This window comes from Ictidomys tridecemlineatus, chromosome 12 (assembly GCF_052094955.1).
Source record: "Ictidomys tridecemlineatus isolate mIctTri1 chromosome 12, mIctTri1.hap1, whole genome shotgun sequence".
Lineage (NCBI taxonomy): Eukaryota > Metazoa > Chordata > Mammalia > Rodentia > Sciuridae > Ictidomys > Ictidomys tridecemlineatus.
The window spans coordinates 18,492,604-18,564,692 of NC_135488.1; the positions used below are offsets into that span (position 1 = coordinate 18,492,604).

Genomic DNA, 72,089 nt, shown 5'->3' on the forward strand with positions numbered 1-72,089 from the left:
TAGTTCCAAGCTCCAGGTCCAAGAATGTCTCCTCGGCCCCAGCTTGTCTCCCATTTAGACATAGTGGGAGTTGAGAAATGCCACGTGCTCTCACAATAAATAAGCCTTGTCCTTTTAAGTCTTTGAGTTGTTCTTGTTCTTTTTGAACATACTACCAGCTATATCCCTAAAGAGAATTTCTGGAACATGACGTGGAGCTTGTAGGTTATGAATGACTGGCATATGCTTTATTATTTTCAAATTGTTATCAAGTTATTTATTTAAAATTCAAACTTATTTTTTGCAGATCAATATATGATATTTTGGTGCATATTAATCATACAAAATTATGGGTTTCACTGTGGCATACTAGTACATATATAAAAATATAATTTAATCAGCTTCACACCTCAATACCTCCTACACCCTTTTGTGACCTCCTTTCTTGTCTCTCTTCTGGTTTATCCTACAGTAATAGTTTAACTTAAAAAAAATAATTAAATAGGAGTGTGTATTTCTCAGTCCTACTAATTCTTCATATTTTAATTATGATTATTATTTGCCATATTTATCCCTCCACAGCACTTTAGGATGTCATTACTTATGACATTTATCATAATTTTGTTAGACAATTGATGAATCAGGGCTACATTTTTTCATGAGAGCTTCAAAATCTTCTATTCTCAAAAGAAGTTTGAAAGATGAATTTTTTTTTACAAATACCTTACACACAAAAAAAATACCTTCCACATCAAATTTTCCTTATAAACTTCACTAAGCAATTATTTAAATTAACTGAAGTTTGTATAAATAAGAACTATGTTAAAATTACTTACTAAATAACATGAAAACATATTTAACTTGTAATTTTCAGACATTTTCCCCTGATTTAAGGTTTTACTATCATGTGAATACTTGATGGAGAGGAAAAAATTCATTTATTATAGAAATATTCCTTCTAATAATTCCATTTACCTACTGAGGATTTCTTTTAATGTTTCTTCTATGTTTATTTCCCAGGTCTGTATTCCACATCCTGGTTGTCAGGAGAATAACTGGATATAAGCTTTGTAATCATTATTTGGGGCCCAATTTTAGTAGCTAATACAACTAACTTCCTTTCTGTTTCCCACCTACGGTGTGATGAGGGACTGAGCATGAAACCCACCCTTTCTGTAGATGCAGAACCTTGCACCCAGCAGAGCAGGGCGGCTTGCGGCATTCTGCAGGGTGCCATCCTTGGAACTTAATCCTAATTCCCCCCAGAGACCCACAGTCTCAAAAGCATTGCTTCTCACCACACAGCCGAAGTTTAAAAACCTGAATTCAGGCAAAGAAGAAGATGGAGATATGACTTAATCTTTCAAAGTCCCTGTAGAATTTCTCTCTAAGAAAACACCGTGAGAGGGTTTCTATGGTGGTTCCCAACCATTGACTCTTTGACAGAGGTGCTGAAAAGGGAGTAAAAGGAAGAACTAAATGATGGGAGTACCCTTGAGAGTAAATACGAATCAGAAGCTGATAACACAGGGCAATATGAAATAGTAATTCAGGGACTCGAATCCAGATTCACAAATCTATTGCATAGTTCAAGAAACAATGCTTAACACTTGCCAAAAGTGTGTGTGTGTGGGTATGTGTGTGTGTGTGTGTGTGTGTGTGTGTGTGTGTGTGTGTGAAGAATGGAAGGAGGGGGACTACAGCTCCACATGTGGGAGGAGCCCCACTGTAATGGAGTGTGCGGTTCTTTCCAGTTGGGAGCCACTCTGTCTTTCCGTTACACCAGGCGCTACATTAGAGTCAGTCCGCTCCCTGACACTCCCCGGACCTGCAGTGGCTGCTTCATCTCAGCACCCTGCACCCCAGCTCCTAGCTTTCTCTCTCTCTCTCTCTCTCTCTCTCTCTCTCTCTCTCTCTCTCACACACACACACACACACACACACACACACACATTTTGGTTTTGACCCACTCTTCTGTTCCACTGTAGTTATCTTTGTTTCTTTTTAGATCCACATAGAATTTACCTTTTCTTGGCAAAATTTTTATCTCTAGGAATCTCCAAACTGTATTAAGTTATATATGTTTGCTTTCTGTAAAGCTCTATTTAATTAATTTATGTATACTTTGTGAAATAGTATATTGTACATTATAAAGGGATGTCATTTGTGGTTGGCTAAATATTGATGATCATTTTGATTAAAATGGCCTTGGAAATTAAGCCCTTATCAAGAAATAAAACGCCCATTACAAATTTTCTTCTGTTGGAAAATATATGATCGGGCACACTTTATTTTCAGTTTTAATTTATTCCAAATAAATGACAGCCCGGGGAATTCTGTACTTAAATACTAGTTGGGCCACTTTTTTGGAATGAAATGCAAAGGATTAGCTGTCCCTGGAACCTAAGTGTGAATTTCTGGCAGAACAGAAAATAATAATGAGGCAATAATAAAATTAGGAAATTCAATTATTTTTAAAGATGTCTGTGTGATTTTTCCCCTTGATTAAAATACATGAAATACATAGTTGAAGAATTACCTTCTTCTGAATTTATAGTATACATATATATGTATATACCTATATACATATATCAGTCCTTAATTGATAAACCTAATCTATTGTTCTCAATGTCTTATATTCTTATATAATTCCAAGAAATATACAAATGATATTGAAACAAGGAAGAAAATTTATAGTTGTGCAATATCAAAATTTGCTTCACCACTTTAAAAAAAGGTAAAGCAGTTCCAAATATTACTTTATACCAACATTTTGCATGATTGAGACCTTGAACAACTAAATTGGTGGTTTTACAAAACCCATGGGTTATTTAATATTGCTAGCACTATAATATTAAATGATTTTCTTACATTTCTGTTATTATGTGATGACATGTAACTATGTAATTAAACAGAATTCTGACAATCATGCTCTGCTAACCTTTAAAATGTTACTTATTCCTTCACTTATTAGCTTGCTATTTTCAAAATAAAGTAAAAGAAAGCCCTTTATTAAATGTAAGGTTACTGAGGATTTATTATGTATTTCCAGTGTTTTCCCAACCCTATGTTATAATGTAATTTAACTTCTGTTATGTTGAATCTGGTTTGGTGGAATCATAGCATATTACATTGAAGGTGACGTTAGAGATCAACATATTATTTTGTAGTGAAGAGATAGCCAGAGAATGTAAGTGACTTTTATTTTGGGATACAACTAGATAATGGGTTTTCTTCCAACACTCTATCACTCTTTAATAACAAGAAAAATATTGAAAATAAATATTTGGCAAATGCATGCAATTAGACACTGTCCTCACCAGCTCCTTGATTTAGCAATCAGTGGCTTCCCTTATTATGTTCTATCCTGTGATCAACCTCTATCCCTGGGATTTAGACCTGCCTAGAAGTACATTTACAAAATCCGTTTCTCAAACAGCATTGGCTGGGTTTCCTGATTACTTTATTAGATGAATTTGTTTTACAAGTTTCTTTCCTCCTAGAGATTCAAGCCTTTAAAGAGAGTGGGGACCTCCTAACACTAGACAATGGCTTTCTCAGTTATGCACCCTGGATCCGGCACTCAGTCCTGTTAACGTGTCCTCCTGTGGGTGGGTCCAACCAAAGTCATGAACAACGTATGGGATTTTCCATCCTCTGAGCCAGAAGAAGTTTATAAAATACCCAGGAGAAGCAAGGAGAATGAAAACAGCCCGGCTTTCCTGATGCCGAACAAAATACAGTTTATTCTGAATATGAACTTTTATGCCACATTTGTAACAAATTGGTGATATGGACTTGGTGGATTTTCTTTTCCCTTTTGTCACCATTAAAATTACAAGGACTATATTTACTGAAAAACGTGTCTTTGAAAAGAGCGTAAACGTCTATACAGGCTTGGAGCTGACATCAAAGGAGATGTTTAATAAATACATGTCACAGGGCACAGCCCCAAAGCAATTACTCTGCTATTTTTTGCAATGTACAAAGAAATCAGCTCTCTCTTTTTCCAAGCTAGACAAGTTTATCTAATTTTGGTACCCATATGATGAATTATTAAAATAAATGTGGAACAAGAACTGGATTGAATATTTAAACACTCGTGGAAACATGAACTATCCCAACATGTAGGTAGTTGAGGCTATCAGGCGCTGATTCAAAGGGCCAGTCGCTGTTTACTGAGTTGTTCATCTTGTCGTCTTCAGACATGGAAGAAGCATCTACCACCTCTCTCAGTCTTTGTTCTTTCCTCCCTTAATTCCTTTTGACGTACTTCAATATCAAGAGTAGTTCTGAGGCGAAGGGAAGGGCGTGTGGCCGCCGCAGGAGACACAGAGGTGGCTAGAGACGGGACGTGAGGAAGGCCGGAGACACTGTCACACCAGCTTCCTGATGCACTTCTCAGAGCTCTCTCTGAATTTCTCCTCCTCTCCTCCGCTGAATAGACTGGTTTTAATCACAGAAAATTATTACACAGTAGAGTCTAATGAAATTCCCAATCATCTCCTGCTGTTTGAATGCTATACATTTTTTAAATCATTTTTTAAAAAACCCTCTTTTCCTCTTGTAACACAAACTTATATGTAAGACCAATATACATATGGATATTCTTACTCATGCCACTTCCTACACACGTGTGAATTACAGAGGCCGATTCCAAATACAGAACACTCCTCTGAATAAATCAAACTTCCATTGTGAGGCGGTCAGAGGAGAAAATACTATTTCAAAATTCAATCTGAAGAGCATTAATTTAATCTTTGCGCTGCAGGGATCCGAAAGCAAGATTTGCTCCCTCCCTTAAGAAGCTCACCCTGTGGAGAGGTATATGTAACCTGGTCCTGTTCACTGAAGGTGCTTTGAGGACCACTCGGCTTAATAAATTCCTTTCTTGTTCCAGTATCTATGAAATGTTATTTTGAGGTGCCAGCTGTTTTCAAGGTGTCTATTTTTTTAAAAACAAATCTAATTACATTTCAGGGAGCTGAGTGAAGAGCTAGAGCTTGATACACCTTCCACCAAAAAATAAATATTAAGGCTGCTGCCTAGAAATAACCCACTTCACTCTAACCAGTCATCTCACTCTCCAAAGTATAATATAAATAAAACGTGATAAGTAACATATCTAAAATCTTCTACTCGGCACCCTCCCGTAGGGCCACTGCTCCCCGTACCTAATTGACCCTCTTTCTGAGCAATGAAAGAGGACAGCTTTCTCCATTTAAAAGGGCACAATTAGACTGGGAAAAGAAAGTGAAGGAGGACTGCTTTAAGTTTAGAATTTATAGATGACATGACTAGGAATTCAATGGTAAGGAATACTCACTGATGTCTTCAATATGTGCACAACTTAGACTTCTTGGGGGTGAGAGTTGGTATCTCAGGTGAAACCAGCATTACATGACACAGAGGACACAACGTGCACTCTACTCACCAGCAGAACGTGACTCCCTGCTTCGTGGGACATTGTGCCTCCGACCCCTTCAGCCGAGATGCGATATACAGAGGGACCTAAAAGACACTACAGCCAAGAGACATTATAGCATGGTGTTTGACACTGGAAACTAACAATCCCAGTGGAAGCTATATTTGACCATGTTTCAGTGGGTGAGTGAGTTGGGGTTGGAATGTTATTTTTAGTATATCAGAATACTATGACATCTCTTAGTTCAGATCGTCGCTATTGACCCTCAAGTAGAACCCAAGACAAGAGTAGATCACACTTGTCTTTGTGTGCTCCTCCACGGACACCACATTTCCCTGAAGCTTGCATGATGTGATTCTTACTGCTTGTTATTATTCATGCTTTTTCCTAATCTGGAAGAGATGGTGACATATTTTGGGCACGAGGTTTTCTGGTGGCTTATTAGTTGACACTAATAGGAATGTTCAACTTTAACACTACGCCTATTAAGTAGGGTATAGTTTCAGGAGAAATCATTCAATGATCAGTCTGTAAAGTTTTGCAGTAGTATGTTATATAGCCATATGTAGTACGCAAACTAGGAAGATTCTGGACCCTGCTCTCACTTCTTTGCCTCCTTATCATGAAGTCTTCAAATGCTTATTTATTTTTTGTGTAACTAAACCTTAAAATAAATTAATATCAAATACAGCAAAATACTGCAATATGACTTGCATTTTTGTTTGTTTTGTTTTAGCAGAATTCTAAAAACAGTTCCTGAAATCTGGTGCTCAGTGGTGAGTGAGCTTTACTGACTACATCTGCTTTACGTTTTGTTGATTGTATTGACTAGACATATTTTTGTGACGTTGGACAAATTTTCTTTTTATTACCTTTGCTTCTTTTTTGGACTCAGAAAATTTTATAATAAAAATGTTGACCTAAACATAATCAGGAAAACTGAGTATGATCCCATGCTAATCTTCAGATTGTCTCCTATATTTCATTTTGTGTTTATTTTTTTAAAATAAATATGTATCTGATTTGCATATACCATAAATAATACGCCCATTCATAAAAATGGGCCAAGGAGCAACACAGACTAGAAAGTCAATGGGACAGTGTCCAGTGTCCAGCCATCCTAGTGCAGTGTCAAGAAGTCAGGGCAACGAGACCACTCAGAAGCCAAGAGAGCACACCCACACTTCCTACCAGTACGTGGAGAAGGACCTGCGTGTTCACTGCCACCGTGTAAAGAGCTTGCAAGACGTGGCTGCCGAGCTCACGTCAAGCAAAAGCTTTCTTAACGGAAAATCTGTGACTTTCTTAGACCTATTACAGGAAGGAGGTCCCAGAAAACGCAGGCACCCCAAAACTCTGGAGTGATAGACAAATCCAGAGAGATACAGGAAGCATTCTGCTTGTGAAGAGGTGGAGCCCTGGAACCCCAGGCTGCAGGAGCGCTTACCGGCGAGTCAGCTGAACTGCTGCCGTTTGGTCATGAGTAGGAGTAAAACCTCTTGTGAACTCTAGAGACTTGAAGGGTCTCCCCACTTGCATGAGCTTCCCCTCCAGGACACCCACCAGGTTCTCAATACGAGGCTCCAGGGCAAATCTCGCAGCTCTGGCAGGCGAAGGGGAAGCTTCAGGAAATAAGCCAAGCAGCTTCTCAGTAACAAAGGCCTACTCCCAGGGAAAAGATCCTCGCCCATTCACACGCCAAGTCCTAGACCCTGCAGCCCACCTGTCCCACCTAAGAAAGAAAAAGTAAAATTAAAAAAAATCGTAAGTCAATGAGGTTAGGCTTTCAAGGGGATGCACTGGGATGCAAGTGAAGGGCAGGTGGAAGCTACAGCACAAGAGAACTTGCAGTCTCAGGCCCACTGACAGCCTGACTCTTGATTATGAGATTAGAGACGCTCTCCTTCCACTGTGGTGACTCACCCCACGGCCACAGGGTCCCAGGACAACGGCAGAGAATTACAGAGGAAGGCACTGGAACAGAAAGCCTCTCTGAGCAGGGAGTAGGTAGGGAAGACAGAAGAGAAAGGGAAAGAGAAAAAAAGAGAGAGAGAAAAGAAACCAAGCACATAAACAAAAACCACAAGGACACCAGAGGGACATGAAAGTATTTAGCACCTACAGCCGTGATGGACTTCCACTCAGTCCAGCATCCGGTCAGGTTAAGGTAAGTCTGCAAACCAAAGTCCTATCCACCTCGGTTCCCAATATGCCATACGCTAGGTCTGGCTTTCAAGGAAAAAGCTGTGAAGCATGCTCACCGGCAAGACCAGCTCCGGTGTGAGGGGACCACGCCATTCCTGGACCAGAGAGGCGATGACTCACGTCAGAGTCCTCAGACATGGAAATCATCCTTAACAGGTTAAGGGCTCTGTGGAGGAGCTAGACAACAGCAAGAACAGATGGGTAGCGTAGGCAGAGAAAGGGATTCTAAGAAGAAATAAGAATCAACTGCTGGAAATGAAAGCACAGTGACAGAAACAAACACTGCCTTCCTTGGGATCATCACTGGACCTGGCACAGCGGACAAAAGGGATCCTCGATTGTGACTGGTCACTATGAACTTCTGAAAGTAAAAGGTAAGCAGGAAAAGAGAAAGATCATCCAAGAGCGATGGAATAATTTCAAAACGAGCACATAATCAGGATCCCAGAAAGAGAATGTAGGAAGACAGTATTTGAAACAATAGTGTCTACAGACTTGCCAAAATTAATGAGAGACGCTAAGCCGTAGAATCAGGAAGCTCAGAGAACACCAAATAAAATATATTGAGGGAAAAAACAGAGTTACATAGGGGGGAGGGGGACAATTAAAAGTATGGAAGGAAGAAAACAGAAGGGAAGATGTAAATTCAAAGAATAGGTGTGATCATCGAAAACAGTCACAAACATGGTAGACATTTTCCAACTAGGTCAATAATCACTTACAGTTGAATGGTCTAACTATTAACTAATTAGAAGACAGATGGTCACCGTGGATTTTTTAAAAAAGATTTAACTATAGGTTGTCCATAAGAAATTCATTTTACATACAAAGACTCACATAATTTAAAATTAAAGGGTGGCAGAAAGACATACCCTATCAATATGAGCCAAAGGACATAGCTGTGTTGTTTTCATAAAAAGGCAGAGATCCAGAACAAGGAGCTTAACAAGCATGAAAAGGAACATAGGTGTGGCAAGGTGTTGGTTATCTCATGGGACATAACAGCCCTGAAAGTGTGTGTCCTGACCAGAGTGTCCGATACCTGAGCCATTCCAAGGTGGTCCCAACACGCCGTCCACCGACATCGCAAGAACATTCCTTTTCTCCACACATCGGACAGCATTGATTATTGTTTGTGTTGACGGCTGCCGTCGTAACTGGAGAGAGACGAAATCTCAGTGTAGCCTGAGCTGTTCCCTGATTGCTGAGGTGTTGGGCATTTTTCCATATATTTGTTGGCTATTTGTACTTTTTCTTCTGAAGAATGTCTGTTGAGGTCATTTGTCTATTTATTGATTGGGTGATTTGGGGGAGGGTTGCTGTGTGTGTTAAGTTTCTTAGTTCTTTATTTATTTTGGATCTTAATCCCCTGTTGAAGAGTAGCTATCAAGGATTTTCTCCCATTCTGTAGGCTCTCTCTCTACACTCCGGTTTATTTTGCTTTTTAATTTGATGCTACCCCACTTATTGATTCCTGGTATTATTTCTCGAGATTTAGGAATCTTTGTAAGGAAGTCAGTGCCTTCCCCACTATGTTGGAGTGTTGACCCTTTTTCTTCCAGCCGTTTCAGTGTTTCTGCATTGATTCCTACGTCACGGATGCACTTTTTTTGACTTTCATGCAGGTTGAGAGGCAGGGATCCAGTTTCACTCTTCTTCATGTGCATATCCAGTGTTCCCAGCACCGTTTGTTTAAAAAGCTGTCTTTTCTCCAGTGTATGTTTTTGGCACCTGTCATGGGACTGTCTCTATATGAATCTGTCTCTGTGTCTTCTATCCTATTCCATTGGTTTTAATGTCTGTCTTTATGCCCACGCCATGCTACTTTTGTTACTATAGATCTGAACCATAATTTGAGATCAGGTTTGTGGTGCCTCTAGCATCTCCATTTTGTTACTATAGATCTGAACCATAATTTGAGATCAGGTTTGTGGTGCCTCCAGCGTCTCCATTATTGCTAGTATTACTTTGGAAACTCCGGGTCTTTTATTTTTCCATATAAATTTTATGAATATTTCTAATTCTATAGAAATTCCTCAAAAGACTGGGAATGAAACGACCATTTGACCCTGCTATCCCACTCCTTTGTATAAAGTAGCAGCACACTGTGGCAGTGCATGCATCCTAGTGTTTATAGCAGCAAGATTCACAAAAGCCAAGCAACAGAACCAGTGTTGGAGCCCGCCCGAAGATGAATGGATAAAGAAAATGTCATATGTGTACGCAATGGAGGTTTATCAAGCCATAAAGAAAGAGAGAGAAAAGGGATTAAAAAAAACTTCCTATAGTTCTTTGGTCCACTGCATATAAAACACACAGAATGTTGCTTTGAGATAGATGTTACAAACTGTTCAGAATATAAAAACTTTATTTCTGCATTTTTAACTCTGAAGGTCAATTTTATTCTGTAGAAATATTTTTCCCTACTCTTCTTTGATAGCAAATGAAACTGATGATCATGGTGCACTACATTTTATTCATTCAGAACAACAAAATACAATAAATGAAGGCAAACATTTGCATGGCCAACAAATGGAAAATCTGAAATAACTGGAAACAGTGTTCTAATTAAGGTAACGATATAACTTCATCAAACAAGAACAATAGGCAGGATCGTCCCAGATTTGGGATTGGGATTACCACCCCAAATGAGACTTTTTCTAACATCATCTTACAACATAGTTAGTGCTTTGAACCCAGAAAAATATAATATGTAAACCAACCCTGAAGATCTATAAAATTTCCCTCAGAAGCACTGCAGTAGATTCTAGAAGTTCGTTGGATCACAGCAATAGAAAATTTAAAGGAAAGCAAATTGTTTTTAATTTTCAGATAGATCTACAAGATCCTAGAGGGTTACTAGAATATTTTCAATAAACAGAACAATGAAAATATACATTAACTGATATCAAAATCTAAATGTGAAGGTCAGCACCTTCTAGACATTACATTTTAATAGGACCCAAACCAATGATTATAATAAGCCAGTGATATTTCATGTTCATATTATAGTTTTACAATCTTCAAAGATATTTTCATATCATTATGGTGAAAAGGTTAACCTTGTTGTCACAATTTAGCATCTACACCTATACTTTATAAGCATCTCACTGAAATTCCATGTAAGCGGTACAAAATATAGCATATTATATAAAATCTAGGAGAAGCATTGGATTAAAGTTATCGCTAATTAAAAATGTAGACTTTCCCAATTTGAAAAATTACTATAATACAACTGTAATTATTATTATTATTATTATTATTATTATTATTATTATTATTATTTGCAGTACGGGGAATTGAACCTAGGGCCTCAGACATCCTAGGCAAGTGAACCAAAGTCCTGGAAATTTTTATTTGATACATTTTACAAAAACCGATAGCATTTAGATATTTAAAGTAAAAGCAAATCTAATAAAATTATTTTTATTGTACTTGTCTTTTAAATTGATTTTCAGCATACTTAAATATGGATAGCACTTTATTAATAAACTGAACTACTTAAAACATCATATAAATTTGAATTTTTCCTAACTAAAAATTATAATCTCATTTACTTCTCCCAATCTATAAACTTGAGTGTGAGTTGAGGGACCGTATACTATGGACTGGAGGTGGGGCTCAGTGGCGGAGCACTTGCCTGACATGCACAAGGCTCATGTTTCTCTCCATCACCACAAAAAAAAAAAAAAAGAAAAGAAAAGAAAAAGAAAGAATGAATACATGAAAGAATTTTGTGTTCTATTTTCTCAGGATACATAAAGGTTTGTACACAAAGTTTGAAAGTCTCTCTGATAATAATATAATCAATACACAGTTACTGTAAGTTATATTTATTAAAGATGTGCTCTTTCCCTGATAAACTGAATCCTCTTTAATGACATTTAACACACTTACCTACCATATTATCAAATAGTAATTTCTTCAATTGGAAGGTAGCTATGCTCACCACTATACCGCCAATGCCACCCTAATTTCCTTAATTGGTAATTTTAAATGTAAATATTAAAATCATGTATTCAAAGGAAGCATAGGTTTTATTTGATGTTGTATTATGTACCAATATAAATTATACATGTAAAACAGACAAAAATCTTAAGACTGCATCTCGCTTCCAAAGCAGCATCTTGCAAAAAAAAAAAAAAAAAAAAAAAAAAACCACAAATATAGTTTAATTCCCATCTTGATCTTTACTCTGAGGATCTGTTTTGATCTATTTTCCTAGTAACACCCAGGACAGTAAGCACAGATTCGAGGGAAAACAAGGGGGGAGGGGAGAGTTCGAGGACAGTGCCTGGCTAGGGTTTCCAAAAGGAAATGGGGAAGAAGCTCCTCAGCCCAAGAGCTGAGGCAGTAGAGAACTTCAGCAGGCTGCAGGAGGTTCCCAACTCCCATGGAAAGAAGAAAGGACAGAGTAAATACTGCCCATAAATATTTTAAGTGTGATATTTTAAAAAAAATTTTTTAAATAGGGAGACAGAGATGAGTTTCAGATATTCTGGGGGCTAGCACACATAAGTGGTTCATCATGAAAGCCTGTCAGCCCAGTAGCTATTTTCTTTTGAAGGGATTTATAGTCCTTCATGTTAAGACTGTAGAAATGTTTTACTTCTCACCTGTATTAATCAATGAGAATTTGGTTATCAGAATCTTCCAGATCATTTTAAACGAGAAAAAGAAACAGCTTCTTTTATAAATGGTGCTAAATTGGTTCACAATGTGAACTCAGGGATTTGGCCCTAGCATCTTGGATAAACGTGACGGTAGAGTGTTTTCCGGCAAACGGCCTTTCCACTGGGTTATGCTGATAAACTCATGGAAACAGTTCATGAATCCAAATATGAAGTTCTAAAGCAATGATAATAAAAACGAGGGTAAATGTCCAAACTGGGAAGCCCACATTTCCCTTTGTACTTTATTCCCCGATGAGTTTCCCTCCTTTCCTGTTTCCTCTCCATACTCTCCCGACTCCAGGCTCAAATTTCTACCCTACAACCCTATAGCACCACTTCCAACCATGTTCTCTCTTCATGTATTCAAGTTTTCACACAAAATTATTTTTAGAGAACTTAATGTGTAAGTTCCTGGCCATTTTGAGAGAATTTGCATATTAAATATAAGTCTCAAAGGTAGCAAAAAGAAAAAAATCGATATTAAAAGTATTTACATTATTTATTCTTGGACCCTCTATCACACTTGCTCATTAGGCTAGACCCAGGATGGTGGCAAGAATTCTACATAGATTCAGAGATAAATTTATTTTCTATGAGAAAATAAAATGCTAACCCTGTCACATTTATCTTTCTCTGACTTCATTCATTGTGCTGCCAGGTATTCTTCTGGACTATGGATGATAGAGAAGATTCTAGAAGAGAGGAGAGAGAGAGAACTAACCTGGTTTCACTTTTTAGTGGGTTAGTAAGAGATGTCTTGGAATGTCATTGCAGTCAACATTTAGTAACAACCACAGCTTCCTGGTTCCTTTCCTTCTTTAATACCCTGAATCGCCCTTTCACGCGCTTTGTCCCCACCTCCAGCTCTTACAGGTGAACCCTTAATTAAGGTAAGCTATCTCACCTTAATGACCACAATGCCTGCTTAATGACAGGCAAATAATCGAATATGTTTGCTGTGTTAAAAAAAACAAACACTTCATCCAATGCCAACAGGGTCACAAATGACTTCAGTGGTTGGCTGCCATCTTGAAAGCACACAGAAAAGCCAGCATGGGAGTTAGGCCAAAGCCAGAAAAGTGCATCCACTGCTGTGGGAGGGGGTCTGAACCAGCTTAGGGCCATGTCTAACTCTAGACACAACATTAGAGCCCTGGTAAGTAAAGCTCACTCAAGTCTGGTCTCCCCTGTTCCTCTGTGGCTTGATCCAGCAAGTTTCCCTTATGTAGGAGCTAACATGACTCAGGGGTCCTGAAGCACTCCTGTTCAGGATGTTCTCTAGGTCACGCAGTGTTTTCTCTACCAATGAAAGAAGTTTCGTCAACTGGAATCAAGACAGTCATTGGGTGGTAGGAAGAAATTATGAAGATCCATGTATCTAATAGTCTTCATTAGTTCGATGATATCAAGAGAAAAGCTTAGACTCTAGGTTTTGGCCTTCGAGAGAAGGTAGGATAGTTGACATAGATGTCCTCCCTTGTGTCTTCCATGGGTTGAGTGGTGGAGATGGGGCTTCTGTAGTTGTTGGCTGCCTACAAAATAAACAGCAATGGTATCAATCATTCAGTGTGTTTCATCAGCTAGTAAAGATATTCAGCATAAATCTCTCAATTGAACCATAATGTAGGCCAAAATTCCACTACAAGTAATTTCTAAAACATACTCCTTCCATGGTATAGAACTTCTGTTAGAAATCACTTTCTTGATTTATCGGATTCTGAATAAGATGCAGCATAAACATAATCCAGATCTTTAATGCTGTATTGTGCTATGAATTTCCTTTTTAGATGCAAAAGTAGGTTGGTATTTCCCTACAGTGGGCATCCATCAATGTCTACTGAATGATGCCTTAATTAGTAACTATTCTTAGAGTACACAGTGTCCTAGCTTTAACAATAATCAACTGAACACAATGAAAGAACTGTGCAACAAACTTTCTCCTTCAAGCTGATGGTACATAACCATTAATATTCTCTACTTTAATCAAGTGATGTGCACATGTGACAAGATGAATGTGCACATGTGACAAAACATACAGGTGTGAGAAAGAGCAAAATTGAGAGAGAGGAAAGAGAAGCAAGAGAGATCTTCTGGTGAGTGGTTTCAAAAGTTAGAATGATTTTGGTGTTTGCAAGAAGAAAGCAGGAGGAAAATCCAGGTGCCTTGTTACTTACATCACCTGTGAGGGATAGCAAAATGATCAAATAGCTCTATCCTCTTCATCCTTCACAGTCCCTCTTACTATCAAAGTTTTAAATTGTCCTCGATATAATAAATACCATTATTATAAAGCCTGGAAGAACTGGAGACCTAACATAGTCCTAAAGCATCCTCCTTTCTTCAAAATTCATAACAATAAATATTCCTTTGGATTGACTTTAGCAGGCAAATAGCAAGGAACAAGAGAAAGAAGCCACTAAGTGGATCTGGCCGGGCAGCGTCCACTGTGTGCCAAGCAACAGCTGGAGGAGCCGAGCCGCTGCAGCCTGCATTTGGTGCCATAAAGCCAGCTGTGAGTCAGTCAGAAAGACACATCTGACTTGCAAAGAGTAACTGCTTAATAACAGAAAATCTTAAGTTGATAGATTATTAAGAAGTCTGAAGCACCCGTATTGGGTGCTTAAGTACTTGACTTTTTAGCCGTGTTAAATTCAAGTGCAAATAATTAAAGCAAAAAGAAATCAATGTGATTTTTGGATAGCACTTGAGAAAATGTTTGCCTTTGTCAACTCAGGCAAGCTGTAATAGAACAGCGCAGACTAAGTGTCTTAAACAACAAGCATTTATTTCTGGCAGTTCTGGAGCTGTGAAATCCAAGACCAAATGTGTGGCGAGGGCTGCCTACTGGATCTGTGGGTGGCCATCTTCTCCCTGTGTCCAGGCTTTTTGTGCAGAAAGCAGAGAGGAGGAAGCAAGCTTCTTCTTACAAGGGCACTGATTCCACCCATGAATAACCTCCCCAAGGCCCTACCTTATCAGACTCTCATGCTGTGTGTGAAATCCTAACACAAGCATTGGATTGTGAATTTTAATAAACAGAATAATATGTGCACAAGAGAGCAATATCTGACATACGCTGGAGGCAATGAACATGAAATTAAACATCACTGTTATCTACAAACTCCAAAGTTTCTATTACTTTAACTAAACAATATGCGCAGTAGCAAAGTAGAGCGAGATGGAAATTTTAATAGTTCATCAGACTCCTGCAACCCACAAGAAAGTTCTTTAGGTTTATAATGTAATTTGAGCATTCATTAATTCATAATTAATTAAAGGTAATAATAGTAACAAATATCATGTATTATGTCCTTTTATATGCACACTTTGCTTCTGAGCCTTGAATGTAGGTTAATTTAATCATCACAATGTCTTTATGACATCAAAATAATGTTATGTTCTTTACTGGTTTGAATAAAACTCACATCCTTCTGCAAACATCATTATGTGGCCTTCTTTGGAAATAAGATCCTTGCAGATAAAATTAGTGACGTGAACATCAGGATGCACTGGGGTAGGAGGCTGCCCCTTACTCCAAGATGACTGGTTTCTTTATAAGAGGAGGGGCACAGACACACACAGGGGAGACCCCAGGTGAAGACAGGCAGAATCGGACGTGTATACAAGCCTTGGACAGCCAGTGATTGCAGGCAACCACCGGGAGGTGCTGGGAGAAAAGCTTGGAACATCTCACCCCAGGAAGGAACCAGTCTTCTCACACCTCTTTGTGGACTTCAACTCTCCAGAGTCATGAGGGAATAAGTGTGTGTTGTTTCAAACTATCCAGTTTGTGTACTTTGTAATAGTAGCCCTAGAAAACCAGTGCGGATTTCGGTAATGCACAGGGTTGATTCTTACTGTGTCGGTGTAATTGCTTCTTTATTCATATTGATATTTAAAAAAACTTGGTGTCAAAAGCCATCAATAGAGTAGTACAGAGAGTAGCTGCTTCCTCAAATAGCTGGTACTTAAATTATCAACTGCATTGCCAGGTTATTAAAAATAAAACAAAAAATAAGATCCATAGCTGCAAAATAGACGGACTTTACAAGATATTTATAAAGCATGAAAGAGGGGGGAAATGACAATTCCAGGTGAACTCACCTTACTCTTTGTATCCCAGGACTCTTTAAATGGGGTGGACTTCTGTCTCCTCCTCCTTCTAAAACACACAGTCAACAGGGAACATCAAGGCGCTGCAGTCCAGCATGGTGCCCCTCGGCGTGTCCCCAGCCCACGTGCCCTACTGAACATGTGCTCGTGACCAGCCACAGGTGCTCCACACGTATTTGTCCAGCATTCTAGTGGCTGACACTCACTTTGCACACCTCTCCCACACTCCCTGGAGGGTGCACACAGCTCCGCAGCTGTCCAGCAGTGTCCATGGTAATTACTCTCCTTGAGAACCCACGTTAGAAGGGCTTCCAGCCTTCTCCATGGAATCTTGGACTTAGAGATTCTCATGATTAAAACATGTTTGAAAGCCAACAGTGAAACTTCTTAGGTGACTGCACTCACAGAGCTCAGTGTTATAAAACCATCCAGGTGTTATTCTATATAACCTGTATGGATGATTTTCTTCAGATCTCATCAAAACTCTAAACTTAACAGGTTAGGAAACGGAGGTGCAGAGAGAAAGGATCACGCGACTCGTTACATTACAGGTAGCATCGGCCCTCAGCCCCCCCGCCCAGCTCTGAGGCTTCCCTTCTCCCAGAGTCACTTTGATGTGGCCGGCAACCATCTGCAACCACAGTACTCCACAAACTCTCCACAGTTCCAATGACGCTTATGAAACCTAACTTCTGGAGAAATCTTAAAAGAGCAAACACAAGAGAAGGAAAGAAGAGGCTACTGTAGTTGAACAAAGGAGAAATAACATATCCAAGTGTGAAGACAATTATTCTGGGGAAAGTCAACCTCTCTTCTTCCATCTCCCTAAAGCAAAGATTCCTGTTGAACAACGGAAGAGGTGGATTCCATGCAAAAATATAGAGGTTTGTTTTGTTCTGTGTTTTGTAAGATGCGATCTCAATTCCTTATTAAAAATCTTGAAAACGTGATAGTCACTCTTCAAGGAAAAGTTATTCAGTGGTGGATATTGATTCTAATGATCTCTTCTAGTAATTTGGGAATTCTACCATGTTAACAGTCTTCATCTTATTCTATAGGCATTAATTTACTTATTATTATCCTTATTTATGTTGATTATTCTTTCATTTACTTATTCTCTGTGTAAATTTACTACATGCAAAATTCATTTCTAAGTGTTTTGTATAAATTACATAATTTATTCCTCAAAGGAATCTATCATAAGGCTACTATTATTACCTTTTGTTTACAGATGAGGAAGCCAAGGCACAGGTCTATGACCTTTGATCTTTAATTAAACCATGACGTGGCACAAGTCTATCTCATAACATACAGCTAACTTTCGCAGACGGATCGCTGTGTCTGTGTGTTGAAATAAGCCTGGAGCATGCAACATGAGGAATGAAAGAGAAGGTTGGGCTTGGAATCAGACTCTATGTGGCTGAGTGTTTTGCATCTCAAAAGATCAGTCCTCTGTCTGTAAAATAAAGGTAGTGAACATCACCATTTGATCTAAGTTGACCAGCTGTCCCCATTTGCCGGGGACTAAGGCATCTCCTTGGGATGAAATGCTGAAACCAGGAAGGTGCCGGGAAAACCAGATGCCACCTTCATCCTAAGCACAAGCCCTGACAGCAATCTGCAGAGACGTGTCTGACGTTTCCCTAAGGATTCAAGCTCTTCCCAGGACACAGGTGTCCGTGCCCAGAACACAAGCTGGCTCTCCTGGTGCTCACCCGCACTGCACACCTGCAGCATGCTCCATTCTTACTGTTGCTGTTCTGACCCCTACCAACCCAGGCAGAGGAGCCGTTTCCAGTGCCCGTGGAGCAGGTGACGGGCATCCCCTCTGAAGTCAGACTTGCACATCTGAGGCTGAGGGATTATCTCAAATGGTTGGACAGACAGGGTTCAGGGGTCATTGGTGAAACCCTTGGGTCATTTTCCAAAACATTTTGAATTAAAGTAACAGCCACAAAGGGAGACCAGACAAGGCAGGAAGAACCGTGCCCTTTGCTTTGTGGAGTTCACCCTTGATTAGACACTCGCGTCCACTAATCTTCCCATCGCCTGGACCCAAGAGGGACAGCAGACTCCACAGTTCAGTTTAACTACTCATGTGAAAGCAAAGTGTTTTCATGAAGGAAAGCCTGTCCTGTCCAACACCTGTGACCCTCCAGAGGTCTGTCCACCCCGCGTTCTCTCAGTCACGCTGCCTATTCCCCCAGACTCTCTCTGCCCGGTCTGCATTTTCATCAGCCAACGTAAGGCAGTAGAGAAACCCTCTAGGACACTAACCTGGGGCCCCTGCCTCCATTTGCTAATTTCTGGTCAGGGAAAGACTCGAGGGTAGCCACGATGCAGAGAAAGGTGAAAGGACTGGCCCTGTCCCCCTTTCATTAGGCAGATGATCACTGACCCTCCACGGCTTGGGAAGATTAGCTGCTGAATGCTATCCAACACTAGAACATAAACAAAACACAGTCCTGCCATTATGAATGCCCCAGTAGGGAAGACAAGCCCGAATACAATTAAAATACAAAGCAGGATGTGAGGAGTAGCAAATAGGAGTGCAAGATGATTCTGGATGGTGACATCATGTCTATCCCAGGGACAGAGAAACAGGACAGCCCTCGCAGAGGGGACTGGTGTCTTGCCTGTTACAATGCACAAGATTAAGGGCAAATACAGGGAAACTGCATTCGGGGAGCATAGCAAATGAAAGAGAGTGGGTGTGCTCAAAGAATAAATGTCATAGTTTTAATAAAAATTTGTGAATTTTAGAGAAAGTAAATAAGGTAGAAACTATGAACAAAAATTAAGTTGCAGTCAGAGAGCCGAGCACCTTCAGTGACAGGGCTGATGAGGTTAAAACTACTCTGGGTGCAGTGGGAGGGTAACAGTGTTAATCAGGAGGACGACAAAAGAGGAACTAGGAATGGCTTAGAGAGAGGATGGTCTGAGAACAGGAGGGCAGGTTGGAGAGGGCAGGGGCGTGGCAGAAGAGGCAAAGGTCAAGGACATGCAGAGGAGATGCAGAAACCTCCTGGCAATCCTGTTAAAGAGCTGCACATTACTTGGGAGTGGAGCAGAGATGGAAATGTGCACAGCCAACAAGCACATCTGTGCCATCACAGACCTATAAGAGACCATGCAAAGAATAGTCCCTTTCCCCCTCAGCAAGCCTATCCCCACAGACTCCTGTAGAATCTGTAGAACACACACTCCAACCACTGTTGTTGGCCCACAGCATAATTCCAACCCAGTGTGATTCTAGAAGGACCAACCAGTGCTAGGCAAATGGGTCGGCAGACACGGAGAGTCTGGAGAAGAAAGGGCCGGCTAAGAAAATCCCCTGGGCCACACCATGAGTAGCAGGAAGCTGCTGCTGATTAACATGGCTGCCCACTCCCCGGGGTGAGCCTCCCGCTCTTCTTCCTCAGTGATTCTTAACAGTAGCATCTAGACCACTGTTCAGAAAGTACGCCACACTTCAAGTTTACTGTTAGCTTATTAGAATGGGAGCTTCCCTACATCTCCTTCACCACTTTGCACAATAGATATCTGATGAGTGCTTAAGTTAAGGCACTATCCTCTCTTACACACACACACACACACACACACACACACACACACACACACACACACACACGCCTTCACTGGCAGCTATTTCCTTGGAGGAGGGGGTGAGAGATGGGGAACATGCAGGCAGGCTGCCGGCTCCGCCCATCCCTCAGGGAATGACTCTGTCTGGCTTTGGCTTCTGATATTAAGGCCTCCTCCCTTGAGTAAGAGCCGTATTCAAAGAAATGTATGTGGATGCCCAGACAGCTTGACAAATGGTTGGGTTATTGATAGAGAACCTGTAACATCGCAGCGACTCAGGGCAAACCAGACTGGGGTGCTTGTTCTACTCACCTGTAACAAGAAATGACGATGATGATGATGATGATTACAGCAAACAACAGAACTACCCCTCCAGCCACAAGGAGGGGATAGTGGTGATCAGCTTTACCTAGGAGAAAAAACAAAATCACAGTAGAAATTAGGGATCAACTAATGCCACAAAAGGAAGGTTGGAAAATGAAGAAAGGGCGTATCAATCAGGATGGAATATTAAGAACAGAGAAGACAGTAAAAAATAGGTTGGATTGAGAGAAAAAAAAAAAACAATTTTCTTTTAGAGGCTCCTTGATATTTCTGACTCCTCACAGGTTCGTATCTGTTCCTTGTTAAGCTGGATTCGACAACATAAGAAATAGAATCTGTGGAACATACACTCCAAAAAGCTCCCAATCCCATGCACAAAACCTTTTGTAGAAGAAAATAGCTACTGAAATAGCCTGCTTAGGGAGGCCAATTTTTATGTTTGACGTGTTCATTATGCTGAACACACAACAGTATGTAACCTTAATGTTAACCCACAGAATTTTGTTTAAGAATATCTTCAACTACATTTGAGTTGATGATAAAAGTCAGGGGAAGCATGTTACTCCAACTCAGAGTTTCCCAGAAATGGACTGAAGTGGCGCGGGAGTCTGGAGCCTCGTCCTGGGCCTGTCACGGTGAAGCGGAGGGCCTCCAGCAGAGGCGTCCTTTACCTTCCCTGCGTGGGCCTCTCTTTATTCCAGTGGTGGCGATGACTCGGTTCTGATGACACCATGGAGCTGTGGTAGGACTCTAATGAGCTGTTGTTCCAAAGAATGCAGAACTAATCCCACAGCAACGTCACCTCTGCAGCATGAGCCCCCACGGGTCAATACCATTTCAGCCTTCTGCCGGGGCCTCCTGGCCCAGCACACCCCACCCATCGCCACCCACAGAACACCTGTGGGGCACCTCCCCCGAGGAGAAGCCCATCTGTCCCCGTGGCTGGTGGGAATGGGGCTGACGTGCACTGGACCTGTTCTCTTCACTGTGTCTTTCTTTGGGACAGCAGATTTGCCCATCTTGCCACACAGGAAGGGCGTGGGCTACAGCACAGTTCAGCTTCCCTCCCTCTTGAGACCGAAAGTAGAAGACTTGTGACTGCAGGGGTCTGGAGCCAGCGCAAGTGGAAAATCATGCTTCTCCACCAACTCTCGCCCCTCCTGTCCTCAGACCACCTCTTCCCTCCTACGTCACCACGTCCCTAAAGGTTTTTCCATGACAAGAACTCACTGTCTAGACCCCCTCAGTCTTCTGGGAGCTTTACTACAATGACAGATGATAAACTTTTTTATGCTTTAAATTTGTTCATCCTAGATTCTACATGGAGAAAAGATCAACCATGCAGTATTTTTCTCTCCGTGCCTGGCTCACTTCACTTGGCATATATCCTCCAGGTTAATCAGTGTTGCTGCAAAGAACAGGATTTCCTTCTTTTATAAGCTGAATATTATTCATTGTGTCTGTAAACCACGTGTTCTTCATCCACTTGTCTGTGGATGGGCACAGAGGCTGTACCCACCTGCTGACCATCATGAATTATGCTGCATGAACATGGGGTGCAGATGTCTCTTCAAGACACTGACGGTGTTTCTTTGTGGCTACACCCAACAGAGAGATTGCTCTGGTGATATGATAGTTCTATTTTTATTGAAGCCCCTCCATACCATGTTCCATAATGGTATTGCACTTTAAATTCCCCACAAGGTAGATGGCTTCCTTTTCTTCCACACTCTCACCAACATTGATGATCTCTAGTCTTGTTGATCGCAGCTCTCCTCACAGGCTGAGGTGGTATCTATCTCACTGTGGCTTTGATTTGCTTTTCCCTGATGAGTAGTGATCTTGACCATTTTTTCATGTATCTAATTGCCAGTGTCATGTCTTCTTTTTTTTCAAGTCTAGTGCTCATTTTTTTTTTCATTTGGATTATTTGTGTTTTTTGACAATGAAATCCTGAGACTTGTGACAACATGTATGGACCTAGAGGACATTATGCTAAGTGACATAAGCCAGACATAGAAAGACGCCACGTGATCTCACCTGTAGTGTCGTCTAGAATTGTCAAAACAATAATAGAGAGGAAAACAGTGCTTTCCAGGAGCTGAGGGTGCAGAGATGGTGGAAATGTTAGAGGGTACAGACGTTCAGTGGTAAGATGAGCAAGTTGAGGGGACCCAGTGTGCAGCATAGGTGGTAAGGGACATGCTAATTATGGTAATCATTACGCAATACTGACATGTATCAAACCATTATATTATACACCTTTACTATATTTAATCTTTGACAATTTTTAAAAACTTTAAAGCAGTTGTTTTCTTTAGGCTTTTTGGTATTTCCAAATTTTTCTAAAAGGTCTCTTGCCTTTTTAATCAGGAAAAATCAGGACAAAATTTTGAAGGTCTGCATGCGTAAAACAGAACATTCTACCAAACTTTAGTGACTGTTTTTAATAGAGCAGGATGTAGAACTCCTTAGAAGTAGACAGAATGCTTAAGAGTGCAGACAACATTTTTAATTAAGCTTTAAGTTATACGAATTCAGAAGTAGAATCCACTTGAAAGTGTGCCCATTTGTATCACAACTGGTCAGTTATAAATCCAAATTTCAAATGTTTCAATTTGAAATGTTTCCTATTTTTAACTGTTTCTAGCAAGGTGAGACCAATGAAGTCAGATCATTTATTTATTCAGTATTTACATGGATGCTATTTCAAGGCGTATGTGTAACTGGTATTACCTATAGAGAATGGAATTTATGTTATTTTGAAAAGTCCTATGTGACTTAAAAAGTGGCATGGAACTCGTATTTTCTCTTAAGAAATAAATGTAAAAGCATGGAGGAGAGGTGCAGATCGGCCTCTCAGAGGGGGCACATGGACCATCCGAGACAGGGTCACCTCCCACCCCTGCCTGCCCTGTCTGGCCCGATGTAGCATGAATGGTCAGACTCCGGTGACCACGCAGCTTGCTGGGCCTCATGTGGAAGAAGAAAAAGCAAATGGGAAGGGCTGCTTTGGGGAGTTAACAGCTCAGAGCGCTCACTGTCTCCCCCAAGTTCTGTTAATAGAGCTTCAGTTGAATGATGTTGGCCCTCAAGCCCTCCTCTGAAGAAAGGAGAATCGCTGTCTGTTTCCAGTGGCCACATTTTTGCTGACTTTTTTGCTTACATCCCAACGCTCGTTGATTCATAGGGGGACAAAAATGTCTTGAACCATAAAGCCATTATTTCTCCTCCCATCACAAAAGATAAATACAGTTAAGACAATTTAAAGCAAGTCAGTGAAATTTATAAATGAATAATTTACTCCAGGCCTATGACCCTCCGGGCTAAGTTTCTGCTGGTGACAAGTATTTATGGCTGAGTTACAAACCTTAGAAATGGTTCATGACAGAAATGCTGCCGGGCCCTTCCTGCAGAGCCAGGCGGGCAGAGTCGCCCGAATGCCTGGGGTTCCTCCTTTATTGGAGACGGGTGGGTTAGGGAGTGAAGACACCCAGTAACTAATAACCTAAATAACTGGACCAGAAAACAAGCCAGAAGAACTCATGCTTTCCAAGCCTCTAACCAGGCCTGATAAGTCCTGGAAAATATCAGTTACAACTACTCTTTTCTTGCCTCATTAAGAAGAGAAAGAAATGTTAGCTCTCATTCTCTGTCCAGATGCAATGCACCCAGTGGTGCGGGCGCAGGGTGGAGAGGTGTGAGCTGACAGAGTGTGCAGGAGAAGGTCATTCCCAGTCTAACTCTCTGGATGATGCAGGAAAATACCCAAACTTCATTTCCATTAGACTTCAGTTGGCTGGAAACACAGACATGGAGGAGGGAAGCCGTGGGGCCTTGTCCTGTCTTCTAATTCTTTCCTTGGAAGATCTCATTAAAGGACATTCAGTCTCTTTATCTTTGCAGATGTGAGATGACGATGAAATAAAACCCAAGGGTCACTAGGGGACTGAACTAAAATACACAGACATTCTTTAAATATTTTAAACAGCACATAACATAAACTATTAATAGTGTACATTACATATACACTTACATTTTATATGCACACATTCCCAATTAGAGTTAAATAAATAATTTCGTTTGTTTTGTGTTGAGATGTTGTGTTGAACTAGTCATGTAATGGAGGATGCTTGTTCCTGCAGTCAGATTCAGGTCTTGGGGAAGGACAGAGGTAGTGTCCATCAACGAACATAAAACAATCTTAGACTGGAAATAACGAAAGCCCAAAGTTCGTTGCATCAAAAATGAAATATGCATCAGATGGATATGGGCCTGGTGATATCCCAAGTTTTCAAAGGTCACTTGTCTTTGTGTAAATCAGTTTTATGCTCTTTGTATTTCAGAAACTTTAGCCTGTTTTATAGCAAGAAGGTTGTAGGGAATAAATGATTTTCAGAAACCATGACATCAACCTCCCATCTTTCTTCTGAGTAAATAACAAATATTTTTTCCCAAAAGAAAAATGTTTTCAGATTTTAACTGGGAAACATAAGAAACAGAGACTCGAAATAATTATCCGATAATTACGGAACAACCCAAAGGGAGCAGGTTTCTAACCTAAAGTGCAATTTCTGTTAACAGTTTGCCTCTCTTGCTGTAAAACAGTTTCCCAACCAGCTCAAGCACTTTGGAACTCTGCCAGCCGAAAAGCACACAGTCTAGAAGAGCCCACGCTGTACCAGGCAGCAGGACTGCATTAGTGATCTTGGCTCCATCCGTGTCACCGCGCTGTACCATGAGATGGGTGCTCCATGGTGACTGGCCTATGGCAGGGTGCTCAAGTCTGCATGTGGACAAAAGCAGGGTAAACATCTTTGATTTTGTATATTTATTGAGAAAAATTTCATGACTGAGTCTATTATATGAGATGCCTCACCTTCTTGCCCAAGTACATCTTAGTCTTACGCTTTCTGCACACTCGCCTCGTTTGCTTGTAAACACACATTATTCAAATGCACCATGAGTCAGAATATCAAGAACTGGGCATGTCTGGCCCACTTCATTAGTGAGTCAGCACCCGTAGAAGACTTGCTATAGCGGCCCAGAGTACGGTCCCCAGAAGAGCCTGTTCACAAGCCTGGTCCTTGGCTGGCACGTGGGAACACGGCCTCATTGTGCCTTTCTACCACTGCTGGACTGAAGGAGCTCATTGTGCTTAGATGTCTCCACGTCAGTCTGGTGTATGCTAAGCACGTGCTTTTCTTCTGGGGTATCAGTCAATCCTTCCCATTTGGCCCGGTGCATCTTTCTCCTTCACTGACTTTGGATCCTTTTGCTGAAATCCACCAGTGCTGAGTCCTGTGAGTCCTCCTAGCAAATTCCAACTGAGAAGTCATATTTTCATTGTTTCTTGATACCAATGACCCTTCTTAAAGCAACGTTCTCATTACATTACTGTAAGAACACATACGTTATGCACCTATGTTACTGATAATATAGTTTTTATATATAAATACACATGTATACACATGATACATATACCTTGTTTATAGGAGCCATATGAAGTAATTTCATACTGGATAACATATTTCTTTACCTTACTAAACAGGGGATTTCTTTCTTTGTCAATTTTCTGAGTTTACTGTTAAGTAATTTTAACAGGAAGCCAGATTCCCAAGGGCAAATAATCCTGATCAAGACTGAGGGAGGTTTTGAGCCAAAGGTGAGAGTTCCCACAAGAGATATTCTCCTTGGTGGACCAAGCACAGGTCAGGTTACGTCTACTTCCTTTTCTCTTTTTATATATTTGTCTAATTTATGATTCCTGATTTTTGCCAAGACATGTTCAGATAATTGCACATTAGAACCCTAGAAATAAAAGTGCACAGGAACAGACTCGACAGGTCTCCCACTCGGGTCAAGACTCAGTGCAAAGCGTTGATGATCATGGGGAGCCGCGTACATCACTCTCATCTGCAGACTTGGAGACAAGGCCTGGGAATCTGTTTTTCAGGAAGCACTCCAGAACATTCCACAGCAGTGACCACAGAACTGGCTTTGGGAATCACTGCTGCAGTCTACAGCACCTTCCAGAGGGACTCTGGCAGCTGACCCCTGTCCCTCTGCTGATTTCTCCACTCTTTCCTTTCCTGTAGCCTTAATTTTAGAAAACTCAAATCTGTTTTGGTCTCTTCAACTCTTTGAAATGCATGTAAATCTTTTTAAAATCCAAGGGAGGTTCTCATGAACTTTGTAATGGAGAAGAATCTTTCTCCAGGACTTGGGAGCCATCCCTGTGAAAAGGAATCATCCCAGTCTCTGTGGGAGGAAGGGAGGGAGGCTGGATTCCACTGGCTCTGCCCCCGAATGGCAACCACTCCTTCAGGAAGACTGAGATGTTTGGATTCCCTGTGAGTAAAGCCATTCAGCTAACACAGGTGGCCACCCGCATTACCGGGGGAGCCCAGGATGGACTATGTGTGACAAATGGTGCCCTCAAGCCCCTTTCCTGAAGCCTGCTTACTATTTACCTTTAGGACATGCATGCACGGGGCTCTACTTGCTGGTATATAAAACAGTGAGATTTCTTTCCATCCCTGTAATCTCTTAGTAGACTTCCTGGGAGGCAGGTAACATTCTGATTCAGTGTTTGTTTATTCAATAATAAAACTGTTTTCTTTCCCTTCTACCTTGTGGAGTAATTTTTCCTCTTTTGTAGGGAGTAGATTTTGTTTCTGATTCTATTTCCGCAGCATAGGGTTTAATATTCCTGTGGTTTAGCCAGGCTAACTCTATACTACAATGTTACTATTATGCTTATCCTCAAGGATACAATAGGAAATGTTCAAATGTTCTGATGCTATCAAGATAAACAACTTGCCACCTACAAGCTGCAATAAGACACCCAATAGGCAACCATACGACTGACACATTTAGCTGAAGAATATGAAGTTATATAAATGGGAGAGAATACAAATGGTCAGAATATGTTATCTGTTATCTGTAGCCTTCATTTTAGAAAACTCAAATCTGTTTTGGTCTCTTCAACTCTTTGAAATGCATGTACAAGACAAACCAGAGTTTACAGGAAGTAAACTCTGGTTTGTCTTGGAAGGTTTTATACTTAAGACTTCGCTATCCCTGCGGAGCCACACACTCCAGCTCTGACTGCAGTAGCCATTAAGTAATTAAGATCTACCGTACAAGAGCAAAGGGAGAGCAGGGTTTAAGGAAAGAGGAGCTTAAGACGGAAGGAGGGGCGTGTGAGGGAACCTGTAGCAGATCCCTGGCATGCGCTGAAGGGAGCAGACTTTTCCAGAGGGGAAGAATCTAGGGGGGCTCTGATGGAGGGGTGCACAGGTGCTTCACAATGCCCAGAAGTCATGTCGGGGCTGAGATGTCACCACGTCACCCTCCTGATGCCCAGAGGCTTCTCCTAGAGTTCCCTGTCCCAGTCCTTCTTAAGCTACTAATACCAGGGTTCTTGAGGTCCAACACCAGGGTGGCTGGAGTCCGGCCAGGGCCTTTGTGCTGCACTGTCCTCCCATGGGTGGTGGGAGGGCAAGAAAGGGCAAGAGTGAGAGAGAAGGAAGCAGTGGACTCAGCCTTTTCTCAGGAACGCACTCCATGATAACCCCACCCCACCATAAGGACATTCATCCTTCAATGGAGACCGCCCTCCTGGCCTCCTGGCCTCTTCAAGGTCCTGTCTGTCAGCCCCAGGTGACAGAGCGATTGTCTCACACATGTAAGGCACTGGGTTCCATCCTTAGGACCACATAAAAATAAACAAAAAAAATAAAGACACTGTGTCCGTGTATAGCTAATATATATATAGATATAGATATAGATATAGATATATTCCTATCTGTCAACTGGGATTGGGTTTCCAACATTTGAACATGGAGGGAAACATTTAAGCCACAGGATTTCCTCATCTGTTCTTGGCATGGACTTGACTTCATCAGCACCAGCACCTGCTCCATGGACCCCGTCTGAGTCACTTGTAGACCATGTGGAAAGCCTGTCCCATGTGACCCGACTCCCTGACATACATGAAGCCCTGGAATAAAGAACAGCAGGGTCTGGAGAACAACTCCCCACACAGCGCCTGAGCCTGAGGCTGCGGACCAGAGTGAGCTGAAGCCCCTGTGCTGGAGGAAAACCCAGGGAGATGGAGCCCCATTTCGGGGCCCGCACCTGCCCTGTGTCGGCCCAGCTTGAAACCTGTGCACAGACCTCCTGGAAGGAGGAGGGGACCCTCCAGGTACCAGCTGCTGACAGTGATGACAGTTTTCTTCTGCTTGGAGTAGAAGTACAGATCTGTGGCTAAGGACAAGGACCCTGCAGCCAGTCTCACAGCTCTGAATCCCAGCCCCTCGACTCCCTGGCCGTAAGATCAATTGCCTGAACTCTCCGGGGCCTCACCTCCTCATCTGTAAAACATGGATACATCAGAGTTGTTGTGACAGGTCAAGAAGCAATTATGCACAAATTCTTAGAATAGCCACTGGCGCACATAGAAGAACGACACATATGCTCATCCAGTAGTGGCCAAGACACAGCCCCAGGACAATTCTTGCAGCTGCTAGTTATAACTATTTTGAGGTGTCCTTAGAAAACATCAAAATTCAAACCATATGGCTGTTGCGAGCTTCCCATCACTGACACAAATACGTGAGATGACCAACTTGTGAAGAGGAAAAGATTGTTGTGACTCACGGTTTGAGAGGTTCCAATCCATGATCAAGTGGCCAGCCCCCTTGCTTTGGGACCTATGGAGAGGGAGCAGGACACAGAGGGGAGTGCATGGTGGAACAAAAGTGCTCACTGCATGAACAGGGAGCAAGAGATCACATCCCCTGATGATCTAACTGCTTCCCACTGGCCTGCCTCACAGAGGTGCCTCACCTCCAAGTGGCACCAACCAGGGACCAGGCTGTTAACACGTGGGCCTGAGGGAGAAGTTCAAGATCCAATCTGTAGCTATGCCACCATAAACACCTGTGTGCAAGCCTGTTGTGAATGTTATACAGACATTTTCAGAATATGAAATGCACAGAAAGCACTGGACTGAACGAACGTTACCTCTGAATGTTCCATTTCTATCCAACTTTAAGTAGTTGTAAAAAAAAAAAAGTTAACCAAGTTGCTTTAAAAAAATGTATACAAACCAATACCTGACAATAAACAAGATGTCTGGTCATGATTTAAATCTGAAGCTTTATACACTAGAGTCCAGGTGCCCCTTTGATCTTTCATCTTATAAAAGAGCCAATGATTTTAAAAGGAACAGCATGATGAGATTTCAAAAAAGATACCTTCCTTTATTGGATTAGGAAGCAAAACAGTAGTCAACCTAAAAGCAAAATAAAATGATGAAAGTATTTTAGAGTTGGCATATATGCATGTGTTAAGTATGGGTATAAATCACACGTATTGATTGACTGTTTACCACAGCAGGTTGAATAATGAGTCTGTTGCTCCTTCTAACGAATGTTCACAGATTTATTAATGCATATACGTGTGCATGCGTGTGTGTGTGCGTGTGTGCACACACACACACTCACACACACACATGAATAAAGAATGAAGAGTCTATCTAACTGCACCAGATGAGATGGAAGAAACTGAGGCCCATTAACATCAAACACCTATACTTTGTGAGCTGCCTTTTTCTATATGCACAAATTTACTCTCTACCTAGCTCAAAGTTGGGGTCATGGGCACATTGGGTCCTTGAGCATCCATTGCTAATGTGGTCTTGACAACCACATCTGCTCTTCCCTTGCCCACGCCCATCATCATGATGACAAGGTGTTTTTTCATTTTTCTCACTTTTAATATTGCTAACACTGTTTACCTTTCCACCAACCCAGGGAGAACATTAACATTCCAACTTTGTACTTTTGAAAGGAATAATTTCTTGTGAGTAAATAAAATAAAAAGTCACTATGACAGATAAATCACTGAGCACCGTGGCCACTTCAGAGTTCTAAAAAATAGTGAAGTGCACTGAATTTATTCTGGAAATAAATTTAAGAGTGGTCAATGAGGATGGCAAAATATTTATTTTATAAAAGCTTTAAAGGAAAACATATTTCTCTGTTGAGTAAATACCTTTAGGAATCACTGAATCATTTCAGTGTAAATTATAGTTTTAAAAGATACAAACTGAGGTTCAAAGACATAACTCTAAGAATGACAGATCCATGCTTATTCTTCATGTCCTTATCTTTTAAATAACATAGTCCTCTACGAAACCATTATGTTGCCTTTGAATTTTTTTTCAGGATCAAGTCAAGAATTTTGGAAATGCTTCAGATGGAGTTAGCAATCTTCATCTGATTAAATGAATTAGAATTTATACAATGAAAATTTTTGTTAAGATGAAAATGCCATTAATCTTATATGAAGAATCAATTTCAAAACATGTTAAGTAATTTTCTTCTTGCCTTTGGAGAAAATACTCACTCGCCCACGTTCAGTTTCTAATAAAGCTCTAAGGGGCAGTCACAGGCTGTTAACAATTCCCTGGAGTTTTTAGAATGAAAATTCCATGCATTACAAAAAAAGCATAAGTGGCAATTTTGCAGTTGGAGTCATTAGAAAGGCTCTTGAATAAATGTGGCCACGCACAGGTTTTAAGGGGGCAGAAAATCAGTATGTTTGCCTGAATTTAAATTTCTACCTGTAAAACTTGTACCAGAGAAGAAAACTTCATGAAAACAGATTGATATTCAATCTAAAGACAAAGACCCACTTACAGAATAGCAATTCCTAGTGTATATACATTACTATATACACTCAACAGTGTTACTTACCAAATCAATTTAATGTGTGACCTTTCAGAAATTCCTTCTCTCTGATATTAACTTGTCACTATTATTCAATTCAATATCTTATTTATCTCCACAAGTAGGGTACGTATAAAAAATGACTATAGACAAACATTCCATGGAATTGTGCATTTGGAGAAATAAATCAATATGTGGGGCTTATAAAGAAAATTAACTGACCAGTTGCATTTTTTTAATGCAATGCCTTATAAAAATCCTGCTTTGGGCAGAGGCAACTGAAAGGTACAATGACCTAATAGGCCATAATTGAGGAATCAACTCATTTGTGATGTTGAAAACAGTATGTTACATCTGGATACCCAGTCATCATCCAGAATTTTAAAAGCAAACTAAATTGGGCTGAAAATTGTGGCAGATCTGTTTCAGTAGAAGCTATTCTAATTATAAGTAGTGTCACTGCTGCTATGGGATTCTGGTTGTGTGGTCCTATCATATAAATTAACTGCTGTGGACATTTTGTTTTCTATGTAGGGAAAGATTATAAAAGGCTGAAGTTCATCGCACTGTACCATGGAAATGGATGTGTCCATCAGCTCAGTGTATAGCAGCTCTATTCTAAATCCTAAATTCTAAATTTATAGGAATAGGAAAGAAGGCTGTGAATTAACAAAATCCTAAAAATAAAAAAAAAATTAACTTATCTCTAACCTGAAACTGCTCTAGAATCCAAATCAACGGGGAGCAAATTGGGTCCATTTTAGCAGAAATTAAAGACCAAAGAAATAAATGAAATAAAAAAAGAAATGAAATTTATTTCTTCTTCAACATTCTCATAGTTCAACTCAAGAGGATAGAGACTTAGACTCAGCAGTATTCACCAAGCCATCAATAGCCAAGATGCATCATCTATAACACTCTATTCCCCCTGGTCCATCTTTGCCAACCTCAAGTCTTACTGAAGAAATATGTGGGAAGAGTCCCTTGGCTGTGGGAGCACCATTTCCTAATGAATACTCCTATAATCTTAATTTACAAATCCCATCCTCCAGTCCTTGAGACTAGCAAATATGTAGCATTATGTTAAAAAAAATGAACAAAATAAAGAAAATGAAAAGTTAAAGAGCAAATAGCCTTTCTAAAAGTTAGATATACAAACAAAAGATCATGCAAGTGTTCTTCACAGACATCGCCACTGATCTTTTGAAATCTCCTTTTCTTTGGTAATCAATCGCTAAACCTCAAATGTTAAGTGTTGATGAAGAAAATCTCAAAATAATCTACTCAGGAAACTTAAAGCTAAGGTGGACATGGTTCCTACCAGAATCAGAAGAAATATTAACATATCAGTCAGGAGCCCTTGTTGAGCACATGGGAGAGAGACACTCGGAGAACTTTAAAGGCGTCCTAATCTCTAACCTCCAGCAATTTTTGTTAGGAGTCTGGACCATAAAGACAGATGCAGTTATTAAGTCATTTAAAGGTGGCAGTCTTCAAGTTAACAAAGTTTGAGAAATTCAAGATGCTTAATGGTTCAAAGACCGTGAGCAGATTGGGCTCACACAGACATGAAGACAGCGAGGGACTGAGTGACACTCCGTGGAAAGAAGGTAAATGTGGTGAGAAACAGAAGCCTGGTTAAGAGAAGGAGAACGTAGGGCAGGGCGAGTGGCAGAGCTGGCCGAGAGGTGTTTTAGTGACACCCCTCTCCCCTCCCTTTGTCTGGGCCATTTTGTGCCCAGCTAAGGTGGACCTGGGGCCTGGGGCTCATCACCAATCCCAGAACAAGATGGCTTCACAGATGAATTCCACCAGACACACAAGGTAGAATTAAACCACTCTTCTTAAATTTTTCCAAAAAAGTAGAAGAGAGAACACTTTCAAATTCATCTTATGAGAATAGATGCTCTGATAACAAAACCAGACAACACCACAAGAAAACTACAGTCAATACCCCCAGTGAGTATAGACAAAGAAGTCCGCAACAAAATACTAACAAACTGAACACAACAGCTTGTTTAAAAGTTTGAATGCTGTGATCAAGCAGGATTTATCCTTGGGGGATGCACGAACAGTTCGAGGCTTGCAAATCAATCAATATAGTAGACCACATTCACAAAATGATATCAAAGACCACATGATCATCTCCATAGAAGTAGAAAAGGCATTGATAAAATTTAATATCTTTTCGTGATAAAGACTCTTACACTAGGTGTAGAGGAAACTTACCCCCAAATAATAAAGGCCCCATGTGAAAGGACTCTACAGTGAAAAACTGAACCTTTCCTCTGAGATCAGGAATAAGACGAGAGGGCCCAGTCTCAGCCCTTGTACTCAGTGAAGTCCTAGAGGCCGGAGTTAGCCATAGCAATTAGACATGGGGGGGGGGGGGATGCATCTGAGTAGGAAAGGTAAAGTAAAAGGAGCAATTTGCAGATGACATAATCACATCTGTATAAAATCCTGGAGACCACACACACACAACATCTAGAACTGACAAACGATTCAGGAAAGTAGCAGGTTAGAAAGAGAAAACCATTATATTTCTATATACAACAGATAATACAAAAAATAATCCATTTACAATAATAACAAAAATATAATAATACTTAGGATTAAACCTAACCAAAGGGGTGGAAGTCTTCTACTCTGAAACTTAGAGACAACCCACTCTTCCTTGAAGCTATTCTGCCATCTTTGCTCAAGAGCCAGCAAAGGTTTTCCTTGACTATTCCACAAATCCAGAATTTCACCAAGTCAATATGTCACTTAACTTACCTCATCCTACACTGACCCGGAACTTGGACTCTCTGCCAATTTGTTCATCTGATTGCCATCACCCACATGGCCCCCTCTCCCTATTCACCCCTCACCCCTCCATGATTGGCATATCCTCCCTCATCAGCTCCACTCACCACACACCTCATTTGACCTATGGTGGCTTGGTCACATGGGCTCGTGGGTGGAAGAAGATCACAGAAGGATGTGAGTAAGTATGTGAACCGAAGTTTATTCAAAACTAGCCTCCTCTTGGAACCTTCAGTGGTAGCCAATTTCATTTATTTTATCCTCAGTCTTTTTATACTTAATAAGCTCAATTTAAACAGTAATAGCCTGATTCCATCATTTCTTTTGGAGTTACCTGAAATACCTCTCTCATGACTACTGAAAATCTGGAGGCTATCAAAGACCAAAAATAATTTGGGTTGGGTGTCAGTAAACACACATTTTTCTCCCCTCTCTTACCCTTCTGGTCAAGTTTCAAGTTCAGAAAGGTCAATCTGGAACTACTGCATACCCTTCCAGCCCCTGAGTGGTGTTGCTAAGACGGCATTTCCTTTCACTCAGAGAAGGAAGTCGAAGGCAAGTCAATTCACGCCTTGCCATCTTCCTCCTCTGCACAAATCACAGGAAGGCCTGGATATAGGACTATTGGTTGGCAATTATATAGCTATTGGTTGGGGATTATACAAAATCTTTTGGGTGACCTCTGACTAAATGATTCCTTGTCTAATGAACACAGGCAGGCAGAGTCAGGGGAGTGTGTATATATTTGTGAGTGTGTGTGTGTATATGTATGTGTGTGTGTAAATTTAAGTCTTAAAAATCTCTCTTTTAAATCCAATAGTACGTCCTATAAAAGAAGTAGATGGGAACTATCAAAAGGATGCATGGCACTTTATAAAATTTGTGTCACAATCACCTTTCCCTGGACAGTTGAAATAAATTAAGTCTGTTCCAAATCTTATACCTGTCTTTCTGCTTTAATCTCTACATTGATTTTTGACCAAACAGCCTCAGGACTTGAAATAATCAAATTGCACCAGACAAAACACAAATGACCTATTTTTCTCTCAGACTGGTTTTTTTAGATTCAGTCTTTACTTATAATAATTGAAAAAAGAATTAAGCCAAAACATACAGTCAATAGCTGTCATCTTCATCAATTTTACTTTTCTACTAATGGATATAACTCCAGTTGTTACTCTTGCAATCTGTCAATTGAATGTCAAAAAGCCATTTTGCAGCTGTTCAAAACTCATGGGCCCTTACAGTACCCATCATTACACTGTCACCTTCATTTCATTGGCAGATTTTTGAAATTGTTTATAATTTACACACACAAAAAGAGTTTTCTGCAAGAAACTTAGTCATATTTGGACAAATCAAAGACAGGTTTATTAATTAGTAAAAGTTAAATAACTATCTCCTAAAAATCTCTTACCTTCATTTTCTCTGTGATTTAAGATGTTTCTAATTACTTTTTCAGCCCACAATGGACAAGGCCTTATTTCCTATGTTTTTAAATGATTATGACTTTTTTTTTCTGAATAGAACATTTTCTTGCCTTAGTCTTTAAGAAAAAGTTAGTATCTGTTTTCACTTTTTTTTTCCTGGCCAGGTTCAAAAACTATTTCTGTAGTGCAAGATTTTTTTAAGTAAGAACTGTTTTCTATGTCTTCAGAAATGTGATCAACATTTAAAATGTCAAAGAACGGTGTTAGATTATTTTGGAGAGGGAAAATGAGCAGAGCTTCCACCATCCTCGAGACGGACAGAGGGGCTGGTGTGCTGCCTCTCAATAGATGAATGGATAAAGAAACTGTGGTACATATATACAATGGAATATTACTCAGCAATAAAAGAATAAAATTATGGCATTTGCAGATAAATGGATAGAGTTGGAGAATATCATGCTAAGCAAAGTAAGCCAATCCCAAAAAACCAAAGGCAGGATGTTTTCTCTGATAAGTGGATGCTAATTCACATGGGGGTGGGGCATGGGACAAGTGGAGAAATTGAATTGAACAAAGGGGTGGGTGGGGAGGGGAAAGGGCATGGGGAGAGGAAAGATGGTGAAATGGGATGGACATCATTACCCTAGGTACACGTATGACTGATTGCACAAATGGTGTGACCCTACTTTGTGTACAACCAGAGAAGTGAACAATTGTGCTCCATTTGTGTACAATGAATTGAAAAGCGTTCTGCTGTCAGGTATAACTGATTAGAACAAATAAATAAATAAATAAACAGAGTGTCTGCACATGGACATCCCCTCTCCTCCAGCCATGTCCTCATCGCAAGGGCCCCAGCAGGTGCGGTGGCGGAGGCTGTGGTTAATAGCCTTTCTCCTTCGGTTCCAGTTCAGGAAGGACTATCAGCCTGCAGCGTCATCTGAGGCCAAAGGCGTAGCCAAAGCCTGGGGAGCCTTGGCTCCAAAGGTCCAAACACAAGCCAAGATCAAGAAACTGGCCAAAAGCATAGGAAAGAAAGCAAGGCACCACTCAGATGCAGACCCTGAAGGTCAGCTCAGGGAGCCTCAAGGTCAGGGTGCTTCTGTGCTCAGGTCTGAAACCAACTGAGAAAAGGCTCTGCTCTGGCCCAGCAGCAACTGCGTGATCCCCCAGCTCGTGCCTCTAGTCACCCCGAGACCAACTTACACGTGACCTAGCACAGTGTCCTTACTGCTGGGGTTACCAAGGGATGATACCACCCTGTCACCTGCAACAAAAACATCAATAGAATCTGGTGAGGTAGGAGTAATGAGATTGAAACACAGGGCCCGTACCACCATGCTTTTGGTTTTGATTTTCTTGATTTCAGGAACATGGAAGATGAAAAAATAGAAAAATGTTTTTTTTTTTTAATTGTACAATTTGTGCTGATGAAAAAGTGAGATAAAAAGATCCTGAATCCTAGAATAATGATAAATGTGCCCCAACTAAACCATTAAGAACACGATTGAACAGTAGCATCTCATTAAATGAATGCAGGCACCACAGAAAGAACAGCAGCAACCCATCCTCAGTGGTTGGCTTTTTCCCATTTTGCCCCTGGAACACACGGCCCACTCACCGTCAGTGATGGTCAGTTTTGCCACGAAGGTTTCGTTTTCTCCTGAGCGGGCAGAGAAGCGGCAGCGGTACAGCCCAGAGTCCGAGGCGGTGGCGTTGGGGATGAGGATCCAGCTGGTGCTGCTGCCCTGGCTGCAGTTGCTAAGGATTTGCCTGGGGTACTTTGAGGTGTAACTCCTCCCTTGGGACAAGTTGCAGCAGGTTAGGAGGTCTATCTGATGGGGCTGGATCTTTTCCCAGGTGACTTGATGCACCAGCCCATCCATCTGAAGCTGACAGTTGAGTGTGACATTTTTTCCAGATTCTGAGACGATGTGGTGATTCAATGGTGCATCTGTCTCAAAACTATCTGAAAAGAAGTAGCACGTGATTAGACTTAGGTAGTCACATTGTTGGACTCAGAGGTGGAAGCCAGACAGAAAGTTCTATCAAAATGGTTGGCGATGTTATTTAATGGAGTTTCACCCTTGGTAAGTGATGACTTTATATTGCACTTTTGCAAGAGAAAGGAATTTCTTAAAGGCTGGTAGTCAGAAAAGAGGACTCGACATTCACACATAGTCTTGCAGTGTTTCTTGGTTAACCAGATAATGAGAAATATAACCAAAACCCCTGGCACTTTTCTCTTTAGTGATTTTATCATGAGTCTAAACTTCACAACACTCCTGCAGTCATGCTGAGCCAGTGACTCAGGATCCGACTGTGAGTATCAAAATTTCCAGATTAGAGTCATACCAACTAGGCTTTTAGTGGATATAAAAAAAGGTACTAGAGGCTGGGGCTGTAGCTCAGTGGCAGAGCCCTTGCCTAGCATGTGTGAAGCACTGGGTTTGATCCCTAGCACCACATAAAAATAAGCAAATAAAATAAAGGCATTCTAGCCATCTACAACTATAAAAAAAAATTTTAAAAAGGTACTAAATCATTTTCATTGAATATATGCATAAACTAATTTTTTAGACATATAAGCCTATCAAGTGCCTCAGTAGAGACTACACATGGAGTGAATTCCCGGTACTATGAAGTTCTCCAATATTCTCCCCACTCTTGATACCATTTCTGGAATTTCCAGCACAAGCATTCAGGAACTGCCACAAATACCTGAAGTAACAGGTCGGTCCTAGTGTGTTCTATGTACCCCATGGGGTTCCTGTGTCCCTTTTGGAAATCTGCAAAGTCAAACTCATTTTCAAAGTAATATTAAGATGTAATGGACTCTCTTCACTCTTGATCTCTCCCAAGTGTACAGCAGATTCGGCCAGAGGCTCTGACCACCCACGGATGTGTGCTTGAACATGCACGTGTTTGGAATTGTGCTCAGCATTAACCTCTAGCACTGCAGTATGATGGCTACAGCCTGTGTAAGCAAATGCTTTTTGGGTGGGTGCCTCAATAATCTTGAAGAGTATAAAAGGGTCCTGAGACCAAGAAGGTTGTGAACCTAATGTAGAGAATGAACTGAAGGAATGACTTCTCAGGCAGAGCAGCAGCAGGTGTACCTGTTTGCAGGATCACACCTTCTTTCCTCTGATGGCGCTACTGCTGCCGGCCCAGGGTTTTGACCCGACATCTAAGGGGGAAGGAGGCCTGGGCAGGGGTGAGGTCGCGGAGCTGGTGGGCAACAGAGGAAACGCAGAGGGGGAGGTGTCTGTCATCTGTGTCATCTGCGTGGCCAGAAGCCTCTGACTTACAGCAGGGACAACAACCGAGGAGCGATGGGTGGAAGGAGATAAAAAGGAAGAGAAGAAGAAAAGGACACAGCACAGTTAGAGATGTGGTCTCCCCTCCTGCCGCCTCCGCCTCTGGAGTGGCTGGGATCCCAGGCATGGGCCACGGGCCGCCATGTGGGAGCCTGGGAGAAGGAATGTGTGACACACAGTAAGATGTCCTATCTGACACTTCTCTATCTTCACGCTGAGTGAGAACACTGTGCGCACCACAGTTCACGCCCACTGAGAGCCAGCTTCAGCCAGTGGTTCCTGGTGTCAGAACGTCAAGAGAAGCCACAACCCTCGGTTTTTCAGTCTGTGACCATGCAACTGTGCACCCGAGTTAACACTTCACCCACATGACAAGCACATCGAAACGCTGCATCTGAAGTTTTAAACCAACACGAGAAAAGGGAAGGAAAAGGTGGAGAGGGAGAAAATTTATTTAAAAATGGGGAAAAGAACAAGAAAGTTAAAACTCAAAGAAAGGAAAAGGGAAATGAAAATTAAGGTGAGGAAAGAAAGAGAGGAGAGAAACGGAAGGAACGAGGGGCCCCAGGAAGACAGCTGAGTCGGACAGCAGCACCCCGTGCTGGGGAATGAGAGGACACACGGGAAATGGATGGCGGTGTGTCCGCAAGCCCCGCAGGAGCCTGGGAGTAAGCGGCCCACAGGTCCTCGGTGCGGATTTGCTGTTTGACTTCAGGGCTCTCTCTCACAACTGCTTTTCTTCTTCCCTCTGGATGCTCCTCTCTTCCTCCGCAGGAGCCGTCTTCACCTGCCTCTCTCACTCAAACCTGCTCCCACGAAGCTACCCCACGCCTGTTGACTCAGGTACAAAGTGGGGTCCTCCCTAGGAATATCTGCATTTTCACAGAGGATGAATCCATAAAGCCATGGGGATCCCCAGTGACACAGATCCAGGGGACACAGATGGAGGTGGCCCTGTGAGAGCAGGGTGCAGGGAGGTCACAGCACAGGCTCTGTATAAGGACCCAGGCCCACTTATTCACAGACTGACACTAGGCTTGAAGACACAGGACAGGCAGTGGGTTTGGAAGAACAGAGTGGTCCCCATGGTCCCTTCCGGATGACCTGAGGGACAGAGTGGTGGTGGCAGATGAAGAGCAAGACCCACGGAGGCCTGCAGAATCTGCCTTGCCTCAGATGTGGCTTGTGGCTTCTCGGGTGACCTGGTCCTCCTGCGTGGCCAGATGGAAGGCGTCCCAAGGATGACACCGAACATAACAACCAGGAAGCCCCCCCACAAACAAGGCCATCACCCTCACACACTGGGAGTTCAAAAGTGAGTCCATCCAAATCAGGGACCCAACAACTATCCTAGTGAAGAGGGAAGGAGGAGGTGGATTCTAATGTAATGCTGAAGACGGAAATGAAAGTAGCAGCTCCAGTTTACTCCACACCTACATTCAGCTGTGTGGACCGGGTTATTTTTACATGAGTTTATTGCGGGGCGACATCCTGAAGCACTCTGTACCTTGCATGTGACTTTTCTGGCATGACAATCCATCATTCCTAAAGTCATTTCAGTGCTTAGTCCCCTTCCTCAAGCACCACTCAGTCCTAGGAGTCCACACGTTCCTGGTCACACCTGCGCCTCATGCCTCAGCCCTTGTGCACTTGCAATCCTGCTGCCTCAGACTCCTGAATCTCTGGAATTACAGAGACATGCCACCGTGCCGGGCCGAGCCAGGCCTTTTTACAGCTCTCTCTGAGAGCCATGCTTCACCTGGAGTAGAGGAGAACTCAATATTTTTTGAATAAAGAATCAATCTGCACTTTCGCTCCATAGGCAGCATTCCGTGTCTTTGGGTGGATGGAGGGCATTTACATCCAGAATAACTATAAATATCAAAATTGTGTTTTAAATGGTATTTGCAATGCCAGAGTGAATTCACAGCTATGTTCTAAGCAGAGGTCGCCAGTATGTGTAGATTCAGAAAAAGACACCCATGTTTCCGCAGAGCCGCCTTGTGAGGAGCAGTCTCGCCAACATAATCCAACTGCATGCTGATCAAGTCCTGAAGTCTAACTACCAGTTTACAGAGAAATGTCAGAACCCATGGGAAAGCAGTGCGTGGGATATGAAAACCCAAAACAAAAGATGAGGGAGAAGGGAGGGAGGGAACTAAAGGGGAGAGACGTACCAACCAGTTCCAGTGCATGGAGTTGAAAAACGGACGCTGGGAGGACGACTGGAGGTGTGCGGTGGAGGTTCAGTAAGTGATAAGAACTGAGTAAGAGGAGGTTTGAGATACAGGCAATCACATGGGCCCCAACTTGACGGTTCGAGTTCACGATGCTCTTCTTTCCACATTGGTGCATGATTGTCATTTCCACAATAAAAGATGTAATAGCTGCACCGTGAGGTCTGGGAAGCCGGGGACTAAGCTGTGGTGCACACCTTCACCCATGACCACGGCTCATGCTCAAAACAATATAATCAGGTGATATAGGATGGGACTGGAGGGCTGGGGATATGGCTCAGTTGGTAGAGTGCTTACCTCGCATGCCCAAAGCCCTGGGTTCCATCCCCAGCACCACCAGGAAAAAAACAAAATAAGGGACTGGTTCACGGGTGGAAAACAGAACTTTAACTTTTCCAAGGTGCAGTGCTGGCAAATAGCAGAACCAAAACCACATGAACACGTTGGGTTTCAGAGCCCTGCGGTTTCCACGCCAGAACCCCAGCCCTGTGGAAGCCTCCCATCGTCTTTAGCCTCTTCCTCTGAGCGGACTGATGCTCCTTCACCTCTGAGTAGGGTCTCTCTCCAGCCATGAGAATCCACTTGGGACCCTATGGTGCCATCCACCCGCTTTCTCCTCCCCTTTTCATTGACTTTCTGGAAGGAGCAGGTTCTTCCCCTGGCTCTGCCCCTCGTTTCTCACAAGGACCTCATGCAATCTAGCACCCATATGACCGTTCGCCAACACTGCAGATGTCACCAAGTCCTTGGCCCTGAGCACCAGCTGTGTGGCCCTCCTGAAAACCGTCCACCCACCCTTGGTTTTGGTGACAGAGGCTTTCCTATCCCTCTCCCCTCCTCTGGCCTCCCTGCACTGCTTCTTGAGAACTTCCTTGATTGGTCCTTTTCAATGCGGCCATGCCCCAGGGTCACCTTGCCCTCCACCTCCACACACCATCCTTGGGTGACCCTATCTACTTTCACTTGTCACCACTTCTCCTGTGCAGGTGAAGTGCAAATCTCTAATTCCCTCTCTGACAGGCCTCTCCGGAGCTTCTGAAACAAGAACAAGAACATGTTCTTATGAAGTTCAAACCAGACTACAAGTGGAACAGCTCAGAATTGCCCTAAGCCCTCTGTGAGAGCGCTGTTCCTGTACCAGCCCAGTTGGAGTGATAATGATAACAGAGGCTTCACCTGTTCCCAGCCGTGCCCAGAGGATGAAGATGCTCAGTTGAGAACCTTTCCAAAAACTCTTAAGAATGACCCATACAAATGCATAATAAAATGTTGACTGCATAGTGATTAATTATAATGCATAATGATTAAGGAAGCATTCTAAAATGACCTGTGACAGAGCTCTCAAAAATAAGCAGGCAAATAAATAAATAAACACACTAATTTCCAGTTACAAGCAGGGTCCAGAGCGTGGAGAAGGGGCACTTTGGGAGCTCACAGGGCACGCAGTACGGAGGCTGTGCTGAGGGCAGCCTAAGTTTTTCCAGAATTGCTTTGACTCCTTCAGAGTTCTGCCTATGACAGACCAAAGGGAAGAAGTCAGTCAGCGGCAGCACCAAGCAGAACAGAATGGGAACAAATCAGAGCCTGTAACCTTCAGTAGGTCGGCCCGCTACCAGGAAGCCGTGCCACGCACGTGCCGACTGCTAAGAACTCCCTGTGACGCGCTCATGCTGAACACAGGGGGCAGAGATAGTGTCAGATGGCTGGGTGTCCATCAGCAGATGAGTGGGTAAGGAAAGGGGGCAGAGATACCCAATGGATGACATTCCTCTGAAAAGCTGCAGCGTTCCATGATGACCAGATTGGGAGGTGAGTTGAACATGTCCCCACATACACATGGCACACCCCAGTTTCTGGGAATGTGACCTAATCTGGAAATAGGGCTGTTGTAATTGTTGAGATGAGGTCATGCTGGCGTAGGGGGGCCCTAATCCGAGGTGCCTGGTCTCCTAGTAAAAAGAGAGACTTCAGCTGGGCACAGAGGCACATACTTGTTATCCCAGCGGTTTGGGAGGCTAAGACAGAAGGGTTGCGAGTTCTAAGCCAGCGTCAACAACTTAGTGAGGCTCGTAGCAACTCAGCAAGACCCTGGATCTAAATAAAATATATATTTTTAAAAAAAGGTCTGGGACGTGGCTCAGCGATTGAGCACCCTGGGTTCAATTCTCAATACCAAAAAAAAAAAAAAAAAAAAGCACAGGGGCAGGGCACAGGGAAAAGGCCATGAGAAGATGAAGGCAGATTCTGGGGGTGCTTCTGTCTACATCCAGCAAATGCCAAAGATTACCAGCACCTGGCAGAAGCAGAGAAAGGCCTGGGACCACCCTCCCCTTGACTCTGCCTCAGCCTCCAGAACTGCCGGACGGAGCATCTTTGCTGTGTGCACCACCCAGATGGTGACGCCTTGTCACGGCCATCCAGGCGTCAGGACTTCACCCTCCAAGGATGGTCCAGGTTCACGTTTCAGGGTGTCTGGGGGCTCCAATCAGCAGCAGCAAGTCCGCCCTGCTAGGAGAATCAGCAGCCCCCTGTCATGTGCTGCCGTCCCCATCCTTCATGTAGAGTGCAGATAAAAGGTAAAGGAACGAAACAAGATAAAACAGCTAAAGCGTGGCTTGCCTGAAAGGCACAGATAAACCTGGAAGGATGAAAGCACAGTCTCGAGATAAAGCAGCCTGACAAAGCTGCCACAAGGGCAGGCCAGGCAGGGACATTTGTCTAAATGAAAGAAAGTAACTAGAATCAGGAGGGCCATCCCGGATGCCAACGCAGAGACTCAGCTCCAAACCTACGTACACAGTGGGGATGTGCAGTGTGTCCACCATGCCACACACCTGTCTATGCACAAAAGAGCAAGTGACTCGCACACAGCCTGGGCAGATTCATGATTCCCGGCACCTGCCACTCCAGGCACTGCCCACGCTGCTTCCGACACTTGGATCCTCTCACTGTAACTTCTGTTCAGGTTCTAGTTGTGCAAAAAGTAAGTTTCGGTCTTTCTGCCATGGCACAATTAGAGCCACGCTTTTCATTTAAGCCAGTACCATAAAGTTGCTAAAGCACATGAGAGAAAGTCTGACTTTTGAGCAAATCTGAGGTTTTGCCAATCAGAAAAACAACTAATGAATCGGATGTATGAATTTTCAATAGTATATTTCTGAGGTCTGATAAAACTAAAAGATGACAATACAGCCCAAGACTATTGATTTTTTTTCCTGCCAAATTCTTACCAGCAGGGCCCCCAGATAATGCAGACTTTCTGCATAGTAAGTTCTTAATGGAAAAAGATACCTTGAGTAAGAGTCTCTAATCATCCCCAGGAGAGGGTAGACTACTTCCCCGAAGACTGCGTTAAGCAGGTTATCTCAGACACTTAGAAGACATTTTCAATGTATTTTAAAAGTAAGACAAACTTTGAAATTAGTCCTTACTATGAGCCAGCATGACATGTGCTACCCCAACTGATCTCCACAGATCAGTCACCATCTGGTGAATGGCAGAGATGTTCACACCCAGGTTGCAGGGCCACAGGAACCAGGCCTGCCATCACTGACACCCACAAAGCGGCTGAGACATACCCAGAGGTGTCTTTTCCCCTGTAGCGGGGCTGGATTTCACAGAAGCAAAATAGTCTCCAAGGAAGCCCCAGTTCCTAGGAATCTTATGTTCTGAAAACCTAAATCCTATACTCAGAAACTGCTTTCTGTCCTTGTCCTTGCTGGAATGCACACAACAATTTCCGTTCCAGGCAGGCACCAGCGCATTTGTGTGATGTCGTCCATTTGACTGTTTTCCAAGTGGAAGGACGGGAAGCCTCCCGGTGAGTGTGCGCAGGGCAACAGGCCGACAAGCTGGGTGTGCCTGTGACCTGGGTGGGGAGACTCCTGCAGGAAGAGGGATCACAAGCAGCAGCAGTGAGATCTCATCTCTTGGCCTTCCTCTTCCCTTCCTTCCACATTCATACCTTCATCCGTTCCCAAAGATCCCAGCAGTTATTGAAATTAAGACAAATCAGGAAAAAATTCTGAGTTAGGGAAGAGACCCCAGTGTGGAGGTTGGGATGAAGATGACAATTTCCAGAAGAATGAAGTGGCAAGAGCACCACCGAGCTTCCAGGACTTCCTCACAAAGGTGCTGGAGTCCACAGAGAGCCCAGAAGGGGCTTCTGTGAGTTCCGCAGGGTGGCCATGCTGACCAGGGCTCACCAACCACGAGCAAAGGTTCTCTGGCCAAACAGAAGTATTTTCCAGAAACAACTCTGCTTAGGCCCCTGAACTCAGGACACCCGATTCCCTATGTGCATCGAGCACATCCAGTCCAAGTTCAATTCCCTGCCTCTTTGCACATTTCCTGCCCATGTCACTGTTCATTTTATAACTACTTTGTCATATTTCTTTCGTATTTCCAGTTGGAAGTACGAGAGAGAACAGAGAACAAATAGGTAGCATTTCTGATGAAATTTGAAAAATGATGAAGGCATCAGTATGATGTTAAAATGAGAAGACAAAGAAATGACACACATATCCGTAAGGTGTGCACACACATAGGTGTGGGCTTGCACGCGTCAGCTTCCGTGGAAACAAATGATTTCGTAAGGTTATCACACTTGTTCTCCGGGATTCATGAATCTTACCAATCTGATGGATAACTAATCACTTTTACTCAGAATTAACACTGAGTCAAACTAATTTTTCCTGAAATTTCTGCAACAATTTCTGAAAAATTTCTGCAAAAAGAACACACAAGAAATATAAGAAAGGGAGCAGAAGACCCTCTGGTCTCGCTAGCAGGTGCTCCCAGGGCTACCTGGACACCCCGGGATCCCTTCATCCTTCTATGGCACCTCACCTTCTCTTGCTCTCTCCCAGCTGCTAGCACCTGCCGTGTCTGTTGGAAGACCCCCTGAGGCTGAAGGAACCTACCTTTCCCAGTCATCTACACACCCACAGAGACCTGACCCCCGACTGGCAGGAGCAGGCTTCCCCCCCCCCCATCGGGACACTCTCAGAATCCTCTGCCTGCACCCCCACCAACCGGAACTTGGCTTAATTCCAGGCCGGCTCCATCTCCTTCCCTTTCATACCGGTGACCCTCGTGGATTTCCCTGAGAATGCTCCCTAAAACATACTTTCCCCATTTATCCTACAAAGCCCTGTTTCTGGAGAATGCAGTTCAAGGCAGACACGGTGCTGGAACTTTACCAGTTTTACCTGGAACTGACCACTGCACCAGGCCTTACTGTCAGACCTGCAGGGGAGGCCCCCAAGGCCCCCAGTCATCTGCAGGATAACACGGTGGAGTCAGCTGAGATCTCCCTCTTCGACTCGGTCTGACCCCGTTAGTCTCCAAGGCCTTGCTGGTCTCAGTTCTCTCCCTGGCCCTGCCCAGAGCCATTTCTCTGCCACTGAGTCCAATGGCCTTAATTTCCTTTTCACACTTTTCTATAACTGTTGTGTAAGAAATGACCACACTTGCAAAATATAAACTGCTGTGTGGTCTAAATTTTTGTAGATTTTTTGCTTTTCTTGATTTATCATGAGCTTTTCGCAAGCAAAAATAATTTCTAAAATAGGCATCCGTAGGTTGATACTTCACCGTGTTCTGAAGGTTTCCATGTGGTCATGCCATAAATCTCGTGCTTCTTTTAACCTCAGGAAAAAGCTTACATTAACCTTTGCATATAGGGTATGATCGATAACAACTTGTTAACTCCATTTATTTCATCTGCAGGAATTAAAAGCAATATCAGAGAGATCTGCAGAGGAGAAAGTATGACTTCTAAACCAAAAGGAATGAAAACATGAGAGTTGTAAGCCGTTTCCTTTAAGGACGATTGGAATGGTTATCTAAATGAATGCTCTAACTCTAGCCCTTTCCCCCTCCAATCCACACTGCAACCAAAACTATAGGGTTGAAATGTGCCTCAGATCCTGACACATCTTTGTTTAAAAGTTCCTTGCTCCCCGCTGCTACTCCAGGACAAAGCACGTGTTCTTTAGCAAAAACGTTTTGTGCTTCTCCCTCTTCCTTTTTGCCAGCCTTGTCTCCTCCTAGAAGCTACCACGTGCTGCAGTTTCCCTCTGCGGACAGCCCTCCTGACTCCTGTCTCCTCGCTCCAGGAAGATTGCTCTTGACCTGTGATTGCGCCTCCGTGGACGAAATAGAATATTCATCCCAAGGTAGGCTAACTACTCCCTCCTCAGTTTTACTTCCAGACCTGCTACAAATAAATGTTTCATTTGTTGCCATCTCTCCTTGGCCTTGGATATGGAGTCCCTGGGGGCAGCACCCCCACTCTTAGCAATACCAAGCACTCTCAGTTTTGTGGAAAGGTGGCAGCGGAGGAATCACCTCCCAAGAGGACTTCGTATGAAGTTCAGTGGGTGAGACCAGGTTCTGCAGGAGTTCAGAGCTTCATGCCCAGGTTGGCCACAGGCAGACACACCCAGAAACTGTCCCTCCTGATACCGCGTCCATCGGAGCACCAGCCAGCACCACAGTATTTATGGCTTTAATACCTTCTCTACAAAAGCTCCAGATGCTGTTCAAACCACAGGAAGATGGACAATATTTCTCACGACTCTCGGAGGGAGGAGAGGCTGAAGTTATTTAGTTCAAGCTATAATGAAGTTAAAATGAAACATACAACAATATTGAAAAACCAGTGTGAATGTGACTCTGGTAAGGATAGCTCTGATCATCAATCTGTCCAGCAGGGAAGCCATCAAGGAAAGAGCAGCAAGAAGAAACAAGCAAGCAGGAGTGTCCACGTCTCTTATCCTGAGTTTAAAAGGACATTGTGTGTGTGTGTGTCTGTGTGTGTGTGTGTGTGTGTGTGTGTGTGTGTGAGAGAGAGAGAGAGAGAGAGAGAGAGAGAGACAGAGAGAGACAGAGAGAGACAGAGAGAGAGAAAGAGACGGGGAAGACGGCAGTAAAATAAAAGGAAATAATATTTTTATTCAGCATTCAATTTCTGTTCTTTATACATTAGAGGAAAGGTCTACAAATCAATCCTAGGAAGCAATACTTTTCAATAAAGTATTATATATGTGAAGATGGCTATCAAGCATTAGTTGAAATAGTGAATACTGGAAATAATCTAAATGTCCAGCAATGTAATAAGATTAAGTGAATTATGAGGAATAAAGATGTCAGTGTGTCAACATTGGGAATTTTTATGATATAATATACAGAAAAAATTATCCATGGTATCTATGCTTTGCCTAATGCCAAAATATGTGTGCCTCTGAATAAGAGTTGAATGGGAAATGACATAGAAGGGAGTCCGAAACATTGTCACTTAATTTTTACACTCTTTAATATATAATCAGATCTGCCCATACAGCTAGATAGATAGGTCATAATTATAATAAACTAAGAACCTTTGCCCACCCAAAAGATGTCTCTAATCCTATTTGGGCTGTGACCTTAACTTTTTGTTCAACTGAGTTCAACAAACTCTTCGTTTTCTTGAAGCCACTCAAAGTGCTTCTTAATTTCTTCACTTTAACATAAAACAGTGAAGCCCTATGATGGGAAGGATGTTGTCCAAATCTAGAGACACAATCAGTGATGCTGAAGAGAGGGACCGGCTCTTTTCCAATGCAGCCCATTCCGGGCTTTCTGTGTATTCATAAGCACATCTTCTTCCCCTGTAATCCAAGACAGGGTGAATAAAACTGCATACATTTTGTGACCGAGATGTCTAGACCATGAACTTCTTTAAATTTTTGGACATAAAGCTCCTCCCCCCGAGGAGCTTTATGTCCAAAATGCATGTCACCCCATTGCTGAGGTCTCAGCTCCCACACTCCGTGAGAGACAGGATCCTCACCGGATGCTGCTCACTATCTGCCTGTCACTGAGCGCACACTCTGCGCGTGCTGTTTTAACATGGACACTTACATTGTCACATCGTTTTATGAGACAGGCCAGAGAAGACTCCGACTGTGCCCCTAGCCACTGGTGAGAAACGCAGTCTCTGTCTATGTCCCCCAAGCCCCAGGTGGGACATAGCACAAGCAGCTGGGAGCTAGAGGGCATTTAGGGGACAGATGGATTTGTTACTTCTTCCTAACTAGCGTGAGGTTATCCCAGACTTAAATGTCGCTTCTCTTGTTATAAATAGAGGCCACGGGGGGGGGGGGGGGGCGGGGGGCCTGACCCTGCTCCCGGCACCAGCAGCAGATGGAGGTCCAAGGAGGGTGGAGCGTGCCATCCTCCTCGCTCCCAACCGGCCTACAGGCAGCCACCAGCAGCCTCTCCCCTGGACCTGCAGGGCATCTTCCCTGGCTCCACCCGACCTTCATGAAGACAGGGGAGGAGGAGAGGCATCCTGGGAGTATCAGGGATAGCTAGGGGGAAAGAAGGATCATGGGATGTTCTAGAAAACGGGCTGTCAGGGCTTGGAAAACAAAGCAAGTCCTTAATTGAGGAGATAAATGCTCCTAAGGGATTTGTTACTGTCACAGATCACAGACAGGATGATTTGGCAATTTCTGTTGCTCATTTCTCACTGTGGGAAAGGACTGGTTTGGCCACAAAGGGAAAACAAAATAAACGCTTTACTTTCTAAAATGTGGTACTTCTATCAAAGCAAGAACTGCCAAAAGCAACTCCAGAGTTTCATTAATGTACGTTTATGCAGTAGAGTGTGAATCGTTGTTTAAAGCACATAGCTTTAGAGCAAACTTAGTAAATCTATTAAGGCAGATTGCATCCACCATTTAAATTCTGACCATGGGTTAAGCACCAGTGGCAGTTGAGGAAAGGTGACGGAGGTTATTTTGCAAACCAGAGTTCACGGGCAGGCAGCAGCTGCTCTGGGTAGAGAATCTACCCAGGGCTCAGGTGTCCTAATCCACGTCCAGCCAGCATGCTATCAAGCAAGGGACAGCCAAAGAGAGATGGGAGAAATCTCAGACAGGCTAGAAGAACTGGAAAATTACAGACCACCACAAATGAAATATACATTACATCAGGAAGCGAGGATCTCTGGGTCTGATATTCTACTTTTCTATACAATATTCCTTGTGATGCATGCAAAACAGCCCTGGGACCCTTAGCAAGTTCTGAGTTTTCTGAGAGCCTCTTTGATTGTGTCCATTGGCCATTTGAGGAAGAACAGGGGAGACTTGACTCAAGTTTTTTAGCATCACCAGAAAAGAAACTTATAATGTATCCCCTATGCCAGTAAATCCACTGTGATCTTGGGCCAAGGGGAGAATATTTCTTTTCAGAGTTGACTTGAACCTGTGGTTGGCAGTTCTTTGCTAAGGCTCTGCCAGATTCCAATTTTCTCACTGAAGAGCTACAGAGTTCAGTGTTTTTTGCCAAGTCCTGAAGATTGCTCTTTTACAAAAGCATTTCTACTGGAAGAAATTGGAAAAAGAAGAAAGGGCAAGACAGAGCTGACTTCTGGCCCTTCTTCTAATTGAGGATGACAACCTAAACCATTTCAGGTGCATTCAGCTGTCACTCGGTCTCTCCCAACAAAACAGAAACTCCCTGCTCTGAGGAAACTAGCACAGCCTCGACTGAAGGCCTACGCTATCTATGATGATAGTCTGAGTTCTGAGCCAAACCTAACAGCCCTCAAAGGAAGTATAAATAATAATGAAAAAGGTCCTGACTCATCTGAAAGAAAATGATACGAGAAAAAGTCCACAAAATGCTTTTAAACGGTGTTCACCTGTCCTGGCCATTCCAGGAATTCTCCCGTTCAGTTTAAATCCAGGGAAGATCTCACTCTGCAGAACTGGCACTTGCCACCAGGATAGGTTCGTTTCAGAAAGAGCGTCATTTGTGACGACACCCTTCAAGGCATTGGGGTCTCCAGCTGGGTGGCTGGTTCACGGGGATCCTGAGGTGGACGACTTTTCCTCTTCGTTTTGCCTTCTCACGCACTAGTGCTGACATTGACACGTTCAAATACAGACCATCTCAACACAAGTGGCTGCCTTCTTATCTCTTCTGTATATCATGCTTAGATCACATACCTACTCTTTGGACATTATGTGAGTAGCTAGTTTTCTTCTCTATGAATAGGAGTTCAAAACAGTTAAGGGGACTTACACAATAGTTACCATGGAAGAGAACTGGATCTGACAGGGTTGAGAACTGCTGCCACTTGCTTTTAATTTATTAGCAGAAAAAGCTAAAATATACAGAAATGCGTGGACATTTTAGTAATTGATCAAAAAGTCCATAGAATGTATTTTTAACCTGATGAATGAATCCAATGGTAATGCAACTAACCCCAAATCCCTGGGTCCTTTTTGTGGTGCTGTGGCTTTCCCTTTGCTAGAACCCATCTAAGAGCCACGTTAAAATTGTAAACAGTAGAAGCAAAGAAGAAATAAATAAAAGCTACAGATATTTTTTTTCCCCCGGGATTACAGTTAGTCAGAGCTAGACAAATCTGCCTCCTATGAATCAATAAGTCCTATCTATGGCTACATGCCTTTTTTTTTAAATGAAGAAACTAATTGAAATGGTTCCTTTTGAATATTTAAACTCAATGTTTGCCATTCTCCCTGGCTCTTTTATCTCACTGCAAATTCTTTCTCTAAATTAGGAATGACTTCCATTTCCTTTCCACCGTCCACACTTCCCTTCAAAGTCTGCAATTTAATGTCCACCACCATAATTTTAAATATTTTAAAGTCATCATTTTACACTCTCTGTTTTCCTCTAAAATTGCCTTCAGTAATGGCTTCCTAACTCCATTATCTTGGAATTACATTTGTCACATTTATGGGTTTGCCTTTTTAAAGCAAAACAAAACAAAAAGCCATAAAATTGGGGGATTTGAGCCTAATCGCAGGATGTGTCCAGCCAGTCCAGCAATTACAAACACACCCTGACGTGCTTCAATCAAGGTGAGGTTTATCACAGTAGGCTGTTCCAGCGCAGAAGCTTATTGCTATAGAATCATAGGAGAACAAAGCATCTTTGCAATTGTATTCAACAGCAAAAACAATTTACTCACTGGTCTAAATTGGGCATCTAAGTGATGCATAGAAATAAATCACCTGTGGCTCCAACAAGCAGGGATAACACCAAGATGGTGATTGGTGATTTCCTTGCAAAATACACTCACAAAACTACAAGCCTGACTGCATGTTAGAAGAAAGGATTAATTTGGCACATAGCTACTTTAAAAATCACGTAAGATAAACAAAACAAAGCCAATGTTAAATAATAGAATTTAAGAGTATGCCAGCCCTAGGGAATAATTCAGTATGACGTGCACCATCTGTTCATGCCCACTTTCTCTTTCCCGAAATATAGTTTGGACCCTGAAAATGAAATATGTCTTCCTTAAAAAATTTAAAATAAAAAAGTAAAAAATAAGCTGTCAGACTAATCTGTGTGAAATAAAATGTTTTCCAGAAAGCTATGACTCCAAACATTTATCATCTAAGCAAGAAACGATGACGTGTTTGATTCATAGAGTAATACAAAAAGGATATTTTCTTAATGTTTAGACAAGAGCCGAACCACAGAATAATACTTTCTGATGAGTCATTGTACTAAAGACCTTATCCTCATCTTTTATTGTGGAAAAAAAAAAACATTCATTAGCTAGAATATAAATCCACTAAGTAGAGAAACCAAACTTTTTATCAATTTCTTTATTTTTCTAACTCTTTTTTTATTTAGGGGGTCAAACCCAGGGCCTCATGCATGCTAGGGAAGTGCTCCACCCGTGAGTTACAACCCCAGCCCCTGACATACCTCTGTTCTTTCGTGTGTAAGAACACAGGAGGTTCCTCTACTTCCTATGGGTGCTTGGTGAGCATTCACCCTCTTCTCAACTTTGCTTTAAGGGATGTTGAAGTAATAATGTGGCCTTCTGAACTCAGTGACATGGTATCCTTGTGGCCATTGCTGTCATTGCAAACAGCATCCCAGAGGCCCTGCTACCAAGATCAAAAGTTGGCCTTCACCACTCCTTCCTTTAACGCAACTCGGAATGTTATGCCTCTTCCTCATCCCTCCTAATGTCCTCCCATCTCCTGCTGCGCGGCTTTTCCCCTTGAGCCGATCTCAACCACCTCTCCCCAGGGAGACCACTACTCTCCCCGTGCACCTCACTTCCACCCGTCTCCATAACACAGCCAGGGAAACTTCAACAAAATGAACCTGATCCTGCAAGTCCTTAGCTTAGGACCCCGTGCATCCCGAGAACGTTCAGGGACAGGATCCAAGCTTCTAGCCCGTGCCAGAGTCCTAAGGGCCCAGCTTCTCCCAGCTTCAGGTTTGGCTCACCAGGCCCCTGGGCTTACTCTCAGATCCTCCCAGGAGGCACACTCTTCTCCAGGCCTCCGAACGCCCTCCTGGTGCCCCCTCCTCCATGCCCCCATCCTGCTGGTCATCCTTGCCCTGTGGAGTCCCTCAGGGCTCTGGGACAGCTCCTCCGGACTCCGCACGCCCCCACACCCCGCTCTGAGCTCCTCTCCCTCCACAGAGCTCTCCCGCTGTGGGTGGGCTTTCCATAGACTTGTGGGTGTTTTTAATGAAGCAGAAGGTGCCTGCTTTCCTGCCCAATTTTAATTTCTCTCGTTTGAGCTCACTTTTCCAAAAATGTTACTTTCATCTCTCTTTCATCATCCAAAACATCAGATCTTCCCTGAAATCAGGGTAACTTATTTTTAATGATCATAATTTATATTTAATTCCTCATACAACTTTTTTGGAGGGAAAAATCATTGAAAAATATCAAAAATGGAGTCTCCAGCCTAGTAATTAATCCACTGATTTCCCTCTATTTCAGGGAGCCAGGCGAAGGCTGGGGAAGGAAGACAGGAGTAGGTTAGATTCACTCTGAAGAGGACAAAAAGAGCGGCAGACGTTCCAAGAGACTGTGCACTCAAACCTGAAAGAGTCAGGACTGTCAGCCTGATGATCCAGACAACGCCAGGTGACGTCTGTGATGCTCCCGGACAGCCCAGCCCAGGGAAGGGTACACCCAGCCCAAGGCTGCCCCTGCACCACAGCGACTTAGTTTTCACACCAAGGTGAGTTAATCCCAGTTAAACAACTCAACCCTCGGGGTCTACTGAGAGGAGGCTTGAGAGGCAGTACTCACGGGCTCTAAGGATGAGCAAGACCCACCCCCACTGTGGCAGCGTCCACCTTGTGGCCATCGCTGATGTAGTAAGGGCCTCATCCAAGGGAAGGGCTGAAGGAGATGCTAAGGACAGAGTGGGGAGTGAGACAGATGTGGTCCCTATTTACGTAGGATTCGGGAATGTGTGAGGAGGCCATAAAGGGAGGCCAAAGGCCACAGCCAAAGCTGTGCAGTGGGCTCTGGGGGGGAGCTGAGAGGAGCGAAAAGCCGGGCAGAGCAGAGCCATGACCCGAGGCACGGCTGGAGGCCACGTGGAACCGCCTGCACTTGGGACATCCCAGGGTGGACAGAGAAACGCGGTGTCCACAGGACGTGGGGACTAATGAAAAGAAGGCCTGCCCCACTGGTCAGTGGACAGGGCTTGATTCCAGAGGGGAGGTTTGGGCAGGATGGTGACCATCTGGGAAGGGTGCACTGTGTGGACAGGCGTAGGGCACAAGCAGAGAGGCAGAAGGCACTGGATGCCCGCCCATGCCCAGAAGTGGGGAGGATAGATATGGTCAGGAAATGCTGTCATTACTGGAAGAGGTGGGAGCCAAAGCAAGAGGAAAGATCCAGAGAGAGAAACGTCAAACAGAGAAAAGTGAAGACTGACCACAGAAGACGTTTGCATAACCGTGGCTTTAACCGCTGCATAAACCAGTGCTGGGTATGATCCCAGCCAATCCGCCACTTCATTTCTCAAGGATGACCAAAAACTGTCTGTGGGCTCTCTGTTCCGTCGATGCTCAAGGCAGGGAAGAATACTGGACACACTTGGGCAGCTTCATGAGTCCAGAAAAACTCTCAGGGGGCTTTCTTCAAACAGAGGAGAGAACGGAAAAGAACAACAACAAAAGACCTTTACTACTGTGAAAAGGAATCTGGAAGGTACCCGGGAACAGGCCTGGCACTGGGAGTGTGGCCACAGGAGACAGAGCACATTACTGTCACCGTAGTATCTGAAGGATCATCCGGAGGTAGATAAAACCCAACAACGTGTAGTGCCCAGCGAAAGCTAATGATGGTATTTTTTAGAGAACTGAAAACAACATCATCTAAACTTGAAGAAAGTGCATTAACTCTTTTTCCAGAGCCTGGGACTGAACCCAGCGGTGAGCGCGGAGGCAGTGCCCCACCCCGGGGAAGGAAAGGCCCCGGGCAAGGCGCCGGCCACCTTCTGCTGAGCAGCGCGGGGCAGGAGGAGTCTGGGAGGACGGACGGTTCCTCACGGCTGGTTCATGTCCGCTAGGAAGAAGACGGCGGCTTACTGAACAGCACAAATACTGAACGAGGACTTAAACAACGAGATTATTTCAAAAAAAGACTCAATCAGCTCCTTCAAGGAACGTGCGCACCAGCTTATCTTCCTCTACTCCTCTTCTTCCTCTTTCTGCAAACCAACCCTGGGAACGGGAACTGAAGATGGCAGTGGCTGTTTGCCCTCCATGGGGAAGCTACCCCCCCCAGCCCGTTCCTCTCCTGCCTTCGCCCTGAGGGGAGCCCCCGGGGGTCTCTAGTCTTCACTCCATGAGCCCCCAGGCATGTGTTTTGAAACGCAGGAATTTCCCGCAGAGAATTTCCCCTGCTACCTACCAATGTCCGTTCAGATGCGAGGTGAAGGGGAGACTCAGCGCACCAATGTAGGATACACAATCACATCTGGTCTCGCCAACACGATCCTTTGTTTTCATATCACCTGAGAAATCTCAACTCTTCTTTTTACTTTCATGACAGGTCTGTCATCTGTATGTCTCCTTTTCCCATTATTACTCATGATTCTTCTTCAAAAGAAAACCAGACCTCACCAGGCACTCTGGCACATGCCTGTAATCCCAGCGACTTGGGAGGCTGGGGCAGGAGGATCTCAAGTTGGAGACCAGCCCAGGCAGTGTACAGTCTCAAAAATAAAAAGGGCTGGGGATGTAGGTCAGTGGGAGAGCACTGTGGGTTCAGATCTTAGTACTGTAGAAAGCCTTGCTGCATTTCTCTTTGTCTTTATTATTATTCTTTTTATTATTGGCTAATTCAAAATAATAATTTTTAAAATATATGAAGTATTACAATGTGATGTAAGATGTGACCAACACTCTCCAGGGAAGGTTTTGTGGAATCCAAAATCACCCTACGTCTTGGGCACCTGATCGATAAGTCATTCTCATTTTAAAACTATTGTAAAAAAGAAAAAGTCATGGCTCGTGAAGTTACTGTCAGTATTTGAATCCAAGAATTTGACTCCATCCCTTAACAGAAAGAGCGAGAGGCTCCTTCTACCCCAGGATGCGGTGTCCGTGACGGGGCACACCATGGCTCCTGAACGGACGGCCCCAGGCTCTCTACCTGGGGGCCTGTGGGTCACCCTGGCGTGCACCTCCCTTTTCACCTGCATACCAGTGGCCCTCACTGGGGCAGGGCAGTCGCTCCGTCATTTTAGGTCCTCCCCGCGTGACTCTGGCTGCCAACCTGCACTTCAGTCCTGCTGCGCACAGCCAGTGGGCTGGAGCCTCGGGGCCTCCTGTCCTTCCACCCCTGCAGAGACCACCGTCCCTGGAGGCGGCTGGGCTCCTGGGTGGGCCTCCCCCGCTGCCCTGTGCCTTCGTGCCGACGTCCTGTCTGCCAAGCCTCTCAAAACCCCTGTTCACCCCAAGTGACCTGCGCTGCCGCCTCTGAGGGCGCGATCCTCGCCTTCTCGCCTCGCGGCCAGCTGTCAGAAGGACATATCTTCTGTGCCACCCGACTGTGGGTGGCTGCTGGAAGGGTGGCTTCTGAATCAAAGAGGGACACCCTGCTTTAAACTGCCCTCATGCCGTCAGTAAGGGGACGTCCCTGCCTCCACAGTGAGCAGCGTGTGCCGGGAGGGGACTCACCGGGGCTTCCTGGGTCCCGTCACCCTGGGAACATGACCAAGGTGCCTCGCCTGTCGTCACCCAATTTAAGTAACTGTACGTCAAAGTCAAGGATGCAAATCTACCCACTCTGAATGTTCTCCAGTGCCGTTTGGCGAAAGTTGCCCCTGGGGTATTGTTTCTTATTCTTAGGCTTTTTACGCTAGAGATTCCTTTCCTCCAGACTTTTGTTATGCTTTGTTTTAGTCTGGATATTTTTTCTTTGAGATATTCTGTTGCTTTTCTGGATTGTTGTTTGTTTGTTTTCATAGAAATTAAAAACACTCCCACTTCTATCTTTGGATCACTACACTTAGGGGACCACCAAGAATCTTCAGTGGTAGACACACATGGGCACCTGCTCCCTGTCTCTGTGCTGCCTTGGGACTCTGCCATTGAAGAAGGCCATCACCAGAGGCAGCCTCTAGACCTGGTACCTCTAGACCCCCACACCAAAATAAGCCTCTTTATAATTAAAAAAAAATCTTCACTGTTTTGATTACCCATTGTTACCAGCTTCTTCAAACACAGGAAATCCACCCATGAAAAATGACCAGTTACCATTCAAAAAATGAATCACCGAGCCACACACCAAGCAGGAAAACAGAAGGTGTCTAGAATAGAATTGGACAGGTGGCAAATACATTGCAAGATTTTGATTTGTTCTTAGTAAAAAGGATAGCTATTAGTTTTCAAATATTAATAATAGGCCTGGGATAAGAAGGGAGAAAAAATCCTCAGTGTTGGGAAGTAAGACCTGGGCGATTTCCAGGGGTCTCTGATGTGTCAGGCTATGCAGAACATCAGTGATGAGAGGCCTGCGGCATCCCGGAGGTGCAAGGTGGACTTCAACTCCCCACTAACCCCATGCATCCAGGAAACTGTGGGCCAGACATTCCGAGGCCACTCAGTGCTGAGAGCAACGCATGGCAAAGGGACCTTTCACAGTCCACCCAGCTCATCCTCCAACAGCTTCGAAGTGGCCAGAGCAGAGAAAAGTGGCATGAGAGCAGTTTTGAAGGGCAGATACAGCTTCAAAATGTTTTTAAAAAGAGTAAAGTGCAGTATGATATGGAGAGTGGGATCAGGTTACACGAAGGCAAGGTTGGAGCTGGGGGCCAGGACAACTGAGGCTTGGACTGGTTGGAACCTACCCCTCTTCCCAGCTCACAGTTTTTCAAGTCTCAGGGCCAGCTGCTAAAAAGTCCTTCTCTTTTCATCCCTGCCTTATGCCAACACTCTGGCCTTTTTATCCAAGAACTGGCTGACAGAAATTCATAACTTTATCTTCATGAGTACCAGAGGCCTGAAAATTATGACACTTGCAGAAAGGGACAACTTTGATATAAATGACTTATCCGATTCAGATGCAGAAAGGTCAGTCAATAGAGATCAACAACAGAGGAGTGAGCTGTCAGAATTCAAAACCACAGACATCGCCTAGAGAGGAGAGCTCAGCTCAGAGCTAAGCAGCAGCTCCTACAAAACCTCAAAGATTTTAAGGGGCAGAAACTAGCCTTTGTGACACGATGCAGACCACCTACCCCAAACCACAAGACTGGAGAGAAGTGTTATGTAAAGTGGGGCAGACAGAAGAATTAAACGAGGAAAGTCTGTAGGCTGCTTAAATTACCTACCTTCTATCTTGAATCCCTCTCTGAAATAGCCTGGGACTCACCCCATTTAGGTTATATTTGTAACTGTGTGACTGAATCCACAGAAATAAAGTCATGTTGAATTTTACCCACATTACGGAGTGGAGCAAACACACACATCACACCCTCTGAAGTACCTGCCGCCATCAAATGACTATAGGCAACTCTGACTAGGAAGGCAAAGTCGAAAGAGTTCACTGGAAATTTTGCAAAGTTACAAATGGAAACTATAATAAAATGCAAATATTCTGGTTAAACAATAAAAAGTATAGTTAAAAAGGCAAAAAAATCCCAAAAGAAACCCCCAGAATACTGAAAAACATATTTTGAAAGTCCAGGGACATATTTTCTAACAGATCTAAAGGGCTGGGTGCTTTAAATAAAACCCCTCGTGGCTACATGGCAAAGTCAAAGGGCCACAGTCAGATGGCGGTACCACCGGAAACTGCAAAAGAATGTTCAAATGGGAAGAGTCATAGGCCCAGAATTGCCCGTGAGCAACAAGCCAAAAGAGAATCTGAAAAATATCTGTGAAAGACACTCAGGTGAATGATAAAAAGTTTCCTCACACATCAAGGAGACAAAATGAGTGAAAGAAACTTGATAGCTTTTGAAGACAGCATAGACCACAGCAATGTTTCAGTGAATAAAGAGAGAAGGACAAGGACACTTAGTGAATTATTTGTTCTCCTCTTTGTGAAGGAAACTATTAGAGAATCAACAACTTCCCATTAGAACCACTAACGTACATTGCTCGAAAGAAATGAGGAGCCCTTGGTCTAACTTATAAAATGGGCAAGATCCTCTTGCCAGGAATAGGCAACCTGCTGCTTATTTGAAAGAGGCACATCTGGGATTTGCAAACAGACACCATATTTCAGAACAAGTATCTTTTCAACGGGTGCCATCCGATTGGGAGCTCTAGACAGGCCAGAAAGTTTCACCGCCTTCATCTAGAAAACCAGGGGTATGTTCTGGCAGTCAGAACACCTCAAATGCAATACAGTTTGGGGAGTGCATCACGGTCTTGCAAGGAAAAACAACACCTAACCACTTTCTTAGAATTTCCTTGGAGACGGCAAAGGAGAACCCCATGACATTCCTCAGATTTTCAGATACTTTCCTCCAACTTTTACTCACAGGTATCCAAAGCCATATTTCCCTCTCCAAACTGGCTCCCTCCCATTTCTCAGCTGTAGAGGAACTGATGTCATTATGAACTTCTCTCCCTTACCCACTGATCCCATCAGCTTTGGGGTCCTTCAATCTGATTTATCATTTTTTCTCAAACGTGTACTCTGTCCCCACCATTCCATTCTGGTCCAAATCGTCTTCTCTCCTACCCTATTTCTCAAATAGACACCTCCCCACTTGCTTTATTCCAACCTTGTTCACATTTGAACAAGGCAGTCAATCTGCTGTCCCCGTGATGTTCAAAACCCCTCTGTGAATGCGGTGTGCTGAACGCGGGTTACCCCTCGGGGAAGGCTTTTCACCTGCTGGGAGGTGCACAGAGCAGGCTGCCCTGTTCCACTTCAGTGTGAATGGAACCAGCACCTTTCTCTGGTCCCATCAGGGTTGATGCTGATGATTCTCATGGCTCTCGCTGCTTTGTTGAGTGTGTCCTGGAAGTGTCAAGCGCTGTCCCCACCAAGTGAGTATGACATATTTGATGGCATCTGAGTGAGTAAAGAGGGCTGTGGTAACAAGACACCATGCTCACTTTTCCCACAATCCTGGAGGCTCGAAGCCCAAACTCAAGGCCCCCGGGGGCTGTTTTCCTTTGAAGGCCTCCCTCTGGCTCACAGGAAACCGTCCTCCCCACGTCTTCCTGGTTTTCTCTCCGTGCCCGAGTCTCTTCTCATAGGACAGCAGTGCCATTATCTTAGGCCCACCCTAATGACTTCTTTTAACCTAATTACCTCTTTAAAGGCCTTACCTCCAAAGAGTCACATTCTGAGATACAACAAGTGGGAACTTCAACATATGGTTTTGTGGGGACACAATGCACCCCGCCACAGCCTCCTGACTAGATTTCCCTTTGTTTCCTCGGCATCTGATCCCCCCTCTAGACTCCTGCCTGAGTACACTTTCCAAATTGCAACTCACTTGCCCGGTCAAGTTCCCTAATAGCTCCCCGTGGCCTCAAGAATAAGTCAAAACAGCTGCGGCACAGAAAATGTGACTAGAGGGAACCCGAGTTCACACCCATCCTGCTGCGAAGGAAACGCAGCTAAGTAAGCACGTGGGCTTGCCGTGCACATGCGGTTCCCAGCCCAGGGTTCTCCATCTCCCCTCTTCAAACAAAAATTTGGAGCTTCTTCCAAATTTCTTCTATCTACCCCTCCAAGGCATCGATGACCACGAAACAAACTTCCACTCGAGCTTTATGAAGCCTCAGATTTCCAAGCACACCAGACTCCCTTCGCCCTCATGCTTACGTCCCCCACCCAGCAGGACTGTGCCCCTGTGGACGGCACAACCCCCTTTAACCCAGGAAGCTCTAATCTCCTTTCTCTTGAGTAAACTCAAGAGTCTTTGGGTCTCTGAAGCTTCCTGAATGCCTCTTCCTTCCTCCCAGCAACGTCCTTCCAACACACACACACACACACACACACACACACACACACAAGCCACCTCCACCCCCGGCATCACCATCCACTGTCCTGGGCCTCCACAGTCATCCAACAAGCATGACTGGCATTGCCATTGGCCTTAGGCCTGAGATCAGGGCTGGGACATTTCTCCGAGCGCCCCCAACCTCGTCGCACAGCTCCCAGAACCGACAGATATTCTGTTAGTATTTGCTGAAAGAGAGGGAAGAACGGAAAGGAGGAAGCTGGGGAGAGCTTCTTCCTGAGGAAGGTGAGTGGGGACACTGCGGAGGTCGCATCACCGGCCACGCCCGAGACCCGGCCCTGCTTCACTGGGGACTCCAGACCCCCCCTCCCGGATTCTTGCCAGTATTTCTGCTTTCTCACCTTTTATCATCCTACGCGCTGTGGCTAGGGTAAGAGCTCCAGACATGGCCAACATGGCCACTAACCACCGGGTGAAATCCAAAATTTAGATCTCCCACCCATCAACCTTCTCTCAGGCCTCTAACCCAATGTGTTTTTCAAATGCCCCCAATTCAGAGAATTTCCCTTGTAGGTGATATTTCTGATAATGCTTCTTCCTGTTGGACCCCCCTCTTCCTGCCATCCTTCACCTCCACCCATCCAAACTTACCCCGATTTGTAGGTCATGGTTCCACAAAGGAGGAGCAATCGCAGCCACCTCTCAATTCCCCAAACTTTGTTTTGTACTCTTTGCCAGCTTCCACCCAGCCAAATGGTCACCTGGGTCACAAGTTCACATGGCATATAGGCGGGTACTTCCCCTTTGAGACTATAAACTTCTCAAAAACAGAGACCTTTTTACTTTTTTCTTCATTTCCTCATGGCACAAAATAAATGTCTCTTTAATTAATTTAGAAAGGATTCACAAAATCCACACAAATGTTTAAATTACTGTTGTCAACATTCATCTAATAAAGTGAATTTCTATACTCCAAAGTATCATTTCAGGAACAGGGCTTAATGGTTTTCCCTTAAGATTAGTTCTTCTTTTTTCACTAAAATCATGACGGTCAGACTATGTTAAGAATCAAAATTCAAACACTGTGGCAGCTCAAAGAAATTTAACGCCGCCCATAGTCGGAAATATTTCCATCTTATTAAATGCTCATTCTTTTAGAAACCATTTCTAGGACTTAATAAAAATAGAATAAGGAAGCTACAAGTCCTATGTTAAATAAGTGACCTTTATTTAATTTAAATGGGCAACTCTGTTTCTTAAAAGAATATAAAGAGATATCTTAAGAAATCTGATCTCACGAGCTAATGGGACAGACTAAATGGTCTCATTTGTGGACATGCACTAATATACCCAAGCTCTGTCTCAGAGATGATAATTGAATCTACTGGCTGCTTCTTAAATGAAAAGAGTATATATCCAATTGTAGCATCCAGTTTGTAAGGAACAATGAATTTATGCATTCATGGAATAAATTAGGAATAGGATCTAAAGTTTTCTATAGACTTGGATTAAGTAAATGCTCTTTATTTAATAAGTGAAGGAAATTACCTTGCCCGCCAGAATGCACGCGTACACACACACACACACACACACACACACACACACACACACACACCCTTCTCTAAGCTATTCACACACATACCCTTCTCTAAGCTATTCTGAAATGACAGTGCTGGTAGCATAAAGAATCCATGTGACCTGCCAAGAAACGGGAAAATTTGTGCTTAGGAACTAGTCATCTGAAATGAGAATGTTACATTTCTTCAGTATCCTGCTAGTTAGTTAAATGGAGCATTTACATACAGGACTCACACCAGACTTCACTCTTGCAGGCCACAATCAGCACACCACTGAACTCAGCAGGCAAGATGCACATAGCTATTTACAGGCCAGTGCCAGGAATGCTGTGTACTGCACCTCTGTCCTCAGAAACCTTCTTTTGTCAATATTCTATGAAACATTGGAGTTTTTCTCTTGGAAGATTATGAAGGTTTTTTTTTTTAATGTAAGTTGCTTAAATAGCTGAAGTCAGGGGAAATTTTCTCACATTGAGATTTATTGGATTGTGAATAATCTCTCAAGGGAAGTGCCAGCAGCCCCATCAGCTGAGTTATTTAATTAAAACTATTCTAGAGTAAGTAGAAGTGATGTTGCCTGGGGGAACAATTTTGCATTGATCCCTGAAGGATTGACTTGATGGTCTTAGAATTCTTAACAGTTTCAAAATCTTTAATGTCTTCACAAATAGTCTCCTACCATATTCTAGAAGGAAAGGGAAAGTCATCCTGCCTGCAGCCTCCACTCCTCATAAAACCCAGGAAAGACAAAGACCTGCATCCAAAGCAGAGCTTAGGAGCCAAGTCTCTTTACAGACGCTGAACAACTGTCAGGGGCAGCTTCAGCTCTAGGGGACATGCCCCAGGAGCCCAAGCAGGGTAAGCTGAAAGCTCTACTTTCTCTCTTTCTTCAGCTACTTATTTTCTTGTTTGTTGGCACATTCGAAAATCTAGCTCTCTTTATGTTGTAAAATGCAAACTTTAGCTTTCAGTCACAAATATGTGTCCATGTGTAAATTCCTTTAAGGTTTCTATGAAGGCCACTCACACCTGCACCTCACCCTGCAGAGAAGTTTCTGAGAGAAAGGGCTAGAGATGGATGCCCACCCTCTGTACTTTTCAAGCTTCCATGACAGGGATCATGGAGAGCACGGAAGCCTACCCGTCGCATCGGGCGTGGGATGGACGTGTTCCACGGTGACCCGCGTGGACACCCACGACTGTCTGACGCCAGCTCCTGCTCAGGCACGAAGCCACATTTCCACCGACCTCAGGCAGAGCACCCACACACAGACACCAACTCTGCAGAGGAAGTGCCTTCCAGAGACTGTGGTTGGCGGTACCTTTGGGTGCGGGTGAAGAGCAGCTGTGCTGGCAACCAGTGCAAGAGGCGTGAGGGGTCTTGATGGCTGAGAGTTAAAAGCAGAAAACTCAGAGCTGCCAGCCTCCAGCTGAGCTGAGAAACATTCAGGGGCCCCTGGGGATGTGGGGGCTGGGCAAGACCCCACCCCCTCAGCCGAGGCTCATTCTCCAGCAACTCGGCCCAGTGTGCCCTACCCCACCGCCATCCTGGGACTAACAGATGTGTCAACAAGGCTCGGTCTTGTACAGTGGACACAAGGGTTTTAAGCAGAGATCACAGCCAGGTCCGTCCCCTGCTCCGGGAGGCCTGGGTGCATTCAAACAAGTCTAGATTATGAGTTCCTTTCTGTATTTTGCTACAGCTAATGAGTGTAGAAGTCGGGGTTCTCTTGTAAGCATAGAGACAGGCAGAGAAAGTGGAGCAAGAACTGAAGAACCCAGACAGACGTCACTCCAAAACCCACACCTGGCCCTGAGCGTGTACATTGATTCAGGCGTCGGCTTCCATCACCAACGTCAGCTAGTAGTCTCTTGTCTTAGAGGGCGATTTAAAATTTTTCCCACTTGGGTTTTTGGCCACAGAGCTGCCAGAGGGTTGTGTCTGTAGGTGACACGTCTACTGGAGTGTCTCCTCCCAGGCTCGGCACAGGGAGAGCAAGTCAATAACAAAAGCCTTGGCACAGGACATTGTCACCATCTCACTCTGATTCCTATTTACTGCGCCCTTCAGAGCTCAGGGACCATAACCTTGCTTTCCGTGGGTCTTAAAATGCTCTTTATTATCTGGCTTCCTATACGCTATTTTATTTCATTAAGGCCTGCAATTCCCAAGCCTTTAAAGTGTTCCTGATTCACCAGTTGACTATTACTTATAGGCACCATTAAATACCTTTCCTCTTTATCTTTTAATGAAAAACTACTGAAATGTATCCTTTAACACACTCTTTTTTAGTCTTATATGTGTATGTATAAACACAGGCACATAAACATAGAAAAGGGAAAACTTTTCTGAGCTTGCTAGGATGGGCCTTAAGAAGGGTTTATGGCTTCATTCTTTAAACCATAGATCTAGAGCATTTTTCCCTTATTATTCCGTCTGACTTTTAAAAAATTAAAAGCACTAGAGATGCTTAGGATGGTCACAACTCAATGAATCCACACTGGGCAAACCATATGTACACATGTGTTGAAACATCAAACTATACACCATAAATACATTCCATTATATCTGCCAATTAAAAAGACAAAAGCGTAATAAAAATAACATCATCCAGCAATGTCAAAAAACAACTGGGCGTGATGATGCACACCTCTAATCCCAGAGACTCAGGAGGCTGGGGCAGGAGGATCACAAGTTCAAGTCCAGCCTCAGCAATTTAGTGAGACCCTCTCTCAAAATCAAAAACCAACAAAAAAACGAGGGTGGGAATGTAACTCAGTGGTAAAGTGCTCCTGGGTTCATTCCTAAAGGAGGGGAGGAAGGAAGGAAGGAAGGAAGGAAAGAAGGAAGGAAGGAAGGAAGGAAGGAAGGAAGGAAGGAAGGAAGGAGAGAGAAATGATAAAAAGTAAAATAAAAAGTGTAGCTGGAGTGTGTTGTTGGCGACCCCCATATCAGGAAAGTGGGAGGCTCCTCCGTGGCCCATTCGTCTCCCATTGGAACCACTTTGGACAGGAAAGACCTCCCAGGCCCAGCTGCCCCTGCACTGTGCACCTTCACTGATGGCAAAGGAGGTCATCTGTGTACATTTTCTTCCTTCCCTTTGTATTTGGGATAGGCCAAGCGAGGCAGTAAGGAAAGCTCACGAATATCTTAAGGTAGATGGTGAAAAACAATTGCAGAATACATCAGGCTCCCTAGGCCTTCTGAAGCAACATTGCAATCAACCAAGCCACGAATTGTAAATAGAAGAAACTGCACTGATCTATTGACCCATCTTATGTGTTCATTTGATTTTAGAGGTTTTCAGTGTTTGGGGTTATTGTTAGAGTCTTCTTTAAAAAATGAAAATAATCTTCCAGAGTTGGTTAAGCTAGACCCAAAGCTATCTCTTTTCTAGAGGATTTTCTAAAGCAATTCTCTCGGAATGTTACTTCATCCATCTTAGCGTCCAAATATTCTGACCTCCCTCCCTCAAGGTTTAGTTCCAATTCCACTTTTGCAGGGAATCTCTTCTGAATTTCTAATTAAAAGTGAATTCTGGGGCTAGAGATATAGCTCAGTTGGTAGAGTATTTGCCTCACAGGCACAAGGCCCTGGGTTCAATCCCCAGCACCACACACACACACACACACACACACACACACACACACACAGAGTGTATTCTGTCCTGTAAATTACAGTAATATTTGTTGCTATTTGCCTTAAATTATAATTTACAATATACAATTTTATCCCTTTCTTCCAACCACTAAATATCACTTTGAACGTCAAAGGTTTTTAGTAAAGTCTTGATGAGTGAGTTAATAAATGGGTTTATTCCCCCCAATCAGCAAGCCCATGCATACAGGCCAGATCCCATCTTTGCACCCTGACATCACACCCACGTTGGGGAAAAGGCTGACCCTGCTGACCCCAACCGGCAGGGAGCCAGCCCAATCTGGAGAACCCTTCTGTCGTGGATTCCTCAGACCTGCCATCCACTCTGGAGCCCTTGATATTAAAGGGCCACTAAGGAGAAACACGTATGCAAGATCACAGGAGGAGGTCACCCGAGCAGAGCGACTGGCCCCCAGGCCGTGAGCACTGGCCTTGACGGGAGTAGGGATGGGGCCTTCTCAGAACCAGCCTGGGTGATACAGACAGCCTCCTCCAGCCCAGGACAGAATGCAGCCTTAAACGGAGACCGTGTGAAACATCTGTGCCCAGTCGAGACAAGCAGACTGCATGCGCATTCACAGGGTCAGACTCCTGACATGGCCAACACCAAGCACCTGCTGGGTGGAGCAGGACCGATGACCACTCCCTGCCACCCCAGTTACACGTGTCTGCCGCTCCAAGTCAGTGGCACACCTGCTCCGCGTCTGCTCTCCTTACCCCGCTTTCTCCCAGCTCCCCCTGTGTCCTGTGTGTCAGGGTCACCAGCCTCCTGGAGCCCCACTTGGATGGCAGCCTCGGTCCAGGGGACTTCACCAACCGTCTTTCTTAACATCAAGTCTCACTCCAATGACTGGAAAAGCGCTGCTCTCCAATACCAGTTCCTACTCATGAGTTCAATAGTTCCTTTGTCAGCCAATCACAGGCCACTTGACAACTCAAGTGCTCCTGAAACTGACCTTTCTCCTTTCCTCCAAGCTGTGGTGGGCGCCCGATTTCCCATCTTTTCAATTGAAACTATCGTTTTTCTTTCCTTGGATCATGAAATTTCAGAATCATTCTGGCAGCTTCCCTCTCTTTTTGACCTGCAGGCCAAATCCAAATGAAAACCTCATCCTTAACTTAGACGATTATTTTTGAACTGCTCAAAAATCAGAATCAGATCTTTCTTCAACATTTTTGTTAGAATTCAGTAGTTCTGAAAGAAATGTTATAAAATATTTTTGAGACAAGTGGGGAATAAAACACTCTTTGTGAGTATAGACCAACAGTGTGAGCTTTGAAAACCAGTGGTCCCTCCTGACTCTGTCTCCTTCCCGCTCGAGCTTTTAAGCTGTGCTTTTCTTTGTAGTTTCACCATTTGTGTTTGACGCACATAAATAACATATTGTTGGACTTTACATGTCTCTGAACTCTAAAGGAAAGGAATCATGCCCTAGGTATCCTTCGGTAACTTGCTGGCTTTCGTCGACGCGCTGTTCCCGGGATTCATCCCTGTTGGTGAGCAGAGTCACACTTGAGTGCTTCTCCAGGGATGCAGAGTACACTGCTGTATGCATGTGCTGCCAAGGTCTTTGCCCATCCTATTGGGGGTGGGTACTTGGCTTGTTACCAATTTTTTGCTCTTACGGTCACTATTGCAAATATTGTTGGGCACTTCTCCCAATTGGGGCAATCTTTAAAACGGCAAACAGTAGAATTATTGGATAATAGGATATGTGATTCTTTAACCTGACGAACGCCATATGATTTTCCAAAATAGACATGATAGTAATTTTTTGAGTAAAGTTGAAGAGTGTTTCTGGATGAGATTAATGTTTAAATCAGTGATTTAGGAGTAAGCAGATGGTCCTCCATCATGTGGATGGGCCTCATCCAGTCAAGTGGAAACCTGAATACAACAAAAGGCTGGCCTCCCCAGTAAGAGGTAAGAGGCGGCACCCCAGCAGATGGCTTGGGACTTAACCTGAACCTAGTTTAATCTTGCTGGCAGTGAAAAGCAAACTGGTCTTTTTTCTGTGTCTCTCTCTCTCTAAAAAATGTTCAGCAAGGTCTAGATTAGAGAGGTTCAAACTCCATTCAGCACATCAAGATCTGGGTCACAGTAACTTTCCAGGTTTATATCTAATATTCTGCTGCCCACATTGTCCTAAATTTCTTTTTTAATATAGAAGATACCTGAAATCCCAAAGTATCATACTGAGTTGAGCCCCTTTGTTGATGGGGCAGGGAGAGAGTCACTTCCCCATTCTGAGACCACGTCTTGTGCCACGTCTTGGTTAACGACCCTGAATCTCAGTGCCCTCAGTCGTGACATGGAAAACATGATCACTCCATGGCACTTTTCAAGTGTTAAATGAGATGACATTTGGATACTTCATACCAAGTAGGTACCGTGTGAAAGTTAAGTAGCATAATATTTGAGTGGGTCACCCATTTGGTGGTAAGTTTCATAAACAGAATTACGTTTTCTTTAACAGAAACTACATTTTCTTTTACTTTGACCAGTAAGGCCAGAGATTTCAGGGAGGCAGAAATTTTCCCCAGGACCCTACTTCCGTCACTACTCTGGCACAAAAGGGCTGCTTTTGAAATGTTATCTCCTAAGTCACCTCAACAGGTTTCCCCATGAATTAACTAAAATTCATGCAGCTGTTATTACTATGAAATAGTCTAAATCCATTGCTAATTCACAAATGTCTATTCCTAAACCAACACACATTTTTAAGGAATTTTCTTTTATTAGCAGTATTGTTTATCCAGAATAAGACATTCAATTGGCCCAACTTGAGGCAGAAAGTGTGCGGGGAAGGAGGAGGTACAAGGTGGGCAATGGTTGATGATTCCCAGGAAGGGCCCAGGTGGGGGAACATGTCCCCCAAACTGTCACTTTATGTCTAGTTACAACTTTGCCCAGTGGGACCCAGGCAGAGTTGAAGCCTTGGAAAGGCCCCTAGACCTCAGTCCCTCACTTGTAAAATCAAAGAAATGCCCACACTCAAGTGTGTAATAGGGGCTAAGGGAGGAGATCTGTGTCACACTGACACGTGCAATCCCGCACACCTGAAAAGCTACCAACAAGTAGCAGAAGTCAACCCACTTAGAGGGCAGGGACTTGATTCCTTCGTCCATTTGAAGTTCTTATCATCTGTTATAGAAATCAGAAATTTCAGATTCCAAGTTTTAGTTTTTTCTTGTTAAAATAGATAATCAGCTCCTCTTGACCTTATACCAAAAACACAATCATTAGAGATCCTGGATGTTGTGAACAGAACACATAAGGAAAATCTTTGTTATATTCAAGGTAAACTTTGAAATACAACTAATATTCGGTTTAAAGTCTCTATCATCCTCAGTTTGAAACAAGGAAGCCCTCAAATCTCCCAGTCAGGTAGAAGATCCTCACTAGTTCACGACGTCAACTGTTCTGAAAAAATAAAAATGACCAAGACCAACAGGAACATCACAAGAAATGGAGCCAGATGAGGACTGGGGACCTCTTTGGCAACCAGCTGAATATTTCACCCTTGATCATGAAAAAGCCCATCAGGCGGGGAGCTCTCTTTTACCCTGTTCAAAATATAAGAAGACCAACCAATTTAGATGATAAGGATAGAGGACTATTCCCAAAGCTGTTCGCACATGATGCTAAAAATCCTACCGTGGCACAGCAATAACCTTGACGATTCAGCTCCGTACTCCATCCTAAACATTCAGAAAAGGCCGGGCTGCCTGTTTTCAATTGGTTGCCTTGTAACAGAAATTGAAATACCTGACCTGCTGCTAAAATTTCAGAGGCTGGACCATGCATGGCAGGGAGAGGGGCCCATCTCCTTCCAGCCCTGGAGGCTCAGGCCCCATGTGCAATCCCAAGACCCTCACCAACCCACACCTTCACTTGAAAGACTGGTCAGAAGGGGACTCTACTTGCAAACGGCACTGAACAGATGTCTGCACACAGCAGCAAATGGGTTCTGTATGGCAAGATGGATTCGTTCAAAAAATTAGTGTGTAATTAAGGCGGTGTTGCCAATTAACTCTATAAGTCCTAGCTATATACACAAAATTAGTCCTGAGCTAAACACAAAGAGAAAAGGGAACCATGTGCACAAACATTTTTTCCTTGCAATACCTTATATTCCTCATATAATACTGTAATCGTGCTTTGGAACGTGGTTTGCTTGGGCTGGGGTTGTAGCTCAACAGCAGGGTGTTCGCCTGGCATGTGAGTAGCCCTGGCTTCAATTACCTGCAACACACACACTCACACACACACACACACACTCACACACACACACACACACACACACAAAGCAATAAGCGCACGTGTGTGTGAAGCACAGAACATGACTCTCTTAAAAATAAATCATATAGTGTTCTCCTCTATATGTCCAAGGAGTGTGATTTGAAAGTCACCAGGTAAGAAATGCATGGTTTCAAAATTAGACTTCATTAGACTGTCACTTATATATGAAGATGTCAACATTAATCATTTTGTATCAAAAGCACAGGAAATGCTGGTAATAGTGATGGGAGTAATACCTCCTATTCTCTGATGACCATGGGCCAAGTACTTTAAATATAGTCTCCCTAAACTCTTCAACAAAGACAGGGCTGTTATTAACTCAATTTACCATTTCAGAAACCCAAGATTAAGAGAGAGAGGGAATGCTACGGATACAAGTTTATATAAAAGTACTGACTACAACACCCAAGCTTTCTCAGTAAATCATATCCACTCTATGTGGCCACTACAGAAGGGCCAAACCACAACCACAGGGGGACAGAGCAAAAATATCCCAAGACATCAGTAGACTCTCCCACAAGAGCTAGTGACTTCTGAAGGAAGAGTCCTCTCTAGTTGAATTTGGAAGGGGCGAAAGACAGGGCCACTGCCCGAACCCTGCCAGGATTAATAACCTCAGATGACTAATCATCTCAGATGACGTAGTATACAAGGACCCGGAGGCATCCAGAGGTTGAAGCCAGTGCTGAGTGCCTAGCCCCAGGGCTGGCTCCTGAACTCACATGTGGCCCCATCCACGCAATCCAGGCTCCTGTTCCCGTGAAGACACCCAGAGCCCGTGCTTTCTGCTTCCGCATTGAAATCAATGAGACGCTTCCATGCGGAAACGACAGCACACTAAGAAATGAATTTGGTCCACAGAATCACTCCTTGGAAACAGTAAGATCTTACAGCCTGGAAAAAGGGAAAGCCCCAAGAATAGGATAAAGCATTTGCAGCTTCCACTTGGGCTGGACAGGATTCGGTATTGTGGAATTCAATATTGTGGGGTGGGGAGAGGGAGAACGAAATTTGCCCTTACCTGACTGAACCACACGTATTGTCTTTTTCCAAGTTCCATGTGTGTAAGTCAGGAAAGAGCAGGAATAGGTGCTGACATCGGCCTCAGAGGCATTATAAAAGGAGAGGATCACAGTGTTGGGAGCTGTCGATGAGTTCAAAAGGTGAAGCTTCTTGTCGTAGGACTCATGGATGACCACACCATAAATGGGGTGGAGAATGCCTATAGACTTCTGCACATCGTGGATCTGAAACCACTCCACCTGGGTAATGTCCACTGATGGGTACATACATTCTAGAGTCATATTCTCAGCAAATTTAATAGTCGTGTCCCAAAATGCCTCTTCACATAGAGCTGAAATAGACAACATGACATCAATTCAGTTAGACTTGATAATGGAATACCAGATAAATACCTTAAGCTCTCTAATAAGAGGAAGGAAGGAAGTTGAGATCTTGGGAAGACTGGCAGTTTTCTAC

The 72,089-nt window shown here is 43.5% G+C and overlaps 1 protein-coding gene across 1 annotated transcript; it reads right to left on the reverse strand.

Moving 5' to 3' along the window:
• Positions 1-12,205: 12,205 nt before the first annotated feature.
• LOC120886544 (CD226 antigen-like) lies at positions 12,206-37,245 on the reverse strand. The gene is made up of 4 exons (XM_078028140.1): positions 36,903-37,245; positions 20,293-20,389; positions 16,387-16,444; positions 12,206-13,814 (listed from the first exon to the last, which is right to left on the reverse strand). The coding sequence occupies exons 1-4, from the start codon at positions 37,165-37,167 to the stop codon at positions 13,701-13,703; spliced, it is 534 nt and encodes a 177-aa protein (XP_077884266.1). The 5' UTR covers positions 37,168-37,245; the 3' UTR covers positions 12,206-13,700.
• Positions 37,246-72,089: the final 34,844 nt, after the last annotated feature.

What these genes read in the sequence shown, in the direction of transcription:
- LOC120886544 (XM_078028140.1), bottom strand. Translation starts at nt 37,167, where the DNA reads ATGGATGGGCTGGTGCATCAAGTCACCTGGGAAAAGATCCAGCCCCAT. An exon ending in ATCGTCATTTCTTGTTACAG is followed by an intron (nt 16,445 to 20,292) that starts GTGAGTAGAACA and finishes TGTGTGTTTTAG; the next exon opens with AAGGAGGAGGAGACAGAAGT. An exon ending in CCTGGGATACAAAGAGTAAG is followed by an intron (nt 13,815 to 16,386) that starts GTGAGTTCACCT and finishes TTTATTTTGTAG; the next exon opens with GCAGCCAACAACTACAGAAG.